At 44.7% G+C, this 52500-nt stretch overlaps 4 protein-coding genes across 5 annotated transcripts in view; 1 reads left to right on the plus strand and 3 right to left on the minus strand.

Moving 5' to 3' along the window:
• Positions 1-18997: 18997 nt before the first annotated feature.
• LOC311353209 (very long chain fatty acid elongase 4-like) lies at positions 18998-24202 on the minus strand. Its single transcript, XM_084473037.1, has 8 exons — positions 23776-24202; positions 23634-23691; positions 21754-21941; positions 21513-21593; positions 20580-20636; positions 20358-20472; positions 19926-20053; positions 18998-19491 (listed from the first exon to the last, which is right to left on the minus strand). The coding sequence occupies exons 2-8, from the start codon at positions 23689-23691 to the stop codon at positions 19324-19326; spliced, it is 795 nt and encodes a 264-aa protein (XP_084329163.1). The 5' UTR covers positions 23776-24202; the 3' UTR covers positions 18998-19323.
• A 1588-nt stretch (positions 24203-25790) lies between these two features.
• Positions 25791-28487, minus strand: LOC311353211 (very long chain fatty acid elongase 4-like; the record flags this gene model as incomplete). The annotated part of the gene is made up of 7 exons (XM_084473039.1): positions 25791-25958; positions 26233-26360; positions 26617-26731; positions 26826-26882; positions 27845-27925; positions 28044-28231; positions 28430-28487. The coding sequence occupies 7 exons, from the start codon at positions 28485-28487 to the stop codon at positions 25791-25793; spliced, it is 795 nt and encodes a 264-aa protein (XP_084329165.1).
• A 4834-nt stretch (positions 28488-33321) lies between these two features.
• On the minus strand, positions 33322-38899 carry mutyh (mutY DNA glycosylase). Of its 2 annotated transcripts, none has more exons than XM_084473029.1 (15): positions 38735-38899; positions 38312-38439; positions 38165-38204; positions 37980-38053; positions 37821-37862; positions 37658-37729; positions 37156-37269; positions 36706-36803; positions 36321-36465; positions 35687-35774; positions 35160-35342; positions 34815-34960; positions 34563-34718; positions 33930-33977; positions 33322-33772 (listed from the first exon to the last, which is right to left on the minus strand). In XM_084473029.1, exons 1-15 carry the CDS (start codon positions 38841-38843, stop codon positions 33650-33652), a joined length of 1566 nt encoding a protein of 521 aa, XP_084329155.1. In that variant the 5' UTR covers positions 38844-38899; the 3' UTR covers positions 33322-33649. The 2 variants fall into 2 exon arrangements, with proteins under 2 accessions (XP_084329155.1, XP_084329154.1); XM_084473028.1 differs by having other exon boundaries at positions 38312-38442.
• An 8181-nt stretch (positions 38900-47080) lies between these two features.
• The window catches only part of anos1b (anosmin 1b), a 31091-nt gene continuing 25671 nt past the window's right edge, over positions 47081-52500 (plus strand). The window contains exon 1 of the mRNA XM_084473024.1: positions 47081-47316. Within this exon, the coding sequence (XP_084329150.1) occupies positions 47137-47316 (180 nt within the window). The 5' untranslated portion in view covers positions 47081-47136. The remainder of the gene's footprint in view (positions 47317-52500) is intronic.

A 52500-nucleotide genomic window follows, 5' to 3' on the forward strand; every position in this document is an offset into this window, starting at 1 on the left:
ATCCTCAACATAAATGCCCAGAAGGCCATACTGATATGTTAAAAAAAAACAGTGATATATAGTGATATCCCAATGCCTGGGCTTAAGAAACCCCAAATGTCTCAACGTACTAGTCTCAACACTAGCTGCAGTGTCTCATTTCAAGCCTGTTTTTCCATGGACGTGACGGGTGTTACGGTTCTGCTTGCTGTCAATCAGAGTGGGGGAGAGTGAGTTGTGTGGCGTGGCGTTGGCTGGGAGGCACCATCAGGGATCACTTGAGGATCGGGTCCTGCAGGCCTGAGTCACCGCTTGGACCGGACCTGTCGGGCCGAGCCTGTTTCTGTATCCCAGGGACGGGGACGGCAGGGAAAGCATGAATCAGACGGCTGAACCTCCAACTCCTTACTGTCACATTAATTCAGGAACTCTAAGTTTCTTACTTTATCGCCTTCCCCGGGGGTTCCGATAGTTGGATGGTGGATGGTTTATTTTACGCTTAACTGTAGACCTTAAAAACATCTGTCATGGGCTTATGCTTGGAATCAGGGACTCTTGATTTGTACTCCATTGTATTGTAGAAAGTGAAGTTCCGCCAATTGCCAACTTTTACTAATAGCCATATAAATGAAATAGAACATAGAATGTTTTTTATCATTACGCTTTCATTAGATTTGAGTTAAAAAGAGTTTATTAAAGTTTGATTACTAGATAAATAAAAAATGCAGACAATTGCAACCCAGCTTAAAAAAATATATGATGAATCTATATTATTGCTCTGTGCTAGGACTCTCCTGCTCTGTCTACGGCTACTCTAAGCACTCTGTGTCCTTTTCCTTTACCTCTCCTTCTTTGCATCACGTAAACATATCCCGCTATAACATTTCACGTCAGAGTCAAAAGGACATCGCCTCAAATCCAAAGCACACCGCGCACCCTTCAGTACTGGGGGTACAAGAGCCATTAGCTGCTCCCAGGCCCTGTGTTATTCCACACGCTGTGGGCCTGCTTCACCAGAGCAGAGGACCGTGCTGCCAGGCAGCGACCACCTACGCGCTCCTCTCCATCCACCGTAACCCTGACGACGCCGGCCGCGGGGTCCCCAACGCGTACGACCTTCACATTAACAGCCCCCCCCGACAACGGCCACCGTTGTGCCGGGGCCCCGACGACGCCGGCACTGCCAAAAACACTTAGGGATGAAAACATGTATTTCACACGGTGCGGGTATTTATTCTAGACAGAAGTCGTGCTTTGTTATTTTTTTTGCGCCGAGGCTTTTCCTTGTCGTGCGTCGGGGAGCGCTGCTTGGGAAAACAGGCGGAGCAGAGATGAGTGGCGCGCTGAGGGTCCCTGCAATAACAATGTGTTATTTACCGAGCGGGCCGCAGAGAGAAGGCAGGCCTAATAAAGACGCGGTTCCAATTACACTTTAATGGCTACTTCATATTCTGGTGTATGGGGCGGGGGGGGGGGGAATGAAAGAGTTTGATGCCATGAGGGGAAAATGTGCTCCATGGGCGAGGGAGCCATACGTTGTACGTTGTGCTCGGTTAATGAGAGCAACGTGAAAGAGAATGTGTCACATGCAGTCATTCTGCACATGTCGTTTCTGGGTACATCATCTCCCCCCCCGGCTGCCACCAGTACACACATGCACACCCATACACACACACACACACACGCACACACTCAAACACGCATACTCGAACAAGCACACACACACACACACACATACACACACACATAAATCCGCACATACACACACACATTTGCTCCCCCACTCAGACATCAATGCACACGCACAAACACACACACGTACACATTTACTCATTCACTCACACAGAAACACATGCGCACAGCTCCACACGCACAAACACCCACATATGATGTGCCCAAAGATAATTTTCCTTGTTTTTTTTAGGAACCGCTCAAACTTGTGTTTATTTGTACTGTGATGAGGCTCTGGTATAATCATGTAATGCTGATCTCATCATTGATAGATTGGTTGTTGTTCGCATGTTCTCGGTTTGAGATATTTATCCTGACTAGTATTGCTGGAAACAAGCTATAAGATGCTAATCTTCTGCATAAGGATGTTACAACAGATAAACAATTTCTCTCTTTCATGCGCTTTTCCTCTTTCTTCCTGTTCTGTTACTTTTTCAGCTGGAAGGTAGGCTCTTTCTCTTAACATTTCAGAAAAAGTATTATGTTCACAACTCACTTTTCACAACTTTTACACATTTTGACTCAGTAATTCCTCCCTTGGCAAACTTTAACGGCTAACCCACATTTATTTACTTTTCACTCAGCGTATTACTGTAAGTTGCAAGTTGTATCTTCGTTTCACACATTTCAACAAAAGCCTTCTAAGCATCGCGTCTATACCATAAAGTGACAGGCGTTGTCTCCCTCCATGCAGAAACCGTACGCGTGTCAGATCCCCGGCTGCACCAAGCGCTACACCGACCCCAGCTCTCTGCGCAAGCACGTCAAGATCCACTCGGCCAAAGAGCAGCAGGTGCGCCGAAAGGTAAGCTCGCCGACCCAAAGCACCAGGAAAGAGAGCGAGAATGTTTTTTTCTCCAACTGCGTATTTGGGAAGCTACAACCTTCTGCTTCCATAAAGTACATGTGTTGCTTGGCCGACTCCCAGAGGGAACCTGAACCGATGCCAACGAATCAAGGCCACAGCTCCACAGATACTTAAGTTCCTGCCTGCATGGTTATTCTCAAAACACTGGCCCTCGACGGAGTGTCTCTTGAACAAAGTGTGTTTGGCCGTCGTGGAGGATTTGAGCGCAACATTTTCAAAAGCTCCCAACAATAGATGGGCTCTTTTTGACCGTGGATCACCACGTCCGTGCTCCGAAGGCCTGGCGTTCCCCCGGCCAGGACGGGTAAATACACGCAGGAGAATGGCTTCATTGTTGTGGAGAAGGGGCTGGATAGTGGCAGGCAGGATGATGGCTTCCTTCGACCTGGCGTGGTAAAGGGAAACATGTGTTTGTGTGTGTGTGTGTGTGTGTGTGTGTGTGTGTGTGTACATGCGTGCGTGTTTTTGCGTTTGTGTGTGTGTGTGTGTGTTTGTGTATTCCTAAGTGTGTGTGTGTGTGTGTGTGTGTGTGTGTGCCTAAGTGCGTGTATGAGTAAGTGTGCGTGTGTGTGTGTGTGTGTATTCGCTTGGAGCATTGTTAACATGCTGTTGAGCAGCAATACTCCAGTGGCCAGATGTTATGGACAAATGTCAAAACAAACGCTCACATACCCCTCCCTCTTCTCTTCTAGCAGCATTGAAAGGGGGGTGGGGGGTTGTTAGGTCTGCACAGAGCGGGAAACGACGGACCCGAGATTACATTTGACATACGGCTGTTGTTTTCCGCTGGAGGGATAATGATCCTTATAGTATGTACGGTGGCTGCTGGCATGACGATAATGTCTCTAGTTCGATTTGCTGTGATTTCAACCAGAAGATAAGCGACCGCGATGCATCTGCGGTCCAACTGCCTAACGTTATTTACCCTGTCATAGCTCCCACTGAATCAGACGACGTATCCAAGCCTCTGCAGTACCGTCTGCCAGACGGGCGATTGTCGTGTACATCGTGGTTTGGGACGCGTCTAGGGTTTCTCGTGTAGGCGGAGAGTCGTCTGTTTCCCATACGATTCAGGCGAACGCACCGTTGAACCTCCACGTCCACGTTTCCTCCTCGCTGCGCCACAGTGCGCCGTGTGTGTGTGACCTGTCTGTCCGTCCGTCTGTCCGTCTGCCCGTCGGCCTGTGCTTCGTTCAGCTATCCACCGTGACCGTCACAAACCTCATGTTGCCAAAGCGGTGCAGGGAAAATTTCCAGAGGGCAGGAAAAAGTGTTTTTTTTCTGCGTGCGTGTGTGTGTGTGTGTATGTGTGTGTGTGTGTGTGGCCAGGGATGGGGGGGGGGGGGGGGGATTCCACGTGCGTGTACCTCCACTACATACTTCTGTGTTTTATTACATATTTCTCTATTATGGAACAAGTCAACCTGATCCGATCACCGGAGCCGAACATCTCCCCGCGGATTCAAGATCCAAGCCTGAGTTCCCCCCGCCCAAAGCCACACCCCCCCCCCCCCCCCCCACCCCCGTCACACCCGAACCCGAGGTCATGTGGTTTCTCCGAGCAGCGCCTGCCTCATGGCGTGTGATTGTGGGGTAGGAAATGTGTCTTCACTTGTCCCTATTAGTGCTGGCAGAGCGGGAAACAGAAGCAATTTCGCCCTGGCACTGAGGTTTGGCTGCGCCGGTCGTCCACCCCCAATAAGGCGTCGGTGGCCAGGGCCTGACGTAGGAGGGGATCGAGACAGAGGGGGGTCCCTGGATCTCTCGGGCTCCTCCAGCTCTCCCTCGGCGACAATGTGTTTGTGATCGCTCCGTGCGTCTCTGTTTTAAATAAACGTATGAATCACGGCAAAGAACAATAAACAACGGCAGACAAAGATGATCATGAGTCATCGTGTTCTGCCGTCGTATGGAGACGCGAGGTGACTTTAGGTAATCCGGGCCCTCCTTCGTCTCTCTCGGCCCATCTCTGACCCTCTCTTCTTCCCCTGTTGTTTTTGCTTTCTCTGCTTTTTCCCGTTTCTGCTCGGATTGGACAGCTGCGACCCTGCCCACATCTGGACCAGGACCTCCTGAGTGACTGCCTGTCCATCCAGCACCTGCAGAGCTCCAACCCCTCGTCCCAACACCTGCACTGCCCCCCCAACCCCCAGCATCTGTACAAAGACCTGCGCTCCCCTGGACTGGGCCAGGACATCTTCACAGGTGCGCAGCACATACACACACACAAAGGTCGTGCCAGTGGCTGGCTGCCGTTCTCAGCCTGAGGAGCCCCTGTTTGTGTGCTTCAGCGAACGCAGGCTGTAGTGTAATTTAGATCGATTTTTTTTGGTCTATTTAGAAACAGACGACAGTTATTGAGCCTTAAGATGGAACGGTGCATTGCGTGTGTCTTGTGGTCACTGAGTTTACGATGATGCAAACCAATTTAGTTTGATTGAAGTAAATGAAGGACAATGGAAAAACTGCCCCGAAAAGTATTGTCATGCACGAAAAAACACACACAAACACACAATAATGATCGAGGACAGGTTTAAAAGGCCAAAGTTTGCCGAAAACTAAATTAAAGTGAAGGTAAATACAAGGAAGTCATTAAAAGGCCTGCAGGGCTTGTCCTGATTTTCCATGAAACTACTGGCAGCCACGACTCAAGGTCAGAGTGAGTAAGATTTTGCGTAAGTAAGACATGCCCCAAAAATTCTACGCGCTCGCACGGAATGCGCAAAACAATCAAGATCCCTCCCTCGTGTCGATGACCGCTCGACCGAAGAATGCCGTCCAACACGTGCAGGCGTTTGACTCCGAACGGGGCCGACCAAATGTGTTTCTAAATAATCAAACAGTCGACGAGCTGTGTTTGGACACCAACTCCACTCATGTGACTGCGACAGAACAATCGCTTTAAAGTGTGTGGAAATGTTTATCCGATCACCCGCGTGGCGCCTATAAAACTTCTACTTGGAGGGGCTCGAACTGATCCGTAAAGAGTCCACAACGCAGGAGTTGATGAATAAATAAACAAATGCTCACAAGCTCGCAATGAGACGGACGGACGTACGGGGGGGGAGACGTACCCCTGCGTTGATCGCGCTTTATGGACACATCTTCCCCTGTTTATTGCAGCAGGCTCCCCACCGCCTGCTCGTGGTGTTGCTGGACCACACCACCGCCGACAGAGCGAGCTGTCCAACGGGTCTTTTAATGTTAGATTGAATGTTTGTTCACCAACACCCCCCCCCCACCCCCCACATCACCATCACCACTTCCTCCTCCTCCCCCTCCCCCTCCCCCTGTGTCTTATTGAACAGATTTTGCTTGGTCATCATAAACAGGGCCTGGAGGCGCTACGGGCTACGGGCTACGAGCTACGAGCTACGAGCTAGTTCTTAAAAGAGGCGTTTTGGGGATACAATGTTGTGTTTAAACGTGTTTTTCATGGCAGAGATTGTGCAACAAAAGATGACACTATTAAGATGACTATTATTATGATCCGCTTTGTTTGGGGGCCAAAAATAGGCAGAACGAAAAAGTGTGCGTTGGTGAGGGTTGCATCCAGCAGGCAGGCATGCTGACATTAACACCTGCGGAGCAGAAGTGACTCACACTTCCAGTCAGAGCCCAGCGTGTTTCCTGGTTATAACTCTGCTCTCATTCATTTAAACCATGACTACAGCGCGGCTTACCAAAAGAGCCCCATCCCTCTTTTATAGGCGGCAATTAGAGGGTTCTCTAAATCACCCCTGAGAAAGGGGTGGGGGGGGCAGGGGGGGCTTTGCGTGCCGCTGCTAGTCAGGCTGGATGGCTGCTCATTCTCCAATCTATCTCCTTCCCACGTTGTTACACAGTAATCCACTCCTGGATTCTTTGCTTTTCTTCCTTGGAATGTCCATAACATAACATAGCATGTTTGATACATCCACACAAAATCTGGAACCCCAGAACTTTTCCCCGGGACGCAAAATACATAATTCAGACGTACCGGAATCACAAGCTGTTACTGAGTCACGCCACCAGACATTGATCTCATTACCTCCCCCTCTCCTTTCTTTTTTTCTTTTCCCTGCGGAGCTCGCAATGAATTTGAGATAATCAGCCATTTTTTAGTTGTTGACTGTTTTTTTTTTCGGCCTGGCAACAGATGTCGGGGCTAAAGGGGAAACCATTAAAGGGGCTGTGATTGATGATTTGGAGGTAATGAATCAGGCTTGTAACCATTTCGGAGGGCTGTTCGGATCGGGCCCCTGCCATCGCCGCTGCTCCCGCACATCTGGCCCCAGACATAACCAGGAGCCCCAGAACTCTCCTGGTTTCTGACTTCTTCTCCCCTGCTCAGGGAGACCCTGGCCTGTACCATCGGCCCTATACATTGAGCATATGGCCACAGCCAAGCCCTGATAGCAGTGATAAAGTCATCAGAGTGCTTCAACACAATAGAAGGTTGAGGTTCACTGTGTAGGGTGAGCAGAGCCCCTTGCAGCGACTTGTGCAGTTCAGGGACCAAGCCTTCAGACATAAATGTCATTGTTTAGGACGGGAGGTTCAGGAGTTTAGTTTACTTTTCGGTGTGTTTCAGTGTTTCAGTGTGTTCACACACGCGCATGTCCATGTGCAGTTCATAAAACAACCAGAGAGGCCTGCACTCTCATACACACAATAAAACAAAACATTAATGCAGATGTGTACCCACATAAAAAAGGAGTATTGAGTAAACCAAATTTCCCCGTTTCGAATCCTTTCAAAACATCAACACATGCAAACTTTTACTTCATTATTCTATCCTGAGAACAAAGAGCTACAATGATAACCAGGGCCAATCCCTAAGGCAAGCCAGTGTACCCCCAAAATACAAACAGAACATTCTTCTTTCTCAACCCTCTCTGATTGGATTGAGGCTTTTCTTTTCCCCCTGAACTCTGTCCCAACGCCGTGAAATGGCTTTTAATCTGGTCAAAGGGAGAGACGAAGTGCAGGGCCCCGGTGTTTATTTGGTCCCGTTTACCGAGTTAACGTTATTTGTCTCCCAGGCCTGTACACTGGCTCCAGCACGCCCCACCATTGTCCCTCGCTGGAGCTGGGGCCCGCCGCCCCGGCCCCTGGTTCTGCCCCCGAGATGACCTCCAGGCTGGCCCGGCTGGACCCGGACCTCCACAGCCCCCACCACCTCTCACCCCTGGCTGCCCTGGAAGGCACGCGCGAAGGGTGAGTCCCGTAATGTAATAAAGCATGCGCTCGCACACAAACCCACTCACACGCGCGCGCGCACACACACACACACACACACACACACACACACACCCGTAATAAAGCATGGGTGCGCACACAAACTCACGCCTACACACACAGCTAATAAAACACGCGTTCACACACACTCACACACATCCCTAATAAAGCACACGCACGCACACACATTCACACACACGCACATTCCCACACACACACACACACACACACATTCGCACACACGCCCCGACACAAACACGCACGCACGCAAACACACGTCCTCAGTGACACAACACGAAGGTCAACCACAACTAAATGAAATTATCATACACTTGAATAAATGCCCAGACGTACAGTAACACACATATTAGATATTAGACAAATATTACCGTGAACACACACACACACACACACACACACACACACTCACTCACACCAACATCAACACACAGCGTCACTCTCGACAAACCCGGTGAACTCTATTGAAACTCTGATCAGCGTCATCAGGTCAGCCGAACCCCTGAAACACACACACGCACACACACACACACACACACACACACACACACACAGAGCGGAGATCACCATGACACGGTTGCAGTGTCAATACACAGGAGAACCCCACGCCCCCCCGCCCCCCTGCCCCCCCCAGCCCCCCAGCCCCCCCGGCCCCTCGGCCCTCGGCCCTCGGACATCATCGCCATGTCGGAGAACACAAGGAACACACGCAGGTTGTCCTCGGCGCTCGCCAACACATCCGCCCAGGGCCGCGGAAACCCGACGCCCCGTGACCCCCGAGACGCGGTCCTCCGGGGAGGGGGGGGGGGGGAGTGGGAGGGGGGGGGTGGGGGGCGGAGGGGACAGGGGGAGGAGAGGCTGTAATGGCCACCACGGAGTCAGCATGACACACTCGCCGCGCGGCTCTATTTCTGGCAGGGCGCGCGGTGTTTACACCACCGCCCCCCCCCCCCCCCCCCCCTCCCCTCCATCTCCGCCGGAGAGGACAACGGCATCAGAGCCATGACATAAGCCCTTGGCCGCACTCGATTCGGGGGGGGGGCAGTGGGGGCGGTGGGGGGGGGTGGGGGCGGGGGGGGGGGGTTAACAAGGACAAACCGGCACAAGCTGTGTGATGGGATCCTCCTCAGATGTGCCTCCCGCCGCCGCCGCCGCGACGCACCGCTGTGTGTCCGCGCGTGTTTGGTCGCGGCTCTCGCCCCCTCAGGGCCGCATCGGACGGCGGGATGGAGGATGGAGGGCTCAAGGGTTTAGCCGGGCGGTGATGTCAGAGGATAGGGACACTCGTAGGGGGAGGGGAGGGGGAGTGCTAGGGTGGCATGCCCCCCCCGCTCAAGGACTCGTGAGGACTCTGGAGTAATTATGGTATGACTTTCACAAGCCACGAGATCGCTTTGCCCTCCAGATGTTAGCCCGCCGTCCGTGAACATACTACGGGGGCTTCTCTGAAGACAGGGTGTCCTGCCCCAGATAACCGGCCCGCTGCCTCCTCCGGGCTCCGGTGACACTTGAAGGGGTTTGGGAAAACATCCTAAACTACACTCTGGTTTCTCGTTAATCTCTTCTACGCTAGCTCTCTCGTCTTTCTACCTTGTGTGCGTGCGTCGGTGCGTGTGCGTGTGTGTGCCTGTGTGTGTGTGTGTGTGTGTGTGTGTGTGGATAAGGAGCAGCATGTTTTCTATTAGGAACTGGATTTCCCGGGAGAAGGAGCCATGCAAGGCTACGTGCTAGGCTAGGAGGCGAAGGCTACGTGTGTTCTGTGCTTGACAACCTGCTGAGGAGCAGGGAGGGAGAAAGGAAAACACACTTTTACAATTGAATAACATTGACAACGAATGAATAGGATCAAGCACGTCGTAAAAAACCCTGTGTTACAAAACTTTGGCTAATGCCAGCGGCCTTTGCGTGCAAGCGCATGTGGATGTGCTTTTGCGTGAATAAAGTATAAGTGTATTTACACTGCAACCAGTTCCATCCAGAAAAAAGGATTTGCAGACAGCTACTTGCGACGGTGCGCATACGTGCACCTGTCTCTCTGCGTGTCTTGCTCTCTGGTACATATCGTGGGAAGAATCTAAGTTTAGGGGGAATTGAAGCAGTATTATCCACAGGAGATTGCGTGTGATCCAAGCGGCTGGGAACAAGCAGATATCTCTTCCAGGGAGCGGGGCTGGCAGTGCAGAGAGAAGAGGTTGTAAATGTTCAGTAGTGCTGATCTCAGAGGCCTCGCGTTCCTCTGAAGGATTCCCCACGAGGCTCCGGGCTTCGAATGGCAGGAGTAGAACACCCCTGGATGACCCCGGACAGTCAGGCCGCCTTCCTCAGCAGCGTGTCCGGCTACGGCTGCTCGGAGGCGGGCTGGGAACGGGAAAGGGGAACGGGGTTGTGCAACCTGGAGCCATGGGGCCCTTGAGCCAAAAATATACAGGCAGGCGGACATATTGGGGCTGAGATACATGGGAGGGATAAAGGTTATGTTTCTAATGTTCCTGAGAGAGAGAGAGAGAGCGAGACAGAGAGACATGCTTGGTGTGAGAGAGAGTGTGAGTATAGCAAGTTTGTTTACATGAACACAAACAGTATAAATCTATATATTTGTATACTGTCAATGATTGTGGCCATGCTCCGTGCCTGGAGCGTTTTGTGTGTAAAAGTGTGTGTGGGTTTGCGAGCGTGTAAATCAGCACGTTCCCTACAGATGTTCCCTACTTGTCGAGCCAAAGAAAACAACCGTCCTAATTCCTAAAACTCTTTTTTGCTAGGCCCACAGAAAGTCCACTACATTGATGTGACATGACAACAGGATTGCATTAGGAGAATTGCAGCAATTTGCAGGTCTACAAATTTCATCACATCACAAATGTGATTTGACCAATTAGCACTTAGGTGGGCACGTGTGTGTGTGTGTGTGTGTGTGTGTGTGTGTGTGTGTGTGTGTGTGTGTACACACACACACTGTAGTCCTCTATCTGTTCATCGCAGAAAGGGTTGGGTCGACGGAGGGTTGATGCGTTGCCAGGACCTACAACAAGCCGGCATGAAACGTCTACTTACATTTGCCTGAAGATGGAGCTTTTGATTTACATGTTTAAAGCCTTGAGCATACAGCCCGCTGCCAAAGTCAATATCACCGCTGCACTTGTTTTTCCCAAACGGTTTAGCAGGACATTAAACATTTTGACAAAATTATCAAACTAACCGGCCTGCAGTGCAACAGTCACTGACCTCATACCCTAAATGTGTTTATCCTGGCTCAAATGGGCCATTTAGACTCCTTTTACTTTCTAAATACCGTGTGTCCTTTTTCTCAGAGCCTAACGTAAAAAAAAATGGCAGCTTTAAAAAAAAAAAAAAAAAGCCTGTGTGCGAGCTGTCGGTGAGGCGCGCGCACACACTCGCGAGCGTTGGCGTGTGTCTCTGGCCTCTCTGGCCTTGTAGGGCCTCATTCACAGGCAGGGCTGTTCAGAGCATGGCAGCATGTACTTATAGATGGATGGGTGGTAAATGTTGTCGTTCACCCCCCGCCCCCCAACCGTAGCCGTTTGCGGTTGTATAATTGCACGCGGAGAGAGTCCACTGTGCCCCTTTTCCAGTTTATTGATATTGGAGGCCCCCCCTTGATAAATATTAGTGCGAGCGGGTTTTGATACCCAGGCTTGTGAGTGACACTGTCTAATTGGATCAGAGTGGCAGCAGCAACAGAAACAGAGCGCACATTACCAGATATGTTCCACTGAAGGGGAACCTTCGGGGGGCGCGTAACTCTACTCCGGCTGTTTTCCTGCTATTACCAGTTCTCAATGATCCACGAGATGAATGTCAATCTCTCTTCGCTTCCAAACTTCTAAACAAAAGCATTCCTACGCAGTCACGCCAACTTAGTCATGAGTTTGTCACGAGTTGGCCCACGAAATGGTGTTGTCCTCCGGATGAAAAACAAAACAAACAAAAGTTGAGCCTGCGGTTAGCTCACTCACGTTCGTTACGATTTGGTATCGGCTCCAAAACAAAGGCAAGCCAATTACAGGACATGTGTAATTGAGTGTGTTGGGGGTCCACTCATCTGTCTGAACAGAACGCTCGCAATGCCCTGCTCTCACGTCACTGGCCCTGCAAGAGTTCTGGCTCGGCCCGAGCCAGTAGTACTACGCCTTGACCTCGGCCTTCGCTTTCCCTGCTAACCAGAACCAGAAGCGTTCCCAGCGCGACGCACCTAGCGCTAGCCCCTGCCATCCGTCAGGGAGGCTGGAAGTTGGCTACAACGGCGGGAGGAAGAAGAGGAGATGGTAGGAGCTGAGGGGGCTGTTGAAGGTTTCGCTGGTGTCTGGGCTTTGACGTGCCTGTGTCCATCTCCTCTCCCCGCCGTAGAGGGGAAGACGACGTGTGCTCTTGTTTTACACCGGGTTGGCACCTCTGGAGGTATTATTTGGGAGGGGAGGGGTGGATTGGCAGGGCTGGTGGCGGTTTCTGGACGATTCATGCGATCCAACAGTGATGCCTTCCATGTTCGCATACCTTCTTTGCTTCAAAGGAATTTGAGTCCTTTTGGCTGAACCTCTCGTGGCCTGAGGAGGCGGCTATCGTCCAGGTCACGAATGAAGTCCTGATCCTCTGGTCTGTCGTAGGGATTTGAGGGCCAAGGTTAAGTCATGATATTCTATTTTTTTTCCCAGGATCACGCAACGTTTGTAAATACGGACATATTTACCAAGCAATATTGCGTTTGAGCCGATTAAGCCGTCTTCAGGATCATCCCCGGGCCCATGTTTGCACCTCCGGAGGGAATTAAAGGTTCAGAGAGATCCAGGTTCATCCAGGCTCTCCTAACCCTTTAACACCAGTATTTTTGTAGAACTCACTGTTGACACTCTAATATTGGCCTGTCTCTGATGAAATAAGGGTATAAGGGTTCAGAGGTCAAAACGCTCTCTAGTCAACACGAACGGCTCGGGAAAAGAAGAGTGTGTGAAGTGGTGGACGAGGGATGGTGGATGATCAGTGGAGATGACTATCAGCGGCGAGATTCATCTCAGATCTGAAAGATTCCGGCCTCGTACGCCGGGCCTGCGTAGTTAACCATAGCAAGAGAGAGAGGGGGGGAGAGAGAGAGAGAGCCAGGGGGGCAGCTGGCAATGATTAGCTTATGATTCACTTTAGCTGTGCATAGAGGCTGCTTGTAAAAATATGAACAGTATAACTGTTTCCTGAGTTTGTGCTGACAGCAGCTCCCACAGGGGAGAGTGCTGCTCTCCCCGCTGTAACACATGGCTCACACGCCGGGGTTAGCGCCAAGCCGTGTATTAGCCAAACTCGCTAACGGCTACCTGCTCAAAAGTTATGATTAACACAAGGTGCTACGCACAACATTCTCGAGGAGTGTTTTTCGCAGAGCTTTGATGGTGGCTCCGCTCGCGACTGCGCGGCCGCGCTGCAAATGAAGAAATCAAAGGCACACAAACAATTGAATAACTAGGTTGGAGTTTTTCTACGGCAAAACAAATAATGAATCCATGCGTATCTATTGCCAAATGTTTGTATATCAATACCGGCAGCAATGCCTATTCGTCATAAAAGAGAGTAGAGTAGGTGACTCCAGGCCAAACCAATGGATCACCGTGTTGCAACATTCTTGTCTGTGTAATCTCTTCAAGATGGCTCATCATTCATCCTCAAAAACAGCAATATATTAATCATGTTAAAAAAAGGTCCTTGCCAGCCCTGAGCATAGCTAGCCTAGCTATGATTGTAGTATATCTAGCTACTCTGCGTGGATTGGGTTTAGGTAGAGGCTCCACCGCACCAAGACCAGTGAGCCCCAGTCATGTAAGGGATCCTCATTACGCTGATGTAGCACTCAGTGCAAACCATATGCTCTCCTAGCATAGCATAGCGCCAGTGCATAGTAACAGAGCAGCAGTTCATGCCTTGGCATTCCTGATATGCACTCATAAGGGGCTGCTAAGTGGCTGTTGAATATAAGAGCAGTTGATTGGTCCAGTCCCTTTTTTTTTTTACAGGCAGATCCGTTGGCTAGCCAAGGTCTGGGTTTGGACTCAATCGCCTCTTCATTAAGCTCCCGTCCAGTGTAGTAGCGTTTGCCGTTTCCTATTAACTTTCATGTGAACACGTAGTTTGTTTAAATACGACCGACACATGGTGCTGTAAAAATGGCTGAAGGAGATTAATGTTCTGTGGAATTTTTATGTTTGATTCTCATGTGCAAGCTTTCCTTACATTGTAGCGCATGCACTTTTTCTCATGATGTTTAATCGCAAAGCTTTTTTTTTTTTTACAGACCTTCGTCACTGATTGAATTCATATTTAAGGGCTGCGAGGTATTATGGACGGGCGCATGAAAAACCTGTTGCATGTCATGCGATTGGTCGATGGGCCGATGTGAGCCAAGCTTAGTCGCGGACCAGCTGACAGATGCTTGCAATGAAATGGATTTTTTAAAGGTCATTCATCACAATGGATTTATCTTCATATAAATGCGACGGGCTCGTTGCAGTAAGCGATGTTTGAATCAGAACAAGGGAGATGGATCCCATTTTTCACCATTACTCTCAGGCTGGCACAAGGCAATCTGATGGGGGATAAAATAACATGAAATGTGTTTTGCCTCAACTGGGACGAATAGGCAGAGACAAGGCTTCATTTGTCGAGGAGAGATCCAAAAGGAGCTTATTACGTAGCCACAGTTGTTCTCCCTTATGGCCATTAGAGCCACTAACTGCACAAACATGTCATGCTAATATTCCTTCCTTCAAATATGCCGGGACTCTGAACAGCAATGTGCTTTGTGCCTTTCTTCTTTCTTTTTCTCTCTCTCTCTCTCTCTCTCTCTCTCTCTCTCTCTCTCTCGCCCAGAAGGCTTAACATGCTAAGAAACCAAAGGAGGGCTTGGTGTATGCTCTGCTGTTTGTTGACTTATCATAATGTTTGGTGGAAGGAGGATTACATGTGTGTGTGTGTGTGTGTGTCTGTGCGTGCGTGCGTGCGTGCGTGCGTGCGTGTGTGTGTAGGGGGGAACCGACGTTTCCACGATGCGTACAAAACAGGGCTGGCCTGTTTCTGCTCCGGGTTTGAGATGGGGGGGAACTGCTTTGCTGCGCTCTCTTGGTGGTGGAGGGGTGGAGTTGATGCGGTTTGGTGTGGCTGGTGGATGGAAGGGGTGGGGAGGGGGCTCCACACACAGCATCGGTCTGGTGGCGTGTCGTCTTGTATGAGTGCGCTCGTTGGGAAGTGATTCACACAACAGCCGACACAATGAAACTTGCGTGAGGGGACTTTGTAAATTTTGAATCTATCTCTCTTCATCTCTTCCCCCCTCTCTCTCTCTCTCTCTCTCTCTCTCTCTCTCTCTCTCTTCATCTCTTCCCCTCTCTCTCTCTCTCTCTCTCTTCATCTCTTCTCCTCTCTCTCTCTCTCTCTCTCTCTCTCTCTCTCTCTCTCTCTCTCTTCATCTCTTCCCCTCTCTCTCTCTCTCTCTCTCTCTCTCTTCATCTCTTCTCCTCTCTCTCTCTCTCTCTCTCTCTCTTCATCTCTTCTCCTCTCTCTCTCTCTCTCTCTCTCTCTCTCTCTCTCTCTCTCTCTCTCTCTCCTCCCCAGGCTCTCCGGTCCCCTACTCTCCCCGGGCATGAAGGCGACAGGAACGCAGTCTCCGACGGTGCTGGACAAGCAGCACATCCACCCCCACCACAAACCCTACTCCAACTACCCCCACCCACCCTGTGCCAACGACGGTGAGCCCCCCTCCTACATCCCCTTGTGTCAACTTGTAGCTGTAACAAGTTATGATCATTTCGGATCATCATAATCGTACGTTGGCACTGCGTTAAGAAACAGGGCTCCATCCATCATCCTGCGTTCGGTCGCACATGAAACTCCGAAAATAGATTCAACGTCGTCGTAATATGCAGTGTGGTGGTCAGGGTTGAGCCGTGCCCGACGCCAGGTCACAACCAACCAACCCATGTTGCGTGATTACGCTGAGAATATGTAGGCTTTGGTTCAGCACATCAAGATATTGAGATTCAATTTTTACGATGACATTTTTTTCAAAATGCACCACATGGCGAAGGCCGTTTCCACTGGCTGGCGGCGAGTCTGCTGTGCCGCCCCCCCCACCCCCCCCCCCCCCCCCCCTGGCCACCGCCGTCACTCACGGGGCAGGCCCTAATGACTTAAACACTGTTTCCCCTGTTGAGGATCTACGCATGGCCGTCCGTCAAACCACACTGTGGTCGCAGAGTTGCGCAAAAAAAGGCGCTCCACCAGGGAAAAAAAAAAATAGAAAAGGGGGGGGGGGGCAGGTTTTGACATTATCGTTACTTCTTCTGCGGTCGCTTCTAAGTACAAGCTGAGCAAGACGGAGGTGGGGGCGGCGGGGTGCAGGGACTGGGCAGATTTTGCACAACCCTAAGCATTGTCATTATTTCAAACTCACTCTTGGTTTTCAAAGGGGCTTTACAGGATGCTGAGTCGAGGAACAAAAACCGTCTGCAATTTAGGAGCTCACGCATGACAGCTCGTCAAGCCTGACTTCTCTTTCTCCTCTCCTCCTATGCTCTCCTCTCCCCTCTCCTTCTCCTTACCTCCTATCCTCTTTCTCCTCTCCCCTCCTCCTTTTCCTCTCCTCCTCCTCTCCTTCTCCTTCCCTTCTCCTTCTTCACTTCTCTCCTTCTCCTCCTCTCCTCTCCTTTCCTCTCCCCTCCTTCTCCTCCTCCTCCTTTCCTCTCCGTCTCTTTCTCCTCCTCCTCCCCTTCTCCTTCTTCACTCTCCGTCTCCTTGTCCCCTCCTCCTCCTCCTCTCCTTCTCCTTCTCCTCTGTCCTCTCCTCGCCCCTCCTTTTCCTCTTCTCCTCCCCTCTCCCACCTCTCCCCTCCTCATCCTTCTACACTACTCTCTACTCTCCTATCTTTCTCCTCTCCTATTCTTCTCCTCCTCCTCCTCCTCTCCTCTCCTCTCATCCTCCACCTCCTCCTCTCCTCTCCTTCTCCTTCTCCTCTCCTCCTCCCCCCTCTCCTCCCCTCCTCCTCCTCCTCTCCTCTTCCTCTTCTTCTCCTCTCTCCTCTCTCCTCTCCTCTCCACAGACTACCAGGGCAGCTTCCAGAGTTGCTTCCATTTTGGAGACGCGTACAGGATGGAGCAGGCGGTCGTCGGCGGTCACGTCTTGGCCGACTCTCACAACTACACTTCCCATCAGCCCAATGGCTTTCACATGTCCTCCAGCAACACCAGCACGGGCTGCTCTGCAGGTGAGGCCCCAAACTCTCCATTGAATCTGTACCTCATCTCAATCTGGTCTCTGTCTAATCTCTACCTCATGTCTATCTAATCTCTACCTCATGTCAATCTAATCTCTGTCTAATTGTTGTCGCATGTCTATCTCATGTCTATCTAGTCTGTTTAATCTCTATCTCATGTCTAATCTCAATTGAATGTACATCTCATGTCTATTTTATGTCTCTCATGTCTATCTAATCTCTATATCATGTTTATCTAATCTCTACCTCATGTCTAGCTCATGTGTATTAAATCCCCTTATCTCTATCTAATCTCTACCTCATGTCTAGCTCATGTCTATTAAATCTCCATCTAATCTCCATTTAATCTTTCCCATGTCTAGCTAATCTCTGCCTCATGTCTACCTCATGTCTGTCCAATGTCTATCTGGGGACTGTGTTACACCACTGCACACACCACCTCCCCTCTTTGCACTCAGCTAGCTCCCTTTCCATCATGACAGCTTGCACAAGGGACTTACTACGATGACTACATATGTCACGATAATCAAATCAAATGGCAGATGATTCTGTTACGCTTTTAAATAAGGGCACATTATTTGAGCCTTGATTGAGATTGGTTAATGCAGTTATATAAGCATTAACTAACAGTTAATGAACATATAACTAATGGCTTTGGTAATAATTGACTAATGGTGTTCATGTTAATTAAGGTATTAATGAATACATTATTTATGGGTTATGGGTGAGGGTTGACCCTAACCCACTACCCCTGACTCTTGATATATAATAATAATGCTAATGATATATAATAATAATAATAATAATAATAATACTTAATACTGCATTAACTAATGATAGTACATGGTTTATCAATGTACTCATATTGTAAAGTGTACTGATGATTCTTCCGTAAAGTGACCCACCATTCAATTGCTCATTCTCGTGTCTTAACTCCAGGCTTTGGGCTGACCCAGGACCTCCAGGGCACCGCCGGGTGCCAGTTCTCCTCCAGCCCAGAGGAGAGCATCTTCTTCCAGGTGGGCAGCTTCGACCGCAGCCTGAGCCACATGTCCTCCTCTGTGTACACAGAGACATGAGAGGGCCGACCTCCCGCTCCCAGCCCCGGCACGGTGCGCTCCACGCCCCTCCGGGATGCCTCTTAACACGCAATACTTATCTTAATGCACTAGTCCCTGTCGTCTCTTCTTTGTTCCCTTCCAAACCTGAGTCAATAATGTTGCTCCCAAATCGTTTGCTTTGGCCTTTTTTTTTGGTTTTAGTGTACAAACGTTTTAGCTGGATTTGAGACAATAACATCAATAAGGTTAAAATAACTAAAACAATTTTGTATGCTTGCCTTGACACTAAGTTGCCTCTATGCAAACAATCTCGATCTGGTGCTTTCACTAGATTAGATCAAATGTTTTTTATGAAATGTTCCGATATTATGTGATGAGTAATCCAGTTCATGCTGATTGTTCCTGTTTGCAATGGACTGTTATCTCAACGATGTTTATAAGTATTGGCGGTCCAAAGCTCTATTGTCATGTAGCATTTTCCTCTTTTTGCTTTATGTATTGAGTTGCAACACAATGAGAACAAATATGGACGGATTTAACGACATCCACTCCCTCCCTTTCTCGCCCAAATCAACATCGTTCAATCATTTCAAGACTCATGTGCAGAAATAAATCTATATTTTTGCTGTGTTGTTTTATCAGTGTAAAAAAAGTGGTTTGCCGTTTAATTTGTTTTGTTTAGTGTTTTGTTATCTGGATTTGTAATGTAATGTCTGGAGGAGAATATGGGTTAATCAATTATATGTTGCATTAAACCTTAAACCCAATCTATTTTATCATGTGTATAAAATGTACAGTTTGTTTAAAATGTTTTGAATGTTTGTCATTTCCCAATTAATTAATAAATAAATGTATAATTATGCACAATTTCTCCCTTTATTTAAATGTGTGACACATTGTTTGGAAGCATAATAATATAGCCATGTCTCGAAACATTTACATAATTTCTATGAAAGTGTATAAAAATCACAGGAATTAATGAATTTCACTTTTGATGGTGGTGGTGGAATAGCCTCTGACGCCCAACTTTTGGATGGACGAACTATGCCCTCTAGTGTTCAGGTTACATAATGCGAACATAACGAGTATCATTCAATTTATTATAAACGTGGACATGATAGAATATGTCCCATACAAAACAAAAATAAAGATAGTGGCAGATAATTACAGATCGTTTTTTAAATCTTTTTCACCTTTTTGCTGAGATAGCTTTGGTAGTAAAAATTACTGAAGAGGAAAATGAGGCTGACACAATAGCCAAACACCACAACATTCATGGAGTCAGGGAAGTTGCACTCCGTGAACAGGTTATATCCTGTGTGCGTTGTCAAAAGCACAAACTGCACCTGCAAAAAGACAGGAGCAAACACAAAGATCAACAATGAACATTCGTGTTCCTGATATTGTTGTACATATTGTTGTATACAATCAGAACAACCTTTTGGTGGACAGGGGCTCAAGATAAAACCAAATACATACCCAGATGCTACACCATAATTCATAATTGCAAGGACATTCTTCATGCAGGATAATGTTTTACATTGTCTGAGATTCATATCGCTGACCTGGGGCCTTTTTAGCTTTTTTCGTTGCTGTTAGAATATTCTAGATTAGGAAACTAACTAAATCAAACTAAATGTAAATGTATAGTTTAATCCTATTAGGTTCATCATATTAAAACAACAAATGCCATGATTGGATCAGAGCTGTGGTTGCCCTGTCACATGACACTTTTCGGGCCCCCTAAAGTGGACCCAGGTGAGGTAAGGGGACGTCTCACCAGCTGCAGGGTGGTGAGGTAGCGCTTCCACCACAGGTACTTCTGCATGTGAGGCCCAAGCCCGGCCAGGCCATAGTAAGAGTACATGATGATGTGGACGAAGGTGTTCAGCAAGCCGATGAAGAACGCTGCAAAAACAAAGAGAATGCTTGGAAAATGACTGAATGAATCGTTCAGGATGGAAATATGTTGTATCGTTCAAAAAAGGGTCATAGAGAATATCTGTTATGAATATGAATGCTAGACATCTTTTGACTAAAGGAATGGCAAAATCCAAAACAAATCAACATCATTTGTTAAGGTTGTTGTTTTGTATTCATTTTTTGGAGTCCAGAGATGTTCTGGCCTAAGGTCCAGTAGTTCTGGGTTCAGACTTGACTGACTTGGTTGAGACCAGGTGTCAAAGGACTTTCCCAAGGCCTGTCCACTTACACTGTCCACCAGCAACATACTTCACCCCGGCCCACCAGTTGAAGATCATGGTGCCATGGTGATAGATGTGGAGGAAGGTCAGCTGGTTGTTCTTCTTCCTCAGGATGAAGAAGACCTGGACTTGTTCAGAGGACAGGAAGGGACACATATTTGAATTTGTGTGAATGAGGGACTTAAATCAACAGAAGAGTTGTTTGTCTGTCTGGTCTGAACATTGTTTACCGTGTCACTGAGTTCTATGACCTTGGAGAAGAAAAACCACCAGCACACATTGGCCATCTGAAAAAAAAATCAAAATACACGCAGAAAAAAACATCAAACAGGAAGTTCATTAATGCGTGCATATCTCGTGCATGGCGTAGTCATTCATAGCGATAGGAGGGTTTCCAGTTTACAACCATGGTTGGCTGCGCACACGGGGCAGACTGTGTTGTTACCATAAACTTCTAGTCACATTAGAGACTACAGCATCGTAATTCATGTACAAACGGCTTTGTATTGCAAGTGTGATAATGGGACTATAAAACGTTAATTCCAAGAGGTGAATGTGTTGGTTTGTCTTTATTTTGCATACCAGTTATAATGTAAAGTAGGTTAATGTTTGTTTGTAGTGTCCAATTAAACACATATTTTAATTGATTCTATAGCTGCTTTTATTTTAATTGTAAACCTGGTCCCTACAATGTGTTGAGACATAGGGTTCTCATTTCATTTCATATATAATCATCATTATATATATAAACAATATAAACACTTTTGACTTTAGGAAAATGTTTCATAAGGAAACTTTGTTGAACTAGGTCATACTTCAAGTTCAACTTATAATTCAAGTTGATTGATTCAATGAACTTATTGAGCTATGTTATGGCTTAGAGGCATTTCAGATGGGCTGGTGCATGTTGTGACATTTTTAGAATGCCCCAAGACATTGTGCTTGTCCAGAGTTGGAATGGAGCCAAGGGAGTACAGATCTATTTAAAATAAGATGTAGCATGCTTGTTTTATGTATGAAAGTAGTAAAATCTATACTTTCCACTGGCGTAAAAAATAACTTGCACGTTTGCACCCACTGTGTGGGAGAAGTATGAAGCAAATCAATGTATACAAATATGACTTTATTTTTTTTAATTTAGAAACACTGGTATCAGTTCTTACCCTCATTGCCAGAGGGCTGGTGCTGTAGTCTACTGGCTGACAAAGGTAGCTGTAGTTCGACAACCTGGATGTGACCAGGAACTGTGAACATTAAAACATGGATTGGATTATAAGTAAGTAAGTAAGTAAAGGTGGAAGGAAGGAAGTAAGGAAGGAAGTTCATGTAAAGGTACTAGAAAAAGAGACAAGTGGAAGAGGAAAAAATGTGTTATTGAACAAAGCCAGAAACCAGTATACTCACCTCATGGAACATGTAGACAGACAAACACACCATGGCAAAATTGTAAACAATAAGAACTCCTTTCAGGTCAACGGGTCCCCTGTGTTTCATCAGGCGGGGGCCGGCCCAGAGCACACAGAGGTAGACCACGAAGATGACTATCACTGGGACCGGAGAGTACACCAGCAGCCATGGGTCTGTCCTCTTATCTGGAAGACAATGGAATACTCTGGGTTCCCAACCTTTTTTCATTCGAGGCCCACATCAACATCAAAGAAGGGTTTCCTGCCTGCGGCCATACAGGACTTACAGATGCAGTAGCATACTTCAGAACAGGACCTAATTATACCATGATGAGGCCTATACTTTTTTGTTGGAGTTATTATGTATTTATAAGAAAAATACCATTTACATTGTTTATACAACAAAATATCAGTATATATAGATATTGAATCAACATATTCGCGTGCCACCTCGCAGACCATTGATGCCCGCCGAGGCCCACAGGTTAGATATCCGACATGGGGAAGGAATACTATGTTGTGGTGGATTTGGGTGACGACACAAGTTCTCAAATTGCAGCAGGTTGAAGCTCAATGTCGACTTAGGAGAGACTTGTAATTAAGACAATACAATATAAGATGTGCAGCGGCAGTAAGCCCCGTGACAGTGGGGACACGTGGTGTCACTCAGCCCAGGCCATAGAGCAGCCTTTGTCCAGAGAGCTGCGACTCAACACACATTCTCATCTCCATCTCCCTGCTCCCACGCATTGAACACAGAAGACTGTTGTGATCAGTGGTGGTCTTACCATAGAGGCATAGGTAGACGGCCGCTTGGGGGCCCCCAACTAACCTTTTTTAAGTACACAAACAGAGACGAAGCAAGATGAGTCTAAACGCGAAAAAATAAAATAAAGGGTTAGGAAAAGGGTTAGGAAATAAAGTTACCCAAGTGGCTCAAATAAAAGAAAAAAGCGAAAAGACACCGATAAGTATTAGGCAATGCTGCCAAAGATTGGGGATACAACGCTGCTATTGTTGGGGATACAGACAGGAACAACAACGTCCAAAGTGTTGAACATGCCGCTACAGCAGAAGCTAGCTGTGAAGTGGCACTAGGTGAAAACCTGTGAGAAGACGTCAATAAGTAGGATTCTGTGTCAGAAGCATGTGATGTGGAGAACAATCTATCTTTTCGCTCTCTCTCTGTCTTTCTCTCTTTTTCTTTATATATGTATAGGTTTGTTTGAAATGTTCAATCTCAAGTGCAATGCCAATTGCAACCTCACACATATAAAGTAAATAATTCCTCTTGGCAATATTTGCTAAGTAGGCTATATGGCTGTTTGTGATGTTTTGCTAAGTAGGCATATTTGACTGTTTGTGGGGGTTTACCCTAACTACTTGTCTTGCTGTTATACTGATATTGATTTGATCTTAAAAAAAAAAAAAGAATAAACAGTGCTGGCATTTTGGCAAAGTCAGGTGTTATCTGAAACCTTATTCTGTTAGGTTCCATCGTGACTATTAGTTTGTGTAGTGCTACACTTTGTGTGTTCTCTGCTTTCCATCTTCATTTTGGAGTAAAGAAGTGTATGCAGGGTTTAAAGGGGAATTTTTTTTTTTTCTCATCTCCAACCTTCACTTCCGCGTGGATTAGCTTTACCTGCCTATCCACCATTCAGTCGGTACATTTTTTTCTCCGTTCTCTTTTAAAGATCGTATGAGGTGGGCCCCATACATATCTTCGCCTTGGGCCCCCAATTTGCTAAATCCGCCATTGGTTGTGATACGTAATACGTAAGTGTTTACGTTTTGTACCCTTTGTACCTACTTTAATGTATGAGATTTAAGATTTAAGTATATATCTTTAAATCTCATGACAAAACGCATGCCTACCTCCGTTCTCCAGTGTCCACTGGTACATGGACATGACGCGCTGCCAAGCGTTGTCCATCTAAAAGTGGATAAAAATATATAACTCAAGCCGCCCAATGTTTTATGTTTAGACATTCCATAAATGCGTTCATTCACAGCCTACCTTAAACGAGAAGAAACAAATGCACTTTTCTCAAGAGTTTGCCAAGCGACTATGTATTTTGACCTGATCTGATAACCTGGACTTTAACAACTGAGTAGCTGGACTGTTGACTATCTGCCGACCACAGTGATATCACGTGAGTTTATAGTGGTCTGTGTTTGATTCTGGGTCATAGAAATCGTCCAGTAGGGCCTAGTCTATGAAACGTTCAAGTTCATGAAATCCAGGCTGTCGCACTGAAGGCGAAGTGACGTCGAGGGTATAGCTGAAGACAACCCCGTTGCTTTACTTGAAGGCGGATTTACAGCTTTTAATCCCCCTTAAGGCCCCTTAATCAATCTTTCTTTACCTTGATATGAATAACGTGTATGCTACCATGCTAAATCGAAAACTTGGACGATACATCAATGGTGCACAGTTAAGTCTATTTTGCAGATAGTTAAAGTGTGTGTAAAAAGTGTGTAGAATGTGTAAAGATTCAGCCGCTCTCAGTCAGTGGGGTGGAGACTCAATAACAGTGCTGTTCTGTCCACTCTGATTGGCTGTGCAGCTGCGTGACGCGGAATAACGTGGCTAGCGTGAGTGGGAGGGGTTTTAGGAGTGTTGATAGTATGAAACTTGTAAAGAAGATAACATGAATGAAATCAGAAATGTTCAGCATTGCCAACAGACGCCCAGGTTATTTTAAGCCTCAAGCTAGTTTAAACGTAACACATTGTGACTTTAAACTGCTTTATGTGTTCCAGGTAAAGGGGAGGGCAATAGGGCTTCAGTTGTACTCCCAATGCCAAATAAAGCACCTTCGCTTTTGGACAGTTCAGTTCAGTTTACCCGAACACTCCAGCACCACAAGCACATTATCCTCGAGTCACTCTTCTGTTGCAATTAAACTAGAATTCTTTCAAGGGATGAGCTGTTGGCTCTCTGCGTGAGCAGACTCCTCTGGGGGGTCAGAGTGCACCTACTGGAGGGCATGTTCGTCCTTATGCTCACTCTACTCTTGTACATGGTGTCAATGAGTTCACTTATTCACTCAGAAGCCAGAAGTGTTACCTTCCTGCTTGATGTTACACTACATACAAGCACATATACAAGCTTTTGACTTGTGATCGTCAGGCCTGCATTCTTTATCTGGTTAATGTGGGTTTAACTGCTTTGACCTGATGTGATATTACATTAGATGTAACATATATTTCCTAATATACATTAGAAATTATGTACTGTATATTTATTCATTAGAAGCCAATTCCATTCAAGCTAAACGCCTTAACATCTTCACACCTTGCACGTACGAGAGGCAGTGGGCCTGAAGAGGCCACTGGCCACATTGACAGGGCCTCTCCGATGTATAAATGTAAAAGCAATGGTATTTCATTAACAGACACATTGTGGGAAAACATATTTATATGGACATGTCTCAAAACGTTTACATTCTTTATTGGTTGTATAAAATTGTTGCATGATCCCAAAATGTAATACCTTTGACTTTCACAGCGGTTAGGTTCTCGGGGATGGACAGATTCTGCTCTCTAGTGGACATAACTAGGACTGCAACTAACGATTATTTTCATAGCCGATTAAATCATTTACAATGAACTAAAATCATTTATATACATTCTATAAAATGTCAATAGCAAATGCAACCACAAGTCACCAAAGTGGTTGGTGATGAGTCCAAAGTGATAACAGTGGATGCTTTATCTGACTAGCAGCCTAGAACAACTAAACTACCCTTATTTTTATCATTATCCATGAACAAAATATTTGAATTCAACTGCAACATTAAGCTGCACGTTTGTTCTTTAGAAATAAGTTAAACAATAAATAGATTATCAAAATTAGATATCATAAAGTGTCTATCAACCGACTAAATGCAGCCCTAGATATAGCTAGATAATGCCAACATAAAGATAATTCTTCGAGTCATTAAAGTCAAGAAGCTGTAAACGTTCAATTGATAGAATATTTCACATTGACACCAACAAAAACAACAAAATGTAATTTGAGATGGTGTGTTACTTCCTTTTTCCCTTGTCGCTGAGATAGTTTTTGTAGTAAAAATTGGAGAAGAGGACGATAAGGGTGGAACAATAGCCGAACACAACAACATTCATGAAGTCCGGGAAGTTACACTCAGTGAACAGGTTATACGTTGTGTGTACGGTCACAACCACAAACTGAACCTGCAGAAAGACAGGAGCAAAGGCAAAGATCAACAATTACAGATTTGTCATTATTCATGAAGTCATTCATTCAACTTTGTCATATGAATAAGTCATCTTATGCATTGCATGTATGCACTTTATTCTATCAAGATGTGTTTTAGAAATGTAGTTGTAGCAGCATTTGAATGGTTTTGATTACCTTTGACTATTCAAAGGTTGACTACTATTAGCAAACACACACACGCACAAACCACCCCATCGTCCCCAATGAACCCAGAGGTGCTGGGCTTACCAGCTGCAGAGTGGTGAGGTAGCGCTTCCACCAGAGGAACTTCTGCATGTGAGGCCCAAGCCCGGCAAGGCCGTAGTAAGAGTACATGATCGTGTGGACGAAGCTGTTCATCAAGCCAATGAAGAATGCTGCAAGAAAGGGCGAAAGTCTAGTTGGATGAATGGATGGAAATATGCTTTATCGTTGTGTGAGTGTATTCAGTTGTAACTTGTACGAATACCCGTTATGAATATGAATGCTGGACTGTGGAGAGTAAAGTTAGTATGTGCATGTATAGTGCACAGGTCTTCATGTAGAAGTGATTCTGTGTTTGTACTTGTTGGTGACAAGGTTGTGATGGGGTTTCTTGATTTTATGGGGACTTTAAGAGGTCTGTCCACTTACATTGTCCACCCGGGACATACTTGACCCCAGCCCAACAGTTGACGATCATAGTGGTATGGTGAAAGACGTGGAGGAAGGTCAGCTGGTTGTTCTTCTTCCTCAGGATGAAAAATACCTGGACAGGGAGGAATGGATAATGGTTAGACCCAACATTTTGGAAAGAATAGGTGAACTAATTTAGATTAATATGAGATTCTTTGTTTTTTTACCGTGTCACTGAGTTCTATGACCTTGGAGAAGAAAAACCACCAACACGCATTGGCCATCTGAAGAAACAGACACAAAAAAATCATCATATTGCACAGTGAGGTTTTGGAAGAAAATGTATTAGCCATGATACAAGTTGCGTCTACACCTTACTGCGCATGTTCACGGACAGAATTCAGTTAATTCTTGAATGTTAAATGACCTGGTGTGAACTTTTGAACTTTGTATTGCTTCGACCCACCCTTTGCAAACGGACAGCCTGGTGAGGTAAAGTCACATTTGTGTTCAGTTGACAGTCTTGTGCTACGTTTATTCACACATCTAGGAACTGAGCACTTGACTTAGCACAATGATTCAGAAATGAATGCTTAGGGGTCAAGGCTTAAGGCTACAAAAAACACTGCCTCCGACAGCTTCCCTCGACACTTAGTGAAGTGCTGCTCTGCACTCAGAATGATCCCTCAGCCTAAACAAAGCACATTTTTTTCTCAGTCCGAAAGCATGCGCAGTTGCGTATATAACAGAGTCAAAACGTGTACATTTGTTAGTTTTTGGGCACTATTTGAGAAAGCTACCTAGCCGGGCCGCTTGTATGCGCTAACTTGTGCTGGACAAAACAAAGATACAGAAATAGGAGCTGCTGTTTGGAGTAGAATGGATGTCATCGGCTTGCCACCTGCCAATTTCGAAACCCTTGTACAACGCGAGAGGAGGTGAGTTGAACAAAAATCATCACTTATATACATCTTAACATAGACGATGTTAACAATTAGCCTGGGGTCTAAACCAACCAAAAGACAAAAAGCAAAATCCCTTAAGCTTCTCAGACACTAATAGTATATGTTGGTTATATACAACATATCTCATTATAACGCTCATACATAACGATGGTACTAGCTTAAAATAAAGTCACACGCACACACACTTTTTTTTTTTTACATCTCATAGTGTTCGAATACGTCAAACTTCTAAAAGGACCAAATTAAACCAAAACTTTCAGTTCTACTTCGACATTTCCTACCTTCATTGCCAGTGGGTTGTTGCTGTAGTCTACCGGCTGACAGAGGAGGCTGTAATTGGACAACCTGGATAAGACCACGAACTGTAAACAGTCAGGTAAATGTTGGGAGAAATAAAAAAGTGTTCAACAGTAGGCAGAAAATAGATTGATATTAGGAACATGACAAATCTGTTAATGAACGTGCATACAGCATACAAACCTTTTGGAACATGAACCCAGACAGGCAGACCATGGCAAAATTGTAAAGGAGGAGTACTCCTTTCAGATCAACGGGTCCCCTGTGTTTCATCAATCGGGGTCCGGTCCAGACCACACATAGATAGACCAGTATAATGACTACTATTGGTACCGGAGAGTACACCAGCAGCCATGGGTCCGTTCTCTTATCTGAAATATAATGGAATACTGATCGGAATGTAATCGGGGAGCCGGATGAGGACTAATGTCTCCACCTGCTAATTGAATTTCAGGTTGAAACATGTCGACGCAGCAGGTTGTTGCAACTCTAATTTACAAAGTGGCACGGCATTAAATCTATGACAGTATAAAAACAATCCATTCAATTGTTTAAGCTCATAGGCCTACCTCCATTCTCCAGGGTCCACCGGTACATGGACTGGACGCGTTGCCAAGTGCTATCCATCTAAAGTAGATGAATTTCAGCTCCAGCCGTGTGCTTTTTTAAATATTCTGAATTACTCTTCAAATATTGTCACAGATAGCCTACCTTGAAGTAGAAAAAAAGTCCTCCTACTCAGGTTCAGTTTATAAACTCTGAAAGTCAAGCGACTTTGGATCTCCACCGGTCCGAAAAGCTGTTGCTTTAACAAATGACTTATTTAGCTTCATAGAAATCCGATAGTCTATTAAAGTCATGAAATAGTAAACTCTGTAGTCGCCCTGAAAGGGAAGAAGACATACCAGTTATGCAAGAGAAGACAACCCGGCTGCACCCTGTGCGATGTGATTGGGCACTGATGCCTATTCGGCGGGGCCATTCAAGCCCCACTCTTCCGTATATATCTGGGATTACTGGCACACCCAGCAGTGTAAAACTATGCTCCAATGAGGCATGCTGTTGCCTTATTTATTCAGTTGTTGTAGCATCAATTATATCCCATACGAAACACATTCAGTGCCATCATGACGTGTTTAAAAGCGTGTCATTGTTTGATGCATCAAATTATTACAAGGGTTTGTGCTCGTCATACTAATATTAAATTCTTATTTACATTTAATTTACATTTCGGGCATTTTGCAGCCAAAGTGACTTACCACGCTTCATACATACTCCTACACAGCGGAGTCAACTCGTCAAAGGGACAGCCAGCTCGTCGAGAAAAGTTAGGGTTAAGTGTCTCAGGGACACCTCAACACTTGCCACAGCCAGGGAACGCACTAGCAACCTTCCGGTCACAAGTCAACCCTCTCTACCTGAGCTAAGCCCATTATATGATGTGGACAAAGTTATTCATCCACTCAATGAAGACAGCTGCATAAATGTAACAGCAAAATAGTTGGATAATGGCTCGGTGGGGAGGAATCAAATATGATGGGAATATGTGTTATTTTATCATATTTGTTACATGCACATGCTTTTAAGAAATCTGACACTCCCAATCTATCCTCAACAAATTATTTCCCTCTTCACTTGACATCGTGAAAATAATGATTAAATTAAAAAAGATTAAAAGTAATGATGAAAATTATGAACTTTAACAAGATAAATGGACGTGTTTTTATAATGCATCCAAGTGGTAGGCCTACTTATTTTCATTAATTATTTTCCATGTCAAGTGAAGAGGTTCAGCTAATATGTTGAATGTGTTTGCTTTTTAGATACTTTAGCTACAAAAACTAATTGTATTCGCATATCAAAAATCAACAAGGCCACAAGGCTTTTTAATTTCCCTAAGGCTTGTCACTCGAAAAGGGGCAAGGCGAATTGGCAGGCTGATATTCCCCCAAAAAAAGCTTTGACGCGTTGTGTGTGAAGGGGTTGGGAATTGTTGAGTTCTTCGAATACATTTGATAATATGACCTATATATATATATACAGTGTTGTGCAAGTTCACACTTCACATGAACTAGTTCAAAGTTCAGTTCATACAAAAGAAAATGAATAAATTCACGTTCATAGTTCACCAATTCAGTTTTGAACTAGTTCATGTTCAGTTCATTAACAGTTTTTTTTTAGAAACCGAAGAAAAACTGTTGGAGTGAGTATTCTGTGCTTATCTTTTAAAATGAATCCTCCCCATTACCTGCTGCCCATCACTACAATCTCAGATTGTTGTGGATATTATTTGTACGCCTGTTTCATTCATCACAACTGAGGCAGTAACTCTGTTTAATAAACAAGTCATCTGGACCTAAGCATCAATTCAGAATGTCACAAAATCTGAACTAGTTCAAGTTCTTTAGTTAAAAATATGTTACGTTCAGTTCAAAGTTCATAGAAAAATGAACTTGTTCAATGAACAAGTTCTTTTGAACTAGTTCATGCACAACGCTGTATATATATATATGTTATTATTAGTAGGTATTTCATATAGGAGAAGGAGCGTGAAGGTTCATGAGGAAAGAGATGGCGGTAAAAAGAAAAAGACAAAAAAACATTTGACAATTTATTTAAAGTGAGTGAATAGATCTGTTGAAATTAATGATCACAGATGGATGGTACGTGACAAATTACATTTTCACTTCTAATGAAGGGGTGCGACTACATTTGTTAGGGTGCCACCAAATGAAAAAGTTAATTGCACCAATGCCACCAGTAGAAAATGTTAGCCTTGAGCCCTGCTAGAACATACTATAATACATATAGGTACTGCATCATCAGGTCACACTCGGTGTGCTTGCTTAGTCAAGCTTCGAGAGCAAAGGTGACTCATTCACACGGTTTCACCATTTGTGGCATTGTGGGTAAGTCACTTCATGGCTCGCTTTGTGTGGCGTCATGTTGTGAACTTGAACCACTCATGCATGGCAGGGTTGTACAGCTCTGGAAAGGAGAACACTGGCATCACTCGCAACCGCATGTGGTCCGTATCTCTGCGGCTTAAACACACTTAAAAGGAATGGTTGATCCAGTGTGAATGAGCTCTTAGGGTGGCTAGTGAAAAGAGAAAGTTCAGCACATCCTTCTCATCTACTCCTGTACTGAACTCAGTCTCCTACATCACCAGATACGGGGGCTGGTGTTCCAAACATGCTTTTCCCGCATGGGAAATGCGTACCATTCAGATCATGCCTCAGATACCTAATGACGAGGCCCATTTTCCCTCCTACCCTGTTGGGGTCACAAGGGGGACACGTGCTACTGATCACCAGAATTGTTGTAATCTTCTCCAGAATTCTGGAGGAGCCACTGAGCAACTACGTTATGTAGCCACAGTTATTGCAAACAGACCTCTCTCCAGATCACTTGGCTTTTATGTGCTCGACTGTGGTCACTCCCATTAGGGAGTACTTTCACAGGGAGGGCTCTTCCATCCACCTCGCTGGTGAAAAAGGGTGAAGCCAGACCTCCACAGCAAGGGCCAGTGTGCTTCATTCACAAGAAGTCTTTATGACATGCTATGACACGTCTGCTCGTCACACTCATACCTGGTGGCATAATAACACTCCTTTAATAAAAACTAAATAAGAAAAATAAGAACAGAGATAGCATTCATGCAATCTCTGTTCACCCAGAGTCTGTCCAGTGCATGTGCAGCTAGGAAAACAAAATTGGTGTTCTGGCTTAATCTAGCCATTTTATCTACACAGGAGTTTAGGAATTGAACAATTGTTAATAACGAAGCAATGCCACACTTTTGTATGAAAAGTGTACAAAAAATGAGGAATATCATTATGCCGGCCATGATTGGATTGGCAGTGTAGGTCAGGTTGGGCTAGCCCTACACAGGGTTGCCAACTCTCACGCATCTGGTGTGACACGCTTTCAGCGTCAATCTCACACTCTCACACACACGCGACAAATGTCACCCAACAATTCCACCTGCGGACCCTGCTATAATGTAAGCATTATAAGATTCTACAGAATCTCACTCCGGCCAAAAACCAAAAGTTGGCAACCCTGCCTACATATAGGGCTGACAGAGTCTTCGGCTCATTCAATACAAGCTAAACTTCTTCCCTGCAGGTTGTCTGATGAGCTACCATCTCATCTTATCCGAGAACCGTTTTTTACAACATTCTTTCCATGTGACAAAGGTTTTGGCTTTTATTATACTTTTAATGATTTGCTAGTTAACTTCTTGTTTTAATGTAGGTACCTTGGCAGGTGGCAGTAGTCTAGTGCAGTTAAAGTCTCTGGGGTTAATGTATTTTTAATTTTTAATAATTACATTTAATGATAACTGACTTGTGTGTCCTGTGCATGGTCATTATATTCCCCATTCATAGAACTAAATAACCCCTCTGGTAACCTTGGGTAGCACACTGCTATCATTCTGTATTGGCACTAGATACCACCCTAACAAAACATGTTTAACATGTTTCAGCAACAAAAACAAAAACGTTGCCTTTCCACATTTTCCAATATCCACTGGTAGAAGTAATTGATGAGCTGGAAAGCATTATCCATGTCATTTTGTGAAAAGTAATAGCCCTGTGACAGTTCAAAATCTGCCATCCAACTCAAAAGGAATGCAGGACTACCAGCTGAACAAGAGCACCTTTGTCGTTAAATACAATTTAACATTTAAAGGGCCAGTGAACAAAAAATATTTGTTTTGCTTTTAAACGTGGGCATTTCTCAAATGATCTTCAACATAGTAATCAAGGCCATTTTGTCCTGGTTACTAAATAAGTTAAGTTCTTCCCTGCTTTCCACTCAAACCACTTTCTTTGCGATGTTGAAGAGCCCTTTCCTCGGCACTTGGACGTCACGAAGAGCTGCCACTACGTGAGGGATGACTTTTGACGAGAGGCAAGTTAGCAACAATGTCTGGAGGGCGACGGGTGTTGTTGGCTGTGTATGAGAGAGGGTTAAGGTTCTCACTTATAGTATAAAATCCCTCCATCCTGACCTGACAGTCATGCAGAAGCCCAACCATGCCCGCTAAACGTGTTTCATTCGGCGCAAGCATCCTGACGCTGTTCTAATCCAAATGGAAATCCTTATTATCCTTTTCACAATCTCAAGTGAAGACATAGCTTCTCTAGGGGATATGGTACGTTGTTGAAGTTAGTTGCCATTGCTAATATATTATCGGATACCCATAAGCCGTGCAGTGCACCTTTGCTAATTATTTTGTCTATATATGTGGGATTATCAATATTTTTCCGTAAAAAAACGTAAAACATTCAGGAAATACTTTAATGTCTAATAACAATTATTTATTTTGTTGGATCACACCTGTCCAAACTGTGCTTAAAATATGTTTTCCAGTCAACAAGGGGATGGCAAATGGCTATACTCCAAATGCACACATTTGAACGTCTCTGTAAAACAGCGTTTCATGCAGGGTTGCCAAGTTTTGGTTTTTGGCCGGAGTGAGACTCTGTAGAATCTCATAATGCTTACATTATAACAGGGTCAGCAGGTGGAATTGTTGACGGAGGGGGGAATTGAGTGTTGGATTGCAGGCGGACAGGATTGTTGACGGGAAGGAGATTGAGTGTTGGATTGCGGGCGGACGGGATTGTTGACTTGTTGCTTGTCTGGAGCGACAAGAGCGAGTTCTAACGGGTATTTTTTTTGGCGTGACATTTGTTGGTGTGCGTGAGAGCGTCAGATTGATGCTGAAAGCGTGAGTGTCACGCCAGATGCATGAGAGTTGGCAACCCTGTTCATGTTTACTCTGTGGTCTTGAAGAAGGAGTTGAGTGATAACTGCTTGGTTCCGTTGGATGGGTTGAGTTTGGTCTTTTTAGAAATAGACAACTTGCTGTTTTTAGCAACCTTCTTCCTCTTGCCATCCTAACAATGCAAACACATGCTTTAAAAACATATATATATATGTGTGCAGGAATGGTCAGATTATACATTTGTAAAATGTACATTCGGTTACATAGTTTGTTACATTACCTCGCCAAGCAACTGAGTTATAAAATAATGTAAATCAGAAAGAACTTACCTTTAAAGTTAGCTTAAGTTGACCCATATTTTCATACAGCTTGAGGATCTGCAAGAATTGACACAGGTATCCCATGTCACATCGTCATACAAATACAATGCTATTCAAATACAGTGGAGTCTAGTGTTGGGTTAGTTTTAAAATAACTTTATGTTACTAGATGACTTCTATTTATAATTGTGCAAAGCTATGGAGAGAGAGTGGTCTCATTATTATTACAAATGGAAGTAAACTTGTGTCTTGTTAATTTACATTTGGAAAATGTGCACAAATGCATACATATTTATAAATCCAAGATGTACATTTTGCCCAAATACCTATTTATTTTTTAATGCATTTGTCCTGTCAATACGGAGCCAGCAGGTAGGATGGTGATTATCTGCCTGATGATATGAGATACTTAGCGTAGTAGCGTAGCGTATCAATGTCTGGCCTACCCTACTGCATTGTAAATGGCATCTTTATAGCCGAGCTACACACGCGCAGTATGCAGCCACCCGCCAAGACGTAGGAAAGAAACAAACAATGTGAATGCGTCAGAACTAAATGTCTTGATTACTTGAAATGCAAAAGTAACTCATTACTCTCCAACAAAACAAGCATGATATCCCCAACAGTGGTGGAGAGACATACCTTTTTCAGTCCTGTGGAGACTGCTGCCTCAAGCAGAGCAGGCCTGGTTAGCCACTGAAGGTTTTCCCCTTGCGTTTCTTCAGTGGCGTCTTTGTCCTTGACACAAACACTGTACACAACATACGTCTGGTGAATGTGAGAGAATATATGAACCACCTGCCGAGAACGGGAGACAAGAGGAATAGAAAATCGTAAATTCGGTTCAGTCGTTAATTATGGAATTTGCAAGCGTGGAGACTGGGTGGCACTAACCTCCCCAACATAGGACAAAAGGTCCATGTTGACCTTGACTCCCAAGATTCTTCCAACCTCTGCACACAGGGCTCCCTGCTGCTTGACTTCTGAATTCTCCTCCTCCAGTGACAAACTGGGGAACTCCCACATCCCGGCTAGAAGACCTGTGGATGAACCACATCCAGAGAAGAACATTGACTCTCACCACACAGAAGGCTTTAAAATCAATAGTTTCATGGGACAATGCAGCCATTTAGAAATATGCATATTGATATTTTGGACGTTTTAAACCAGCTAACCACCCCCATGACCACAAAATCACATGACTCTTGTAGTAAACTGTGTATTATTTTGCGGGCGAACCTTTGTTGGGTCTCTGAGTGAGCAGATACTCGTCCTCTCCGCAAGCGCTGGGTCGGCGGGCCACACAGGTGAGGGTGCGTTCGACGCGCGGGGCCTTTTTGGCAGGCTTCCTGGGGAAGTTGTGGACCCCCAGGTCATCCAGCCAGGGCTCCGTGGGGCACAAGGTGCAGGATGCGGGAGTGGCTGCATGGGGGAGGGAGGGGGCGGTGAGGTTGAGTAGAATAACACTATCGATCCCAAGTGGTAGCCCCAGTCAAGTGTTACAGCAGCCATAGAGAGTAAACCAAGACATAACTATCAATACAACAATAACCCATAATATATGTACACCTGGGTACAAAATGTATCGAAGAATAAGTCAAATAAGAGTAAGTATATAAATATAGAATATATAAAAACAAAGAAATATGGAAACATTCAGGTACACATTAACATAAAACACAAGTCTTGCGGATGGTGTCTGCCCAGATGATAATACCTAATGAGTCTGACAGGAGAGTGAGAGGAAGAGGAACCAGAATACTCACTGCAGTCTTCTATATCACCCTGTGTAGACGGGCTCTTGCCCACTTTCCCCAGGAGCTTTTTAGAGTTGGCCTCCTGCTTGACATGAACCTGGACATAGTTAGATGTTCATTAGATCTGTGACGTTGACCTACAGACCTGGTCTTCACCTACAACGATCTGGCTAATGACCGCTAAACTTAGCCTCGTTCCAAGACCTCTCTCAGTTCCTTCTGTATCCGTGTCCATTACATGTTTTGGATATTGCTTTAGTCAAACTATTTGTAAAAACCCTCCATATTTGTTGTTCTTGGATTTGTTGTTGTTGTTTTTCTTGTCGTGTTCTTATTCTTCCCACTCTGGGGAGGCGTACACAGCTCGTAGGAAGTAAGAGAACGGAAGTTGTGTTGCGGTAGACAGGGATTGCGCTACAATCCATGACCCTCTCTCAGCCTAGGCTTAAGTGCCTAGTAATGCTATATAATTATATATCCCGGTATAGGATATAGTTTGCATAGTTTAAAAAAATATATATAGCCTGTATATACACATATAATTAAATTTCACCATTGATCAATTTGTAAGCTGATACTACCATAGCAGTACAACTACATTGCTTCATTGAAATCAGCAGAAGTCAGGCGAAGGGATCAGCACCTTGCGATAGGAGTGGCAGTGGGTCTTTAGAGGACACTGGCCACAGAGAGCTGCTTTAGGGGTGCAGACTCGGGCCCCCAGCTCCATCATGGCCTGGTTAAAGTCCCCAGGTCTCTCCGGGTCCACCACGGTATTAGCCAGACTCCTAGAGAGAACCGCCATTAAAAAGTGATAGAATAAGAATTTAGACTTATGTTATTCAAAAAACACACCATTTGTATTGCGTTTTTTTCATGATAACAAATGAAATAAATTAAAATAATTGCAAAACAGATTAATAACAGACATAAATAAAAGCTCTGGTCAAATTTTGGAGCTTCATAATTATTTGAACTTAAACTTCCACTCTGAAAAGGACCATGAATGATTTGTATGCCTCCCTCACCATAGGGCCTCTGTCACGGCAGAGCTGGTGCTGTCAGCCCCTATAGCTCTCAGGCGACACAGGACACGGATCACGTTGCCATCCACCACTCCAGACACCTGAGACACCCAGCAGGGCAGCCAATCAGTGATCACAGGTGATGGACAACATGTCTCTTGTTATCTTAGACGAAGATGAAGCAGCTGGTTTACTGTGTTCAGTGCTTCTAGCATGGCTAGTTCAAAATTAAATCAGACATATTGGGTGTTTTAATAAAAGGTCTCTTAAAATAGGGAGGGAATCTTTAATAATGTCAATGAATGGAAATTATATAAATTAAGGTATGGTCCTCAGCGATAACACGGCTCTGAAATTAATGAATGGACGTATGAGTCATTTTAGGTGGTATTGTGTGTGTGTAAGTGTATTTATGTGTTTGTGCAAGTGTGTATGTGTTGGGTAACCCCTGACCTCTCCCAGTGCAATAGACCCGATGGCCCCTGCAGTGTAGCGTCCGACCCCAGGCAGCTGTTTCAGAAGGCTCTCCACCGTCCTGGGCATCTGTCCCTTCATCTCTGTCACCACCTTAGACACAAACTCCAATGACCACCAAATCTCCCGCATGAGGTACGTCTATTCACTGTGAACTGTAGTACCTGCCCTGATCTTCCCTGCTACTGGGACCCTTATTTATATTCTTTAATAATGATGTAATGTTATTTCTGTTCATTGCAAATACTTTTTGATATGATTGTGACTTGTTTTGCAAACTGTCCTTGACTGCTTACGTACAATTTTTTTTGCTGTAAAAAATGTGTATCACTGCCTTGTTATGATACGATGTAATCTTTGTATATTTTGAGTCAGTAATTTCAATAAAGAGAACGCAGAGTATAGAGAAGTAATATAGTACACTGAAGGTATTGAAATGCATGCTATTGAATTAAAGTGTAAGCACAGAGGCATAACACACCTTCTGAGCTCCTTCGTGCAGTCTCCTTCCACGTGAGTAGTAGCCAAGCCCCGCCCACATTTTGTTGACTTCCTGTTTATCAAGGAAGTGAAGAACCGATTTTAAACAATTGCAATTCTGGTATATTGGCGTATCTGCAGTGAATTGTACTCTTGGGGTTCACCTCCAGTGAAGCAGCTGCCAGATCCTGCACGGTGGGCCACCTCTTGACATTCAATGTAGTGAATTCACAATATCATTATTAAAAAAGGTGATGTGTCATGTGTTGAATATGCTTCACCAAGGAGATAATGATTGTGAGAGTTAGGTCAGTGTTGGTTACCTTCATCCATCTGTTGTAATAATCGATCACAGTGGCCACCTGGGTCTGCTGCAGCATGATCTCTGAGACCCAAACTGTAAGCCAAAGAAACTGGCATCAAATAATCCTGGGGAATCTAAAAATATTATAAAATGATTTTCATAAATGTATCATCCACATGGTTTAGGATGGGAGTTGCATTATACCTGCATATGTTCTGATGTTGACGTCTGGCTCTTTTAAGGCCTGTTATAACAAAACATGAATCACATTTAGATATCAACTGTCTTGCAGATTTTCTGACCTCCTTGGGATATTTGTATCTTGCCGTGTACAATTAATGTAATCTTTACCACTGTCCTCCACGGAAGCTCTCTCTTCTCCTTGTCATACCAGTTTAGGAGCTTATTCTGTATCTGCTGCACAGAGGCTGGTTCATGAAAAGTGTGGTAGGTGGCCTGTGGACAGGGATCTGTGGGTTCTTCTGCAGAGAAGGAGCATGCGTTTACATTTCACTGAAAACTAATAAGAGCATTTTCTGTCCATGTACAACATTGGAAGGTAAAGATATGTTATTCTCCAATGCACGAACGTTAACAAACCTGACACCTTTGTAAATATGCTATAACTGTATCGGCAACAGTCCTTCTTGAGTATACAACTCTATAGTATTTTATTTAATTCTGCCTGGAGGACATCGATCATAGAACTAGTTATACAACAGCTCACAAAACACAACTTCTCTTCAATAAGAGGACGTAACATGATTAGAGTACCTTTTTTTACAGCTTCCTTCCCTGTCCTCTTTCGGGGTGCTTTCATAGTTTCTGTCATTTTAGGAGTGGATCTCTTTCCTTTCTGCATAGCGGAACGCAACTTGCTCATATTGTACGTATACTGATTACTTGTATACTCAGGCGTGCGTTAGAGTTAGGGTTAGAGCCATTTGTTTACATGTTGGACACCGTCACACCGCATGAACGTTCCCGCCAGTAAGGCGGAGCCACCGTTTTGGACCAATTGACGTTTCTTCCGGAATGAGCAACCAATAGCGAAAAAGCCCTGACCTGGTAAATAAGTATAGTACTAAAAATAGTATAAATAGTATGGTGTGTCTAACTATTGAAGTACTACATACGTTCCCTTTTTTTGCGCTGTTTAATAATTAGGATAACATTTAAGGGTACAATAGTCTATCTGAAATGGAAATTCTGTACCTACTTTATTCAAATTACGCTTATTTAAAGAAAGCAAGGGATTTTGAAGGAACACCAATACTTCCCCATTGTCGTCATGTCGTTTGGTCACTGCGCTTGTGCCACTGCTCTTAAAGGAGGTCAAATAGCCCGCACGCAAAGGCGCAGCTTGTGAACAGGCAAGGCAGGCAACTGCTCTGGGCCCCGGGCCGCCAGGGGGCCCCCAAGAAATAATAACGAAAATTATCTGCCAGACTTTGACAAACGGTTCAAGACTTTGCTTTAGTCGAGGCAATCGCTACATTTATGTGCTAAAAAAAATAATTTGGCAGCACTGTTTCACCTGAACACGTCTGCAGTGGAAGATGAGATTTTGACAGTACAAGCTGATATTGAGCTTAAGTCCAGGGCTTATGGACAATTTGGGAACTTGCTCACAAAGGAAAAGTATCCAAACATGAGGAAATGTGCTACCTCCTTTACTGCATTATTTGGCTCTACTTGTTTATGCCAGTCAGCCTCTTCCCACATGATAATTAGTAAGTTCAAATACCGTTCCACCATCACTGATGGTCATTTGGAAGCCTGCTTGAGACTAGCTTCCAGCAGCTACTCTCCGGAATATGCAATCCCGGTTGACTCCATTCAGTGCAAGTCATCAGAGTATGTACTCAGTATATATAAATAAATATATGTTTAGCATTTTTTAATCTAGGTAGATCATTTTGACCTGGTCATTTTGAAAGTAGCTTGCAGGTCGAAAAAGTGTGGGCACCCCTGAGCTAGGGCAAGCATTTGCCCTAGCAAAGGCCAGTAAACAGCATTTGTAGTTTGTTTGCTGTTATATTAATGTTCAGAATATCATATGTAGCACCTTTAAGGGGTTTGATGAGCACTGGAATTGTAATGTGGGTTTAATTACCTAAGAAAACTAGTCACAAGTACTCAATTGCTGTAACTAATTTGAGATAATTAATACCATGTCACTTCACACCTCTGTTAGGTGTGCATTTATACTATGTTATGTATGTCTATCTATGTATTTGTACTATCTATTTTTGTTAGTTTAATTGTCATTTGTATTAATATAGTGCTATCCAATGAATGTGAACACTGACTCTTTTTCAGTGGAGTGCAATATTCAATGTCTTTTGAACTCTTTTGAGTTCATAGCATTTGCACTAGCCATGGCATGTAAAACAGCATTTGCAAAATAAATGCTTTATGCATGGATGAACACTGGCCTTATACTGTTTTGGTCAGTATTAATATAGCATAATGCTGATGAATGTTGGTTGGAGGGGCCTCCTAGGAATTTTTGCCTAGGGCCCCAACAGACTCTCAAATCACCACTGCATGCACGGCTGAAATACACAGATTTTCTCATTGTATAAAATAGCTCTGTTCACCCCAACTCCGTTCACCCCACTCTGGATTTCATCTAATTGTTTTGTGCACTTTGTCAGGATTGTTTTATTCATCATGAAAACAGCAGCAGCCTTTTATATTCATATAATGTCTGCAATCCTGCACTCATGTGTAGGTAGTCCCCATGTTTGTATTCAGATGATTATTGAATAATTAAAATGTCACATAATCTGTGTGTGTGTGTGTGTGTGTGTGTGTGTGTGTGTGTGTGTGTGTGTGTGTGTGTGTGTATGTGTGTGTGTGTGTGTGTGTGTGTGTGTGTGTGTGTGTGTGTGTGTGTGTGTGTGTGTGTGTGTGTGCAGTTTTATCCAAATTTGTATTGTATTTCCTAGCATATCAATTGGTAGCCTGCATCATTGCAGGTGGTTAAGAGGGATGCGTAACATAGGTAGAACTCAATCCTCCTCCATGCTATACTAAAGGCCGCTCCAACTACTGCATACTGTACCTCTAACCGCCAGATAATGTTACCTTACCTTCCTGAGACCTGAGCCTAGGGAGCAGTGGCTCTAGGATGTTGAGATGGGCTTTCTTTATTTCAGAATGTGGGAAATGAGGAAATAATGGAAGAACAAAAAGCTCTGCTCACATGTAGTGTGTCTTCGTCTGCTTATGTGTCAGCTGCTATGGCAGCATGTGTGTGTGTGTGTGTATGTGTGTTTTAGTTGCTCTAGACAGATGTACCTAGACAGTGCGTAGGGTGTGGAAGATGCGCCACTGGGCTGTAGGGGAGCTAGAGGGCATGAGGCCCACCAGGGGGTGGTACACCTGGGGCTAGTACTGGGGGTTCCCATGGGCCAGGGCCTGCAGAAGGACCTGGGATGCTTCTTAAGTGTTGTTTGAGTGCGACTTGGCCAGGCACTCAGCCTTCACATCACATGCAGGCATGTGTGCAAAACACACATATTATAGCAACACACGCCGGCCTTGGCTTTCATGGTAGATGGTCTCTTTATACTTGGAGCTGGCAGGGAGATAGCTGGCTGCTGCTCCTGCTTCCTCTGCTGCTAGAACCGGCGTCTCTCTGCAGGCCATGATCAAGTAATAAATAATGAACAATATATATATATTTTAAATGTAAATAAGCCAAGTAATTGAGCCAATTATAATCATAACATTGTGGTTACTAATATATAGTATTTCAAGGGAATAGGTCAGAAATAATGAATCACTGTTAGTTTCTCCTTTAATTGATTGGAACATTAGTCCAGCAGTCTGGCTCTGATGTTCTGTCTCCCCATCTCCTGCACTCGGTGGAACCTCCTCTCTTTTCGGAGCTGCTCCCTCCAGGGGATCTTCTCCTCCTCCTCCTTGTCATCACCGGCTCCCTCCTGCCCTCCTTCTCTTCTTCTTTAGTTTTTTCTCCTCCTATTTGGTGGACTCTTCTAGTTCTTTGTCGAGTTCAGCCTTTAGCCTTGACACATAGTGTGTGTGTGTGTGTGTGTGTGTGTGTGTGTGTGTGTGTGCCTATCAAATATGCATCTGACGGCATATATACAGTTGTCTAGGGTCCCTCAAGCTTAGTGAAAGTATCTCATTGTGCGTGAGTGGAGCAGGTTTCACTTGGCAGCCTGGTAACATCCCTGTGTGGGTAACCCGACACTACTCACTGTAACACTTTGAAAGGAGCACATGATCTTGTGGATGGTTGTTCGGTAAGACAGTAACAATAGCAACCCACGCACACGACAGCCTATACCTTTTTATAGTAATTACACGTGAGAGTTGCTTTGTGGGTTTGTGGGTTTGTAGCATTGATGATAAGCCCTAAGCTGCAGATACAAGGAAGCAATAGAAAACATAAAGAAACACATGTCGGTGTTAAGCCCTTATTTGGGTATCAGTGGCGCTATTTAATGTTTAGCAGATGCTTTTATCCAAAGCTTACAGTGGATGCAGATACAGACCTTGTCATCAATGAGGCGGGAGGGGTTAGGCGTCTACCTAATTAATTACTATTGTTATTCGGCCTCTGAAATAAATTCACCCAAACCAACAGTCTATAACTGTTGTGTATAATAATTTTATAATAACTATTATTTATCATTATTATTTATTTATTAGTTATTATCAAAGTTGAATGTAGGGGTGAGGTTTTATTATCTACTCTAGTACATTAGACACACTATGACTTCAAGGTGGCACCATTAGAAAGTCTGTTGTCTATGCAGAAGAACAACATAACAATATTTTAGTGGATAGAAAAATTACATAGAAAAAGTTGTATTTCCTCACACAAAAAACGAGAAAGACTCATATTTTCATACAAAAAACGAAAAAGACTGTCATTATAAATAATTAATATATTATAATAATTGCTTCACAAAAGATGTCCATTATCTTAATCTTAAACTATGTTTGTGTGTTCGACTCACACTGTTCAATTTCTTATAATATTCAGAATCCAAATGTGTCTCGGCTTTACTGATATTCTCTAAATAAAAGAGTCTCACAAATTACTAAATTTCATTGGGTCTAACTTTCATTTCAAGCCTTATACCGAAACCCTTACCGTCCCTAACCCCACTTAACAATTTCAAACTATAAGGTACCGCCATCAGTTACGACCTCAACCGCTGCTCCAAGGACTTGTATTCCCGCAGAAAACCACTAGAGTTCGCTAGAACTCTGCTTTATCAATAATCACTATATAATTTGGCCTACTCTGTTGGCCGGGGATTACAATCTCATCCTTTTGGAAAAACTATTTACCGAATGTGGTAAAATCTCTGTAACTTGAATGTAAGACAATTCATCCCTAAAACGTCTCCACTAATGAATTTCTGTAGCACTGTTGGTAAACCTATTTTCTCTGTTTAATGATGGTGTTTATTACTAGCAACTCAACTGGAATGATGCGTCTCTTCTGTTGTTGATCATCTACTATATTTTGACTCGTAAAAATGATTATCTTGTTTGCACACATAACACCAAGTCTCCTTCTGTAAACAATGCTGTTAGGTTGTCATGCTTGCTAGTAAAATATCACATCCATAAAAGTATAAACAAATGTATAATAGAGTATCACTATTTTGTCCTTGATACTAAATATAGGCATACATTTGTAATAACAAATAACAAATGTAAAATCTGCTTATAAAAATCAAATGGATGAATGGATGAAAACAACCCTAAAAAACAGCCTATGTGTGAATTTTATATGAATTAAATTAATAAAAACTCAAACAAATGCGTTCTTCTGAATGCGTCTTCTCTATACCAACCTTATATTTGCCTCTGTTTCGAAGCTAAAATAAGCATGCAATTTGTCATTCCTTGTGGTATTATAATTTACTCTTAAATAATGGCACATTTACAGTTTGTTCTATGTTACACACTAAAAGTTGATACATATAGTTAGAAAATCTAGACCAAGTTATTATTATTTTTTTATTAATGTGTCATTTATGATTTCCACCTCTGGCAGCATATTTCGGTAATTTTCCATTAGCATTAGGGTAATGTTGTAGAAATGTTTCTATACAGTAGCCTGTGAAACAATTTCAATCAAGCAGTCCTTTGTCTGTCTCAGTTCAATCCAATCCAATCCAATCCAATCCAATGGCTGCAGCCTGTGGTGTATGTGTTTAACAGATGTATCAAGATTCAATCAAGACGTGTAGAAAGACTCCTGGAGGGGCTTTAAAGTTATGCTGTGAGAGGTGAGACTAGTTTGCTTTCCCCTTCCAGATTCACCTCAGGAGAATCAAACACACACAAGCACACACACACACACACACACACACACACACACACACAGGTACACACACACACACACACACACACACACACACACGCTGAAACACAGAGACACACACACACACACACACACATACATACATACATACATACATGCATACACACATACAAGCATGCATACATGCATACATGCATACACACACACACACACACACACACACACACACACGCACACACACAGACTAAAATGCGCACTAAAATCGCCACTGGAAAAAACATTGCAACAGGCACTTTCTTCACATTTTTGCAAAGCTTTTGAAAGTGCAGTGTTCGACACAAATGCTGCTGTATGTGGTGCGCATCCAACAGCAGAGGGCAGACAGATGCATGCCTAGTCCTTCCATCTGAGGGGACTCAAACCCATGACCACTTCAATGAACCCTGGCCCACAGCACAGCCGTAATACTCTGGATTACCATACAAACACGCCAACGCGATTGATTTCAATAGAGCAACATGGGGGATTATGTCAACGATGCGTAAAACGCAGGCTTGGATTCTCCTGAAGAACAACAGCAGATCCTCTGCTTTTTTGTAGTTCACAAGGGAAAATAATTACACACAGCCTTTTGTGGGGATTAAGGGGTTCTGGGGGGAGGGGGGGGGGGGTGGGGCTCTGGCAGGATCTGCTGGTTGAAGGCTCTGTTATTGGAACCAAGTCGCATCACATGTGCGTACGAGAGCCATAAGGACGTTTATGAGACCACAATCAGGAGGGACATTCATAGACTCCCCCCCCCTCGTCTCTTGTTAGTTTACATTATGAAACACCATCGATTTAAGAGAGGGGGGGGGGGGGGGGTGGGGGGGGGGCTTGAATCAAAGAGGTACTGAACACTGGGCAACCTGTGTCTGTGCTTCCCCCCGCATGGTGAATGAGAGCAGAGGAGCTCCACTAATGGGAGCCAAACGGTGGCCCCTGGGTGCAGTGCACAAGACTGATCTCAGGTCTGAATCTGGCCTGACAAAGTGATCCCCGTGCGCATCTCCTGTGTGTGCAGCCCACCAGGGGGAGGACGTGAGACAGGACTTCCATCCAATTCCGGCTCATTTCATCCGCCACTCATTCACTCATCGACGGAGAAATCCGGATGTGAGTGTTTCTCGTCGAGAATGCGTCCTAAAAAAAGTGAAAGGGCGATAAGTTAGAAAGAATGAACACGCTTGGAGTTTTTGTTTTCATGCTCCCGCTCTCTCTTTAGCTCTCTCTCTCTCTTTGTCTCTGATCTGATTCTGTGTTTATTTCTTTAACGATAAAGATACTTATACGGTTTTGTTTTGTGTTTATGCCATTTTCGGCCTGTATCTGGGACCGTGGGGGTCAAAGTGTGTGTGTGTGTGTGTGTGTGTGTGTATGTGTGTGTGTGTGTGTGTGTGTGTGTGTGTGTGTGTGTGTGTGTGTGTATGGGGGGTTCCTGTGCTCAATTAATATGTATAGAACAAAGTCATTGGGGATTTTACATCTAAACGTTTTCTCTATTCATGCTGCAGGCAACTCTTAGACATTTGGCTTCAATCAGGATTTGATTTGTAGAGACGGTGAGTGCTTCTGTGTGTGTGTGTGTGTGTGTGTGTGTGTGTGTGTGTGTGTGTGTGTGTGTGTGTGTGTGTGTGTGTGTGTGTGTGTGTGTGTGTGTGTGTGTGTGTGTGTGACTATGTGTTTGGTATAGGGTCTTTGGTCCGCTAATGGTTTATTCAGAAATATGAGCAGGGTGTTTCATGAAAATATGAAAAATGTGATGTCCCTAACCCTAACCCAGTGTGTTTGTGTGTGACCATATTTAGTTAAACCTTAAATCGTGTCTACAAGTTCCTCTATTTACCTTTCCCTCATTTTGTTCCTCTTTTTTACATCACAAACACACACAATAAAACTCAATAACACTCATTCACACAGGACACAAACGCAGTGATTGCCATTGAACAAAACGTCATTATTTTCTTTCAGCTCTTCTCTTCTCTTCTGTGATCTAAAAGAACTTGCTTTTCAATTGGGGTCAGGTAAGGTCATAGCCATGTAAGGTAATCCTCAAGCCCAAACGTACTAAATATTTATTAGACTCCATTATTCTCCTCTTAACCAAAAAACTGGTGATTCGTTTTCCATCTTCTCGTAAACAGAGATCATTTGACCGTTTTTGAGTTAACGTTTCATACATCTATACAAAACGACTCCTGTGCTCTAATTAAGTTGGGCCTTTATCCCTGCTTGGCTCTGCGGTTGACGCACTAACATAATTGATTGGTTTGATTGCCTGCCTGGCATTGTGTCAGACACTTACACCAACAGATCCCGCCAGTCCCGTTATTATGAAACATTCCTTTATTGGTCTGCTGCAATAATTACTACTAGGGGAGCCTGTAAAAGTGAAAGATGTGGAAGTTTCAAAAATAACTAGGCAGAAGTATTTTTTAATAAAAAAGCAGGAGCGACATTGAGCTATTACATTACATTTCAGAAGGATAATGGCTTGAACGGTTGATCTCTGCGGACATAGAGGTTGTTCCTTAATCAAATGCTTCCAAGCCTCGTTAAAATGCCTCTGTTGTTTTGCTACGATGATGACAACCACGACGGGGGACACTGGTGCAGACTTCACGTGCGCCCGTAGTGGGCGTGTCCGGGAGAGCGAAAACGCGCCCCTTTAGAGCGCGGTGCCCAGATGTCATCCATTCACAACTTCGGTTGCGGGAGGGGAGGCTAAAACCGTCAAGACGAACACGGAGCAGGTTGTCGTTTAGCTTAGACTTAGTCCGTTGCTTCCACTGCATTTGTCTTATCTTTTTTTTGTGTCATGTCGTCTGGTACGGTTGTTTTCACGCTGCTGTGCTCGGCCGTGTTATCTGTGAGTTCCGCGCGCAGGACCTCGCCGGATCAGGAGGATGTCCAGGGGAAGATCGACAGCGCGAGGTGCACTTCCAGGTGTCTGACTCTGCACATGACACAGCTGACGGCTGCGTTTAAGCACATCCAGGTAAATACGTGCCTATCATTAGAATAAAGTGCAACAAAAACTGCAGTCCTTAGAATGAAATAAACAAAAAAAGGTAATTCAGGTGTCGTATTGCCTTGTTCATTGTAAATTGAATGGACTTCAAGGAAATAACGGGTCGCTCACACTTGCTGCTGTCGCACCAGAGTTTCCTGTCTGGGATCAATAAAGTAGGCCGATATTATCTTAATGTGAACAAACAGTTCAGTCCAGTGCTTCAGGTAATTAATATAATGTTAAATAAAAATATGTAGTCTATTTATGAGTAAATAAATAATAATATATCCGTACGCATATTTTCAAATGTAGGTATTTGTATTTATTTGTAATTAATTTCAGCCAAACGTGCGACGTTCTGCTCGATAAAAATGTGTGCACATGTTTGGCTGGCTTAGAATAAAGTCATTGTCATTGTCCGCCATAATTACTCTTCTGAACTTCAATCGCTGGTCGGTGTTCGTGGACTTTGTAGTGTGGAATGTGAGATTAACGGCCACATTAGAACGTTCGATCGAAAACCCACTTATCGTTAACGGCTTCAACATGTGCACGCGGTGCAGTGGGTGGGAAAGTCATTAACCACAAAGTTCAGCACCAATGGCTCTAGCTGTGTGTGTGTGTGTGTGTGTGTGTGTGTGTGTGTGTGTGTGTGTGTGTGTGTGTGTGTGTGTGTGTGTGTGTGTGTGTGTCCTGGTCCTTTGCCATCAAAACTCCCAGCCACCTGTGTGTCGGGTAATGAGTGTGTCCCCTAGATGACTCTCTAGCAATGAGGATGTGTTACAAAGTGTGTGTGTGTGTGTGTGTGTGTGTGTGTGTGTGTGTGTGTGTGTGTGTGTGTGTGTGTGTGTGTGTGTGTGTGTGTGTGTGTGGTGACTTTTGACACGAGGCATGCTGATGAGCCCCCCCAACCCACCTTCACTGACTTTTGATCAGCTGTGCCAGAATAAATCTGGAAGAGAGGTGTGAGTGGGGATCACGTTTGGTTTCAACTTTATCAAGTTTTGAAGTAGAGTCCAGTAGTCAGATGTTGCCTCTCAAATTGAGGTGTAATTGAGAACAGCATCTTCCTGTAGGTAGCAGAGTATTCTCTCTGATGGTTCCCTATGGAGCAGCTATAGGGAGTAGCTAGATCACTATAGTGTATGCAGCATGTTCACTGCAGGAAGCAGCTACTTTACTATAAGGAAAAACGGTAGGAAGTTGAGTATCCTCGGGAGTAATGGTGGGTTACCATCATGATTCCTTTATATAGCTTATACAGACAGGGACATCACACCTCTCTGCCCAGAGCAGCTTGGGTGAGGTGTCTTGCTAAGGGACACCTTGACACTCCAGAGATTGAACCAGCAACCTCACGGTTTCCAGCCAACTGCTCTACCCCCTGAGCTACTGCCTCCCAAGGATATGCCGTTCACTACTACAGGAAGCAGCTGCTTCCCTATAGTGAGCAGTTGCTTCACTATAGTGAGCAGCTACTTCACTTTAGTGAGCAGTTGCTTCACTATAGTGAGCAGCTCCTTCAATTTAGGGAGCAGCTACTTCACTTTAGTGAGCAGCTCCTTCACTGTAGGTTTCTTGGAACAGGGCAGAGAGAAGGGAAGATAGAGAAGACTGGGACGTGTAACTGTCTATATGTGAGGAAGTCACCAATTTGAAGATGGTCGCAAAGATGAGTTGACGACAGACACATAATGACATCAGCACAGGGGAAAAAATAGAGATTTTATGCATCTCTCCGCACGCACGCACGCGCGCGCACACACACACACACACACACACACACACACACACACACACACACACACACAGCTTCCTGTTGGTGGTGGTGGGAATGATGTGTTTCTGTCTTCTTGTGGGTGAACCCTTGGTTTTTGGCAATCCCTGTCCTGTCCTGTATGTGTGTGTGTGTGTGTGTGTGTGTGTGAGAGCGTACTTCTTTGTGTGTGTAGGTGTGTGTGTGTGTGTGTGTGTGTGTGTTTGTGTGTTTGTGTGTGTGTGGGTGCACACTAGCCACCAGTATGTGAATCACAGGGCTCTATTTGCACCTCTCTTTCTGACTCTCCTGCGGGTTACCAAGACTGTCCCGGCTGCTATTGTGTCATCGTACGTTAACTATAGACGCTTGTTGTGTGAGCCTATGACGACAATTACCAAAAACTCGTAAACTATGTAAACCGTTTAAAAATAAACACAGGTTAGCCTCACATGGAAATTTTAGCCATTTTGAGTGTTACAATTTAATGCTAGAGACCGGATGATGAGAGAGAATGATTGTGACTAAAATGGGATGGGAGATGGATGGAGAGATCTGTGTGTGCGTGTGTGTGTGTGTGCTTTCCGCCTACTCTGCGGTAGGTAACTCCTAATCAGCCCAAGGGTCAGTCGTCCAAGCAGTCACACTCTGACAAAGAACAGAGGCACCCGCCAGCTCAGGTTCCAGAGAGAGAGAGAGACACAGAAAGAGACAGAGTGAGGGAGAGTGAGAGAACGGAGAGCAGACAGACTGTTAGCTAGGGCGGGACACGCTGTGAAACACATAGGGAATGAAAGATAGACAGGTGTTTGGTGAAATGTATGTGGAATTTATCAGCGTAGCACGTTATTAGCCGTCTCAAGGCGCTCCACTGGCATTCAGTCAACGGAGGAGGTCAGGAGACACCCCACAACTGTCACGACACACGTGATAGAGGCTCAGTGAAAAGGGAAGGGAGGAAACCGTACGGAGGGACCAGGTCCAGGTCCAGTTTGGCAGACAGTCGAGTGGATGCTGGGAGCCTCCACAGAAATACCTGCTGACGAATCGTACACTAGCATTGCACTCTAAGAAGTTACCTTAAGATTTAAGTGAAATAATCATGACACGGCGTGATGGAATAAGGGACGAAATAATAAGACAAATGATGCCAGAGTGGCAGACAGGCAGTTTGAGCTTGAGTCAACAAGTCATGTTTATGTGTATAGCTCTGTATCACAATTATAGTCTCGTATGGCGTCACATGCCAGCATTAGATGGCACCCCTAACCCGGAGCCCTGCAAAGGCCAAGGAAAGTCCAGTGGGAACAATAACAAACCATGAGAGTGAACGCATAAGAATGATGCTCCATGAAAAAAATACATGATGGGAAACTTGTAGGGTAGACAGTGTAGTCAGTCACAGTCTTTCACAATGGAGGGATAGTCTCATAGACAGACAGCCAACCAGATATGCATGCAGACCGTTCCAGAGACAGACAGACAGACAGACAGACAGACGGCCAGATAGTTTCACAGACAGACAAAGTCAAAGTCAAACAAACAGGAGAGTTGACCATGGGTGACAGCTGGGGACAAAGACTTAATTGATTCACTTAAAAGAAAGTCTCTCTCTCTCTCTCTCTCTCTCTCTCTCTCTCTCTCTCTCTCTCTCTCTCTCTCTCTCTCTCTCACTCTCTCCACAGCTGCATGACTTCCCCCCGTCATTTGATCGCGGGGGCAGTGAGACGCGCTGATAAAGGGTTCTGGGGTATTGGGAGAGTTTCACCTGAAACCAAAATAAAAGCATCTTGACATTGTGAACTCAAAACTCAAAAAAGCCAAGCTGTCAAACTATGGAGGGATAAAGCAGCCATGGGCACAAGCAAAGAGAGAGAGACACAGAGACAGTCTGGCAACTCCCCCTCCATCTTTTGTTCTATCGGCGAGACAAAAGGAGATAATTAATATCTCTGCAGCATGCTATTTTCATGCCATGGTTCCCCTTGTCATTGCCTTGTCATTGCCCATCTTTTGTTTTGTTTAGACACACTTTTGTTTAGCAGTGTCAATAGTAACGACCCGAGTGTTGAGCTATATTAACCACAGGAGAGGAGCAATTGTGGAAGCATGGCGCTATTAACAAGCAACCACTTTGCTAGAATCCGTGTTGTTTACAGGATGCACGGAACCCCAGAGAACACGTTCAAATGCACACACTAATTGACTCACATAGGCACACGCACACTGTGTCTATGTGTTTGAGTAGTCAAATGCTACTGTCGGGAAGGTTGGGACCTCAACGTGGACTTTCAGGGAAGTGCTTTATATTGATCTTAGTGAGTGTTAGTCATGATAACGCACACCAGCGCGCACGCTCACTCGCACACAAGCACACACACAAAACATGTGCACCATGGCCGTGTTTGTCCCTGGTCATCTGTGTGTGATTAGTGAGTGTAATGCCTGGAGTTAAATAGACTGAGAGACTTTCTAGTGTGGCTCCCCGCAAATACTGACCACACTGACACACTCTCACACGCAACCACATACACACACACACACACACACACACACACACACACACACACACACACAAGGGCACACTGCCACAGTCTTTTTATTTTTTGTATCACTGCATCTGGCAGAAGTCTGATTTACATCTCCTAACGTTTTCAAACCAGAAGTGTGCATCTGTGTGTGTCTGTGTGTGTTTGTGTGTTTGTTTGGCTGAATAAGTGTGGGACTGAGTCCGGGGCTGTGTGTTTCAATGTGTGTGAAAGATCCTGTGTGCATCTATGTGCAAGTGCTTGTGGGAATTTGTTTGTGTGTGTGTGTGTGTGTGTGTGTGTGTGTGTGTGTGTGTGTGTGTGTGTGTGTGTGTGTGTGTGTGTGTGTGTGTGTGTGTGTGTGTGTGTGTGTGTGTCTGTCTATGCGTGCATTCCTCCATGTACGTGTGTGTATGTGTACTGTATAAGTATGTGTGTTTGTGATCGAGTGTGTGTGCCTGTGTATGTGTGTGTGTGTGTGTGTGTGTGAGACCCTGTCTCTCTCCTGCTGGTCCATCCAGCAATGTCGGATTGTGATTAGCGCAGTGATTGCTGTAGATTGCGGAGCTATCAGAGCCATGTGGGAATCCTTTGAAATCATGTTTCTCATACCAAACGGGCCAGCGCTGTTCCTAGCAGGTCTTTGTCTTCCTCAGACCCAGGAGGACTATACATTTGAGTTATAGGGTGATACAAAGTGACACAGCCATCCACTTTTACAACAGTGAATTTAGGATGCTTTCATTAAATATCCAAAGCTGTTTTCCTCCTTTCTCCTTTCCTATTCCTCTCTGGAATAACATTCAGTTATTTTAGACCACTTCCTTCCACAAACACACACACACACACACACACACACCTTACACACAGGACACATGGGCCGCT

This window comes from Micromesistius poutassou (genome assembly GCF_964030765.1).
Source record: "Micromesistius poutassou genome assembly, chromosome: 9".
NCBI lineage: Eukaryota > Metazoa > Chordata > Actinopteri > Gadiformes > Gadidae > Micromesistius > Micromesistius poutassou.

Coding starts and splice junctions, on each gene's coding strand:
- mutyh (XM_084473028.1), bottom strand. CDS start 38,843: ATGAGCAAGTTGCGTTCCGCTATGCAGAAAGGAAAGAGATCCACTCCT. Junction 36,466..36,705: donor GCCGTGACAGAGGCCCTATG/GTGAGGGAGGCA, acceptor GGTTCTCTCTAG/GAGTCTGGCTAATACCGTGG. Junction 33,978..34,562: donor TCTCCACAGGACTGAAAAAG/GTATGTCTCTCC, acceptor CAATTCTTGCAG/ATCCTCAAGCTGTATGAAAA.
- LOC311353209 (XM_084473037.1), bottom strand. CDS start 23,691: ATGGACAACGCTTGGCAGCGCGTCATGTCCATGTACCAGTGGACACTG. Junction 20,637..21,512: donor CCAGCCCTCTGGCAATGAGG/GTAAGAACTGAT, acceptor TTTTTTTTTCAG/ATGGCCAATGTGTGCTGGTG. Junction 20,054..20,357: donor GTATGTTGCTGGTGGACAGT/GTAAGTGGACAG, acceptor TTGTTTTTGCAG/CGTTCTTCATCGGCTTGCTG.